The sequence below is a fragment of the Vicia villosa genome, linkage group LG7 (assembly GCF_029867415.1).
Source record: "Vicia villosa cultivar HV-30 ecotype Madison, WI linkage group LG7, Vvil1.0, whole genome shotgun sequence".
Lineage (NCBI taxonomy): Eukaryota > Viridiplantae > Streptophyta > Magnoliopsida > Fabales > Fabaceae > Vicia > Vicia villosa.
The window spans coordinates 47,062,884-47,134,972 of NC_081186.1; the positions used below are offsets into that span (position 1 = coordinate 47,062,884).

At 37.0% G+C, this 72,089-nt stretch overlaps 5 protein-coding genes across 12 annotated transcripts; 2 read left to right on the forward strand and 3 right to left on the reverse strand.

Moving 5' to 3' along the window:
• Positions 1-2,781: 2,781 nt before the first annotated feature.
• LOC131620513 (gluconokinase-like) lies at positions 2,782-4,113 on the forward strand. 3 transcript variants are annotated; one of them, XM_058891619.1, is made up of 4 exons: positions 2,860-3,049; positions 3,132-3,174; positions 3,332-3,411; positions 3,522-4,113. In XM_058891619.1, the coding sequence occupies exons 1-4, from the start codon at positions 3,034-3,036 to the stop codon at positions 3,971-3,973; spliced, it is 591 nt and encodes a 196-aa protein (XP_058747602.1). In that variant the 5' UTR covers positions 2,860-3,033; the 3' UTR covers positions 3,974-4,113. The 3 variants fall into 3 exon arrangements, 2 of the variants coding, with proteins under 2 accessions (XP_058747602.1, XP_058747603.1); XM_058891620.1 differs by having other exon boundaries at positions 2,864-3,049; positions 3,549-4,113; XR_009289169.1 differs by having other exon boundaries at positions 2,782-3,049; positions 3,132-3,411; positions 3,522-3,691.
• A 386-nt stretch (positions 4,114-4,499) lies between these two features.
• Positions 4,500-5,933, reverse strand: LOC131620512 (probable transcription factor At1g61730). Its single transcript, XM_058891618.1, has one exon. It carries the CDS (start codon positions 5,860-5,862, stop codon positions 4,687-4,689), a length of 1,176 nt encoding a protein of 391 aa, XP_058747601.1. The 5' UTR covers positions 5,863-5,933; the 3' UTR covers positions 4,500-4,686.
• Positions 5,934-11,392: 5,459 nt separating this feature from the next.
• LOC131620515 (gluconokinase-like) lies at positions 11,393-12,654 on the forward strand. Its single transcript, XM_058891621.1, has 4 exons — positions 11,393-11,585; positions 11,665-11,707; positions 11,917-11,996; positions 12,145-12,654. The coding sequence occupies exons 1-4, from the start codon at positions 11,570-11,572 to the stop codon at positions 12,567-12,569; spliced, it is 564 nt and encodes a 187-aa protein (XP_058747604.1). The 5' UTR covers positions 11,393-11,569; the 3' UTR covers positions 12,570-12,654.
• Positions 12,655-12,760: 106 nt separating this feature from the next.
• Positions 12,761-16,222, reverse strand: LOC131620516 (uncharacterized). 6 transcript variants are annotated; one of them, XM_058891626.1, is made up of 4 exons: positions 16,033-16,222; positions 15,858-15,940; positions 15,344-15,548; positions 12,761-13,145 (listed from the first exon to the last, which is right to left on the reverse strand). In XM_058891626.1, the coding sequence occupies exons 3-4, from the start codon at positions 15,521-15,523 to the stop codon at positions 12,972-12,974; spliced, it is 354 nt and encodes a 117-aa protein (XP_058747609.1). In that variant the 5' UTR covers positions 15,524-15,548; positions 15,858-15,940; positions 16,033-16,222; the 3' UTR covers positions 12,761-12,971. The 6 variants fall into 6 exon arrangements, with proteins under 6 accessions (XP_058747609.1, XP_058747607.1, XP_058747606.1 ...); XM_058891624.1 differs by having other exon boundaries at positions 15,344-15,553; positions 16,033-16,221; XM_058891623.1 differs by having other exon boundaries at positions 15,828-15,940; positions 16,033-16,221.
• Positions 16,223-46,735: 30,513 nt separating this feature from the next.
• Positions 46,736-47,692, reverse strand: LOC131618982 (protein MAIN-LIKE 2-like). Its single transcript, XM_058890129.1, has 2 exons — positions 47,441-47,692; positions 46,736-47,338 (listed from the first exon to the last, which is right to left on the reverse strand). The coding sequence occupies exons 1-2, from the start codon at positions 47,690-47,692 to the stop codon at positions 46,736-46,738; spliced, it is 855 nt and encodes a 284-aa protein (XP_058746112.1).
• Positions 47,693-72,089: the final 24,397 nt, after the last annotated feature.

Genomic DNA, 72,089 nt, shown 5'->3' on the forward strand with positions numbered 1-72,089 from the left:
GAGTGGAGGAGTTTCTTGATTGGCAGATCGACGTCGACAGGTTCTTCGATGTTATGGGTGTCCCTGAGAACAAGCAAGTCAAGATGGTTGCAATCAGGCTTAAAAGTACTGCAGCTGTCTGGTGGTATAAACTTGTTGTTCAAAGGCAGAGACAAAGAAAGGGGCCAGTTAGAACTTGGAGAAGAATGAAACAATTGATGCTGGAGCGGTTTTTACCGGAGGATTATGAGCATACTCTTTATAAGATGTACATCGAGTGTGTTAAGGGCAAGAGAACTATGACTGAATACACAACTGAGTTCCTGCGGTTTTCTGAGCGCAATGAATTGGGAGAATCAGAAAGCCAGAAAGTGGCTCGATACATCAGTGGCCTAAAGGGATCCTTGCAGGAGAAGATGAGTTTACAGACTGTATGGACCGTAGCTGAAGCATCCAGTTTGGCTTTGAAGGCAGAATTGATGGAGAAATCCCCTCGAAATTTCTCGTCTATTGAAAGGTATTCACCCCAAAGTAACTGTGAATCAGCAGGTGACAAGGAAAAGAATGCAACACCCCGAGATTCCAATCTTGAGAATAAGGGGGCTAGCAGCTCTAGCAGTGTGCAGCATGGTAAAGCACCAATTCAGAGGCCAAATAATCCATATGCTAGACCCGTTATAGACACATGTTATCGTTGTAACGGAAGAGGCCACAAATCAAATGTTTGTCCAACAAGAAGAGTCGCTGCTGTTGTGGAAGAAAGGGAGGAAGATGAGGAAAGAGAAGATTCTACAGTTAAGAACGATGAGTATGCCGATGTTGAGTTTGCGGTGGAAGAATCTAGTGAGAGGGTAAATTTTGTGTTGCAGCGAATGTTACTAGCATCCAAAGACGAAGGGCAACGCAAGAATTTGTTCAAGACACATTGTTCTATCAAGAACAAAGTGTGTAATCTAATTGTGGATAGTGGCAGCATGGAGAATCTGGTGTCAAAAAAATTGGTAAATTATTTGAAGTTTTCCACAAAACTACGTGAGAAGCCGTACAACCTCGGTTGGGTAAGTAAGGGCTCCCAAGTTCGAGTAACACTAACCTGCGGAGTTCTTATCTCCATCGGAAAACATTATAGAGAAGAGGTACTTTGTGATGTTCTTGATATGGATGTTTGTCATATTTTACTTGGTAGGCCTTGGCAGTTTGATAATGATATCACTTATCGAGGACGGGATAACGTGATGATGTTTACATGGGGCACACATAAAACTGCTATGGCTCCTGTTTTGCACTTTAATAAGAATCCAGGAGGAAAGAATCTTAGATTCTTGATGATGACGCAGAGTAAAAATGAGCATAATGAGACTGTAAAAGAAACTGAATATTTATGTCCAGTGGTGATCAAAGGGTTGATGAATGCTGTAAATGAGGAAACAATTCCAGAAGAACTTCTAGGGATCCTAAAGAATTTCAAGGAGTTGACCGCAGATGAGCTGGCAAACGATTTGCCTCCTATGAGAGATAAACACATGGAAGCTAAAGTTTTCAATGTGAGAGAAGATGTGATGGCACTTCGGCGTGAGGAGAGGTTTTCAGTTGTTACTTACAATTATAGCGAGCTGCCAGATGAAGTTATTTATCAAGAAGAGAACTCGGGGTCGAGTTCTTCAGAAGTGAAGGAGACTGATGTAAGAGGACTGTGCGTATCAAAGAAGAAATCGCACGTCGCAAAGCATTTTAATATTTAAGCAATTTTAGTTTTAATATTTAAGAAATTTTTATTTTATTTGTTTTATTTAATTTTGTTTTGGATTAAAGGTCCATAAGGCCCAATAGGATTTATTTGTTTTCTGTATTTAAAGACCTTTGGCATGACCATAAGGATTATCTCTTTTATTATAAGAATCCAAAATTTTCTTTATTCCTGGTGGACTCCAGAGCTTATCTATAGGGTTTGCGCTTGCAACCCTGTTTTGATTCAAGGTTTAGCGCTTACTATTCCTTTGGGCGGCTTCCGATTGCGTCACTCCCTCAACATGATATAATGAATTGACATAGTATTTTGTATTCATTTACTATTATTTTGTTTTACTAAATAAAAAATTGTGATATTTTTCAAAAGAAAATGAAATGGCTAGAATGCGATTTGTATTGACTTTTAAAGAAAAATCTATCTGATTTTGAATGATTCATAAATCTTTTTAATTTGATTTGATTTAATTTAATTTAATGCAATTTAATTTAATTTTTATTTGAATATTCAAATTAATATATATTTTTTTAATTATTTAATACTAATATGATAAATGTATAGAAAAATGACATTTTTATATCTTTTACGAAATTAATATAATAAAAATGAAAATTATGTACAATATTCAAAAATTGATTAAACTAAATTACTCTCTGATTCTATTTATAAAAGAAGATTTAGTTTTTAGATTATTTAAATAATTAATGTATCTGAATTATGAACTTGTATAATAGATCAAATACATTAATTATTCAATAAATTAAAAAGTAATTTTTTTTTAATAAATATCATTATCCAAACCACAAATAATATAATAATAAATATATCATACCAATACAAAACAAATAAATATATATGATTTCAGTTTTGATTTAATCTTAAAAAATAAATGAGAGGTTGTATTTGATCCGAATGATTTTCAGAAAAATAAATTTAATAATTTTATACAATGTTTTAATTTTTTTATATTTATTTGAAATTATAATTTAAGTTGACTTGTAGTTAAAACAGCCTCAATTTATGTTAGTTGACGAGAATTTGTCCGTCCATTGCCCCGAGATGGATCAGGTGAAACAGACGGATCTGACTAAGCAAAACAACTCTTACGTTTATCTTCGTCATACAATACTTATCATCTCGCACGACTCTGAAACTTTTAGTATACGTTGTTTTCAAAGTATACATAATAATTGCATATGTGACTATGGAATGGTCACTTGTCTTTATCCCTTAAGCCTCTCTTTCTCAACTTTCTTCAATTATTATTATCACAAGACAAAACATACCTTGTCTATTCTCTGCATCCCATGGTTTCAAGAAACGGTAAAGGCTTTACTATTCTTCTCTTCTTCCTGCATCATTCAATTTTTGTATGCAAAGTTTATTAAGTAAATGGTTTTAACAGGTGCTGTTATCGTCATCATGGGTGTCAGTGGTGCCAGAAAAACGTAATTGTCCAATTCAGATAACATAACTACTTCATTTTTGTTGTTTATTTGTTTTCACTTTTCAGACAGATTTCTCATTTTATGTGTGAGAAATACTATGTTTCTTCTGCAAGTGGTTGTATTTTTATTACCGATATGTTGGATATCTATTGAACAGCACAATTGGTCAAAAGCTGGAAAAAGAGATTAACTATAAGTATCTTGATGCTGATGATTTTCATTCTCAATCAAACAAAGGTAATTGTTTCTGTTTGTTAGATTCTCTACAGTTTGATATTCTTGCATTCACGCATTCGGTGTATTTTTAGATTTCATTTGTTTGCATCTCATTTCTTTTAATACAACAGAAAAAATGAGTTCTTTTAATACAACAGAAAAAATGAGTATGGGAATCCCGCTTACAGATGAAGACAGGAAGCCGTGGCTTGAATCGCTGAGAGATGCCATTGAAGAATACTTAATAAACAAAAAAGGTTTGATTCTTGGTTGCTCTGCGTTGAAGAAGCAATATAGAGAAATACTTAGATCAGGTGATCCTGATTATAAATCAGAGGGTTATACAAGTGCGGTTAACTTCATTTTATTGGATGTTCCTGCGGAAGTGTTGATTGCTAGAGTGAATAAGAGGGCTGCAGAAGGAAAACATTATATGCCTGCGTCTCTTCTGCAATCTCAGTTAGATTTGCTGAAGATTGACGAGTCTGAGGGAATACTTAGAGTTGATGCTACTTTAAGTCCTGAATCCATTGTTGACACCATTAAAGAAATGCACCCTTTACAGAGCTGTTTTCAATCATGATTATGCTGAATCTCAATACAAATTCTTGTAGATTTATTTTTTTACTCAATTCTTGTGGATTCTTTAACTTCACTATTACAAACAATCAGAGAGTATTGTAACTAACTCTATTTATTTTTATTGGTTATTGATGTTACAAAGATATACTGCATACATTCTGCAAAACATTAAACTGGTAAAAACACTATAAATCGATATAATATGCACACACAAAAACACTATAAATCTATATACGAACTCAACACATAAAGCAAAGTTTAGCTGCCATAACAAAAAAGGCTTCACCTCTTGTTCACACAAACACTCACACTGAAGGTATTCTACACATGAAGTGCAAATCTGAAATTCATTTCAGGAACTTCCAATCTGTTTAAGCCAGAGACTAAGCTCTATCAAACCACATGTACAAACATGTTGGCATAAACATTACAACCATCAAAATTACATAATATCTTTGCATGTTGAGCAATCACAATATTCAAAATTTCTAAACCATAACAATTTCATATAAACAATAATCAAAGGATCAAACAACCACAATAATTTCATAAGAAAAAGTCATAATACATTCATCATTCATCTGCAGTTGTCAAACCAAATGATCATAAGATAACCACAAAATCACTGCATAAATAAAAAAGAGAACATATCCAAAACATGTACCATATTAGCAACAAAATTAACCTCAAGACAACCCTAACTGATAGACTTCTTCAACGCGTCTTCTTCAACGCGTCCAATGCTATCCTAGCCTGATCCGTAAGCAGTTGCCGCCGGGTCACTAACAGTTCCATCTCCGCAATTTGAACCTTTCTCCATCCCTCGTTAAACTCATCAACCATGGACTCCTCCAACAATCCTATTCCCCTTTCCATAGCATTCAAGGGTGCAGCTTCACCAAATCTACACATTTCACTCAAAGCCAAGCTTCTATCAACACCACCCTCATCTTTTCCAGCACCATTGACAACTTTTTCTTTCTTAGCAGAACCATTGTTTCTCACCGGAGCTTCCTTCTTAGTACTCTTCGGAGTTTTCTCATTCACTTTTCCATTTTCTTCCCCTTCATTGCCTACGTTATTATTGCCTTCAGTATTGCCCCAAACCTTTTTGGAAAGTTCAAAAGCTTTCTTATCATGCTCTTTAGTGAAACCACCACCGTCTTTGAACTTCATCTTCAAACCACGGACCTTTCGCTTCAGCTGTTCGGTAGTCACATCCCCGTGAATAGATTTCTTCACAAAACTATGAAATTCGACCAGTTCCTTCATCGGATCCTTTCCGGTTTTGGAAATGAAGTCAGCAAGACCTTTCAGAATGGCAATCTCGTCTCCTTCAGTGAAGACTCTCTGATTCATCTTCTTTGAGTCTTCCCCTGTCATTTTCACGTCACCGTCTCCATCCGCCTCGTTTTCAGAACCACCGCCGGCGCCGGTTGTTTTCTTCTTAGCAGGTTTGGAACCGTTTTCGTTTGCACGCTTTGTTCCAGATCTGGCCGGTACAGGAGTAGATTGGGTTTGGGCTTGTGGTTGGGCTTTCATGGGCTTTGATGCGAGAGGCTTGACTTTGGCGTTAGGTGGAGTAGGTTCTTGTTCAGAATCAGATTCGGAACCAGATTCCGATTCGGAGCCGGAGTCGGGTTTAGGGTTTGAGATTGGGGTAGAAGGTGGAGGATTTTTGGAAGGAGGTTGAACTTGTTCTTCTTCGGATGAAGAACCTTCATCTTCATCTTCTTCAGTTTCTTCTCCCGCTTTTTCTGAATCTTCTTCTTCATCGACTACTTCATCTTCTGGCTTTTTGGAGGAAGGTGGTTGGTCGTCATCGGAGGAAGAGGAGGCGGTGGGTGGATCGTCGAGCGGAGTGATGCGGAGTCGCTTTGGTGGTGCCATGGAGATTTGAGATTAGGGTTTTGGGTTTAGATTGAAGTGATGAAAAGGAATAGGGTTCTCCTTATTTAAGAAAAGGAATAGTGTCGATTTAAATTTTATTTGTTGTTATTTGATTGGATGAATTAGTAAAATAATATTATATTGTCTCTCTAAAAATAATAATCTTATACATAGGTTATGTTTGATTACTATGTTCATTTCTATGTTGAAATATGTTAATCTTTTCTTTTATATTGATTATATTGATTTATTCTTTAGTGAATTAATATTATATGTGTTTTTAGATGAGGTGTACGTTAGTCCTTTCCGTCAAATTTTTACTAACGGTGTCAACTTTTGCTTGTGTGGCATTTGACGTGGCACTTGATCATACGTGTGGCAGGTGACTTGGCACATATTGATGTTCAAGGCCACCTTGCTTGCAAGCTATCTCAACTTACCAACAAACCACTTTACAATTGGTGTTATCTATTTCATTCACATTTATTATCAATTTTATTATATCTGAAAAAACATAAAAAAATATCCATTTCTGAGAATGAAGTTGTTACATTTCTTAGTATTAAGATCCATGGTTAAACAATAAAGATAAATTGGAAATTTAAAAAATGATTATATGTTGCATTTAATAGATTTTCAGCAAAATTACTTTAAACCCAGAAACTCTAAAATACCCTCAAGCTTTTCTCTACTATGTTGCAGAGACCTAAACGCCGCTGCGAAGGCACAACCATGGGCGCTATCGTTCTCGATCTTCGTCCCGGTATCAGAATCAGTCCTTTCTCCCCTGGTTTCCATGGATGCCTCTGTTTTCTTACGCTACTCTCTCTGTTTTTCTTCTTCAGTCAAAAACCATTTTCATCAACAACAAAACCCTAAATGGCTTTCGGAGTTTCCAATGTTCTTCATCTCGTTTTACTGTTTTCTACAATCTTTGTCTCTGCTTGGTCGAGATGGTGACGTGATGCAAAAGCTGAAAACTTCAATCAATTAAAATCGTGCTCTTGATTATTATTGCAAATGGGAGAAAGTTAAATGTTCTTCTGATTACGACAATCGACCTCCAATCGCATGGGGATTTTTCATCACTCTGGCTGCTTCCATGTCTGAGAAATGTAACAACTTCGTTATGAGAAATGGATGTACCTTCTTCGATTTGATTTCATCTGGATTTTTTTCTGGATTTGATTTCATCTGGATTTAGAATTGGTTTTTTTTTCTTCTAATTTTGTAAGCTTCGATCCAGGTTTTTGAGGATTCTGATTATAAATTGATGCTTATGAGATGATTTGAGGTGGGTTAGTTTTTAAGTTTCCATAATTTGGGGTAGGTGGGTGATTTTCAATATTTATGCACGAAGAACATTCAGGCGTTCTTCATTTGTGTTCTTCATGTGTATTCTTCAATTGAATAATAATAATAATAATAATAATAATAATAATAATAATAATAATAATAAACCATCTTGGAAATTAAAATAAACCATCTGGTAATTAAAATAAATATCTGTCTGCCACATGTATGCCACATACGCCATTCCTTTGACTTTGACTAACGAAGCTGACAGAAAGGACAAACGTGGTCCTTTTTGAACAATTAAAGGACCACTTTGACACTTTTTAGAGATAAGGGACCAGAACGGACCTTGGGGTATAGTTAAGGGACCAAAAAGGGTATTTTGCCTTTTTTAAATATACTTTATCATTATTCGTATTCTCTCATTTAAGTAGAATTAAATTCTCTCATTTAAGAAGTATTAAATGTTATTAAAAAGAAATATTAAGTAATTAATCAAAAATTGATTTGGGTAATTATGGAAGAACACATAATAATTTGTTATTAATCGACGTAAACTTGAACAATATTAATCGGATCTTAGCATTGATTCTGCCTATAATCATTGTCTTTGAATTGATTAACCTTTTTGGGAAACAAAACAAAATCTTCTCAAATTAATTTTATTATATATTTTATTTAAATTTAAATTTAAATTATTCGGACATTAATTAAGCCACCGTTTAAGTGAGTCACTATAAATTACATTACAATCAACTTGAAAAATTAAAAAGGCAAAAACTATTTACAATGCATCGCAATTATGGTACACAACTCACAATACATGTATTATTGTATTTATGGTACACAACTCACAATACATGTATTATTGTATTTATAGTACACAACTCACAATACAACAATTAATTAATTGCCAAATGAAATTAATTAAAATTAAGATGAAATAAGTAAATGCTATTAAAAATATAAACTAACTAATCAATAAAAAATGATTTGTCTCTCTCTTTTCTTTCGTTCGCTCTTTCAATATTCTTAAATCTAATTTTTAATTTTCTACAAATATCTACAATAATGAATGTTAAAGATTAGATGTAATAGAAAATATTATATATAATATGATGCTAATTTATGAATGTTTAAGGGTGCATTTGGAAATATTTTTGGTGTATTTTTCTTACGGTTAATAGATAAAATAAAATTTATATTTTATCATAGTTGATGATAATTTTCTAAAATAAATTATCAAATATTTTTTTATCAAACATTTTTTTTAAGATATGAATGATGTAAGATTTTTGTTAACATCCGAAATTATATATTCTTAATATTGTTTTATTTATTTTCTATTCATTTAATTTATTTTGTTAATAAGTTTTAATTTTTTATTAATAAATAAAGCATAATACTTTTGGATTAGGTCTTTTTTATATTCCTTTTAAAAAAATAATAAAAAATAATAACCATAATTTTTAGAACCCTTAGCATCCTTTTCCCTTTTGTCCTTTTCATTTTGTAGGATTTTCTTCTAAAATGTAAAATATTGCAGAAAAATAAGTTTTTTGTTACTCTAAGATAGAAACAGAATAAAAGAAAAATAAAAACTAATAAAGTAGATTTAAGTGTTATTATCAAAATAATGTCCATAATTTTGAGTTGTGATAATTTATTCAATTTAGAAGAAAATTTTGATAATCTTAAACTTTTGATTTGCTGAAGTTATAGCTTTAAATTTTCATACTTTTTCTCACATTAATATTCATTTTTCGCTTTTATTTCATGTAAATGTACTATTTCTATTTAAAAAATTTCGTGTATTGATAAAGTTGTGCTTTTTTATAATAAAACAACTATTAATATATATTTTCCTTTCTATTGATGACTACCTATTGATCACTTTTTTCGGAAATATTTTGTATTCAATATTTAAATGTTATTTAATTTGTTGAGGATAGGGGTGGGAATAGGCTAGGCTAGGCTTTATAAGGCCTGGGCCTGGCCTGCGATAAACTTACAAGGCCTGAGCCTGGCCTATGGCCTACTATAGGCTCGTTTTTTCAGCCTGGCCTGGCCTTTTTAAAAGTCTGGCCTGACCTGAAAGCCTATTTAAAAGCCTCTTTCTTATTAATATTTTCAATTAATTCATATTACTTAAGAAGCCTTGTAGGTCGCATATATATGAACATTTAGACCGACCTGTTTAATATTTTTTTCTAATATATATGCATATATAGACCAATCTATTTAACACTTTTTCTAATATATATGCATATATAGGCCAACGTATTTAGACTAATTTTAATATATATGAAAATATAGGCCGACCTACAAGGTTTTATAGGCTTTTTTAATAGCCTGGGCCTGGGCTATTTTATTAAATAGGCTTTTAAAAAAGCCTAAGCCTGACCTTTTTATTAAATAGGCCTGGCCTGGCCTGACCTTAAGTAGGCTAGGCTATAGGCCCCTGTAGGCCGGCCTGGCCTATTCCCACCCCTAGTTGAGGACTCATTTTTTATTTTTTATGTGCATTTTTTTTTATAGAGTATTTGAAAATAAATAAAATTTTATAAATATCTTAATAACTCTTTGTTATTTAATTTTGTTATTAAAGGTTAATGTACAATTTTATTTAATGTTATTTTCAATTAATAAAAATATTAAATTATTCATTTATAAACTATAAATAATCATAAAATATTTTTTAATTTAAGAAATTTTGTCCCGTGCCTCGCACGGGTAAACTCACTAGTATCATACAATAGAAGAGATGAGTATTTTGACAAATTTACCAAGTGTCACATTTTAAAAATCCTTATTATTTCTTTATTTGCTATTAATAGAAAACTTTTCATAATTATCTTTTAAATATTTATTTAATTTATTTATTTATTTCTAATTATATTATTCATTAATAATAATAATAATAAAAATAAAATTAGGCTTTGAAAACAAAAAAATATTTTTATTATAATAGAATCTAAAATTTTCTTTATTCCTGGTGGACTCCAGAGCTTATCTATAGGGTTTACGCTTGCAACCCTGTTTTGATTCAAGGTTTAGCGCTTGCTATTCCTTTGGGCGGCTTCCGACTGCGTCACTCCCTCAACATGATATAATGAATTGACATAGTATTTTGTATTCATTTACTATTATTTTGTTTTACTAAATAAAAAATTGTGATATTTTTCAAAAGAAAATGAAATGGCTAGAATGCGATTTGTATTGACTTTTAAAGAAAAATCTATAAAATTATGTGCCGTTTGATTCCTTTTGAATGATTCATAAATCTTTTTAGGGTTAATAGTCATTTGCCCCCTACAATAGTAGCGATATTCGGTTTACCCCCTTTTAAAAAAAAAAAATTTGTATTACCCCCCTATAATATTAAAATTGTAAGTCTTTTGCCCCCTAAGAGGGAAAATTACCCCTGTAAAATATATTTTTCTGACTTTACTCCCTGGTTTTTACACGTTTAGGGGGTACCCAAATATTACAGGGGGTAATACAATTTTTTTTTTAAAAGGGGGTAAACCGAATATCGCTACTATTGCAGGGGGGCAAATGACTATTAACCTATCTTTTTAATTTGATTTGATTTAATTTAATGCAGTTTAATTTTATCTTTATTTGAATATTCAAATTAATATATTTTTTAATTATTTAATACTAATATGATAAAAGTATAGAAAAATGACATTTTTATATCTTATACGAAATTAATGTAATAAAAATAAAAATTATGTACAATATTCAAAAATTGATTAAACTAAATTACTCTCTCTGATTCTATTTATAAAAGAAGATTTATTTTTAATAAATTAAATACATTAATTATTTAATAAATTAAAAAGTAATTTTTTTTAATAAATATCATTATCCAAACAACAAATAATATAATAATAAATATCATTATCCAAACAACAAATAATATAATAATAAATATATCATACCAATAAAAAAAATAAATATATATGATTTCATTTTTGATTTAATCTTAAAAAAATGAATGAGAGGTTGTATTTGATCCGAATGATTTTCAGAAAAATAAATTGAAAAATTCTATACAATGTTTTAACTTTTTTATATTTATTTGAAATTATAATTTAAATTGACTCGTAGTTAAAACAGCCTCAATTTATGTTAGTTGACGAGAATTTGTCCGTCCATTGCCCCGAGATGGATCAGGTGAAACAGACCGATCTGACTAAGCAAAACAACTCTTACGTATATCTTCGTCATACAATACTTATCATCTCGCACGACTCTGAAACTTTTAGTATACGTTGTTTTCAAAGGATACATAATAATTGCATATGTGACTATGGAATGGTCATTTGTCTTTATCCTTTAAGCCTCTCTTGCTCAACTTTCTTCAATTATTATTATCACAACGTGTGTCTATTCTCTGCATCCCATGGTTTCAAGAAACGGTAAAGGCTTTACTATTTCTCTTCTTCCTGGATCATTCATTTTTGTATGCAAATTTCATTAACTAAATGGTTTTAACAGGTGCTGTTATCGTCATCATGGGTGTCAGTGGTGCCGGAAAAACGTAACTGTCCAATTCAGATAACATAACTACTTCATTTTTGTTGTTTATTTGTTTTCACTTTTCAGACAGATTTCTCATTTTATGTGTGAGAAATGTTTATTTGTTTTCACTTTTCAGACAGATTTCTCATTTTATGTGTGAGAAATACTATGTTTCTTCTGCAAGTGGTTGTATTTTTATTACTGATATGTTGGATATCTATTGAACAGCACAATTGGTCAAAAGCTGGAAAAAGAGATTAACTATAAGTATCTTGATGCTGATGATTTTCATTCTCAATCAAACAAAGGTAATTGTTTCGGTCTGTTTTCATGGATTTCCTGCAGTTTGATATTCTTGCGTTCACCCATTGGGTGTATTGTATTGTGACGTCGGATTCAGATTTAGCTTAGGTTATTTTTTCATTTATTTGCATCTGATTTCCTTCAATACAACAGAAAAAATGAGTATGGGAATCCCGCTTACAGATGAAGACAGGAAGCCATGGCTTGAATCACTGAGAGATGCCATTGAAGAATACTTAATAAACAAAAACGGTTTGATTCTTGGTTGCTCTGCATTGAAGAAACAGTATAGAGAAATACTTAGATCAGGTGATCCTGATTATAAATCAGAGGGTTATACAACTGTGGTTAACTTCGTTTTATTGGATGTTCCTGCGGAAGTGCTGATTGCTCGAGTAAATAAGAGGGCTGCAGAAGGAAAACATTATATGCCTGCGTCTCTTCTGCAATCCCAGTTAGATTTGCTGAAGATTGATGAGTCTGAGGGGATCCTTAGAGTTGATGCTACTTTAAGTCCTGAATCCATTGTTGACACCATTAAAGAAATGCACCCTTTTCAGAGCTGTTTTCAATCATGATTATGCTGAATCTCATTACAAATTCTTGTAGATTTATTTTTGTACAACTTCACTATTACATACAATCAGAGAGTATTGTAACTAACTCTATTTTATTGGTTATTGATGTTACAAAGATATACTACATTCTGTAAAACATTAAATTGGTAAAAAATTTAAACCGTTTTAGCTAAACAAAGTTAACAACATGGTCACAGAAAAAATCATATAAAAATTTTAATTGAGCAAGTAATAACATTTTTTTTCAAATCTGGCAGAATGATAAACTGCAATAAAACAATTAAATGTGAATACATGATCCTAGATGTACATTATTTGAGCTAAGCCAGTCTTCAGCAGGAACAACCCTCTCTTGGCGAAGGGAGGAATGAACTTTTTCCTTTAAGTCGCCCTGTTAAAGTCTTACTTTTTTGCCTTGGCGAATCTGAGGCATCTGTATTTTTCACCACTTACTGTAATTTCAAGAGCACCATCTTGATTATCTTGATTTGACGCAGTTCCCATTAAGACGCTTTTCTCTTTTTCAAGATTATCTCTCTCCATCTTTAACCTTGCTTCTTGTCGAGCAATCTCTGCCTGCAAAATTGAAAGAAAAAAATGAGGACAGAAACTACTTTTTTTTATGATAGCAGAACGATGAACGGAAACGTTGTTACAGTTCCAAGTCAATTTCCATTTTTAAGATGCAACAAGAATTCTGCTTCACCAGTAATATAACACAAATCATAGCAAAACATCAGAAAAGTGGTTCCCCAGAACTTGTGAAGCTGGGTTAGTTACCGAGAAAAAAATTAAAAGCATTACGGACTCGGCCCAGAAAATACAACTCCAATCTAAAGAGAAAGAACAATCATGCTGAGAGCAGCATTTGGTAACGTCTTCTAAATTGATTGCATAAAAGCAACCACTGATCACAAAACCCAAAAGCCATATACAAAGTGTGAAGGAATTTTTCAACTCAAAATATAATATTCAGGCTATAATTCAGATTTAAAGGCTTGCCGTGTCATTAAGTAACTTTTACTTTCATTTTTTATAGTTACTTATTTATTCTATTTCTTGCAATCATGAAGCAGGTGTTTCTGTTATTATACTTGTTATCTCTAACTTTAAATTTCAAGGGTATTTTGTTAATGTCTAAATTTATTCCACTTTGTTGAGCCACCACCCCAGCAAGAAAATTTGAGGATTATATTATCATTTTTCTTAAAAGTTACTTATCTTTTTCTTCAACTTCAGAAGCAGTTCACTGAAACTGCATCAATATCAAAATTAGTGAACTGTTAACCTCGTAACAATCCGATGGTCTTAAATATTCACCTAAAGAAAAAGCTCCGCATTCATCTAGTATTACAATTGTTCCCCACTCCTCAGTCAAGGAGGGTCAGCAGGGTAAGATAAGATACACAAAAAGTAATGGATGCTCACAATTCAGAAATAAAAATTATGCAACATCTAGATCAAATATAAGCCATAAGTCACATTTTCTCTGAAGCATAGACAGAGACTTGAACATGGATACTAGATACAGAATTTAGGACACTACACCCGCACAATAATCATTCCAAAATAGACATCAGTTATGTTTAAAATGTGAGCGTTATTTATAGAAGATCTATATAGAGATTCAGAATTTATATATTCGTTCATATCACAAGAACTTGTTATGTATTACAATTTCCCAGTGATAAAGGATATCGCCAAAAAAATACTAACATAAACCGTTGGAGTTAGGTCCTTAACGCACTAAAGGCAAAAAAATATATTTAGAAACAGGAATGAGGTGTTTGACATTTACCATTGGTCACTCAGACATGCCTTTAACATGAAATATAAGTTACAGCTACATAGCACATCATAGCATCCCAATCAAAAGACAAGTGAAACTGGCATTGCCATATTGCTTTACCTTTCATCTTAACCATTTTAAAGATATCCATAAGATCAAAGAATGTCACAAGCATGCGAGAAAATTTAAATAGGCGATGCAAAATACATTGATACTCACAAATAAACACTATGAAACTATCAATTCTTAGATGATTACAGTGCCATTCCCCATTTGTTATTTTTTATGATTTCGAAAAATACCTCCTGATTTAAACCATGTTACATGCATTGTAAGAACGTAATCAGAGTTCTACATCTTAAACTTAAGTAGGAAAAACAGTATAATTATCTGATCAATCATACACTATTATATTGCTATTTATAAACAATAGTATTTCTAACTGATGATTTCAAATCACCCTATAACCTTACGGAACCAGGAACAGGATAATTTGAGTTTAACTTTTTCAAGTAGTCTGTGACATCAAAGACTAAAATTATATGTGGAAGTTTTAGGAACCAAAGAAATTGAATTCAAAAGAAACAACAACTTCAATGAATGAATGAGAACTCGGGGACTCCCCTTCTACAACGGAAATCACTTTTCGCAAACTCTCAAAATACAGAATACCAAATTAATCTCAAACAAATCAAGATTCAAGAAGGCAATTAATCCCAAACATATCAAGCTTCGAGAAGGTAATTAATTCAACTACAGTACCAAATTTTGTTCTTACTGCGAAAAGATTCTTCTAAGAAAACCATAGTCAACGCATGGAAGGCGTAGAAACAATAATAGATCAAAATGTACCAAATATTTGTTGTTATACAAATAACATTAGGGAATTTGCACTTCAATATTATCTTGCTTTTTCAATCTATATAGAATTGGAGATTAATTTTTTCAAAATAAAATTAACAATTTGAATGAACCAAGAAGGTACCTCGCGACGAGAAAGATCAGCCTTCCAAGCAGCTTCACGTTCAGCAACCTCGCGTTCACGTTCTTGGATATAACTTTGCATCTCTCTGTCCTTCATGATCCTATCCTGAATATCAGCATCCAACGCTTCTTTCAATTCCTCAACGAATTTATCCACCACAGCCTTTATCCGCAGAGACATCTTCAACTAAAATGCCAACCTAACCCTAAACTACATCCAAAAGAATCCAATTACACTTTTTCAGAAACATAATACCCTTTCTTTCCAAACAATAATAGAAATAACATAACACCCTAACACGTACTAGTGTATGACACCGTAGATACATTCAATCACTTCTATTCTCTTAAATTGTCATCAGTGTCTACGTATCAGTGTCATGTCTGTGTCAGTGTGTTTCATCACGATCAAGTTACGATAAACACGCATTTCAATCACTATATAAGAATCAAATTAAATATGATTATGCAGGCTAGAAACAAACCTGGGCTGAAATTATGAAAATAAAACTAACTTGTTATGTATTTCGCAACCAGTGAAGTAGAGTTTTCTGAGTGCGCTTCAAAAACACCTAACTATGGAAATAAGAAGAAAAAACTGAAACGAAAGAGAACGGAATTATGCAATGAATTGGTAATTTGAATTTGTGATAGGAAAAAAAGGATGAGAAGTGAAGTGAGAAGATGAACCTGAACTATGTTATTGTGATTATGGTCATTGTTTGGGTTCGTTTGAGAGTTTCATTTGGTGTTAGAATGATAACTGTGAAAGCATCACCGTAGTAGGCCACACGCAATCGGAGATGCGTGAATGGAAACTGAATTTGATTCTCTTATTTTCAGTTTTATTATTGAGGGTTTGTGATTATAAAGTTGAATAGAATACGGACAAAAAGGACTTTCGTTGGGTCTATCATTTGCGGTTTCTCTATGTCGGCCCATATATTATTTAGGTTTGGGAATTTCTATTAAATTTATAAAGGGTGAAAAACACCCCTAAATATTCAAAATATCCTTCGGATATGTATAATGTGAACTTATATCCGAAGACACCATTATCTTAATTTTAAATATTTTAGATATGCATATCCAAAAATATCATGAATTAGTTTCGGATATGAATATCTGAAATATGTTCTGAATTCTTCATTTTTTATAAACAACAACATTACATTGTTACATTGGGAGCATCGTAGCAATTAAGATTAATAAATACGTCCTATTATCCGACAAACTGTAACGGGTTGTAAAAAATACGTAGACTAGAATAAAACATCGATATCATAATATAAAATAGTTGTTCGGACAAGTGCAAGATGTCAAAATATTACAACGCAAAAAAAAAAGTTATAAATAAACATGAAAAGACAACTACTACTGAGTATGCCTAATGCGAACTCCATGTGATCTCCTCTGCTTCCTATATGCCGCCGCACACAACGCCTCACTTACCGTCCTCTACACTATGGCAACCGCCCTGCTCAATGATCCCTCTATCCAATGCCTCCTGCCCAATCAACTGTATCCGCTGGCATATCGGTAGGAGATCAGTGGCATGATCATCCTCAGCCTGCTGGTTCTCCAAGAGCTCGTGCGCTGGCCTAGGTGGACTCCAGGAGTATCGGCTGTCATGATAGGATGTGACACTTGATAAAACCATGTCATGTACCCATCTACACAGTGCCACCTCTGGGTGGCCCGCATAAGTCGATACTCTTCTGGGACTAAATAATTGGCTCAATCCTCAAAGATAGCAGTGAGCTCTCGGAGGATAACGGTGTTAGGAGCAACCTTAAATGGAGATCTCGGTATAATCTACACACGTCTAAACTATCTCATACACCGCTCCGGCAGATATCTGACCAAGGTGTTGGCCCCACATGCCAACCATCCGGAATATAATGCAATGCGGTCAAATGAGACAACATCACCGTAATCACTGAAGGGTGACCATTGGATGTCATTGTGAGCAGTATGATCGAGGTATACATGATATGACCCCACTTTCGGATTCCCCCTATGGAGGACATATCGTGCCGCCTTGGGCATGACTTCAGTGTACAACGGATCAGGATCGTAGCCGGGGATGCGTTGAAAGTATGAGATGATCCAGCTCTGGAATAAAATATGATAATATGTTACACATTAACAAATAACATTAAATGTGATATAACTAAAAATAAATGTACCGTGAGGCGTGTGCAAGAGCCAGTCAACTGTCTGGTCCTTCAGTTGCACGCTTCATTCAGCTTCTAGTACATGCATACCAGAAGGGCGGCCCCTAGTTCCACTCAAGAACTTTAGTCAAATTGATAAAATATATGAGGTATGTCATGTCCACGTAGGTTGCACTTTGGTCTACAAAGAGGGACGTGCCAACCAGGAACATGAGCCAACACCGCAAGACGCAAGCTCGGTGGTACTCAACAAAAACACCATCACCCTCTACCTCGGACTCCGATACCGCTACCAAATGGTTCTCATAAAGCTCTTTCAGGCTGGAGAATCGGATATGCGCCCCATTTTAAAATATCCATAAGATCAAAGAATGTCACAAGAATGCGAGAAAATTTAAATAGGAGATGCAAAATACATTGATACTCACAAATATACACTATGAAACTATCAATTCTTAGAAGATTACTATGCCATTCCCATTTGTTATTTTTTATGATTTCGAAAAATACCTCCTGATTTAAACCGTGTCAGCGCCTCTGTGTGCTTACACACAATCAAGGTTTAGAAAAACGGTTATGATAAACACACATTCCAATCACTATATATAATCAAAATAAATATGACTATGTAGGGAGAAACAAACCTTGGCTTCTAATTATGAAAACAAAAGCAACTTGTTATGTATTTTGCAAGCAGTAAAGTAAGGAGGTTGACCTTACATTAAATGCTGATGGTGACGGGTTTGAAAGATCAAGGGAGTTGAATATTTTATTAGAGGAGGGTGACGTGGCGGATAAAGGGGATCTTTTAGCTAGTATTGTGGGCCAGGACCCAGAATCTTCGGATCCAATCTCTTGTAGTGATGTGGGTTGTGGGGATCCAAAGAAGAGCATTCGGCCCACCAAAAACAAAATCAAAAACAAAAAACATATTAGTGATATCTATGATTCGTTGAAGATTCCGTACGCCCCGTCTTACTTCACAGCGCTTCTTCATTCCCAAACCAACCTTAAGTTACACAATTTCTTGAATTCAGTTCATGAACCTCAGCAATCGGTGGGTGTCTGTCTTCGGCTTGACAATAACTCAAAAGGGGGTGGAGGAAATGCCTCAGGAGATTCAATTTCCGATTCGGATGTCCAGAAAGGGAATTGCAGAGTGTGGAGAGCAATCGAAAGTGTTCCAAAAAAAAGTGTGGAGGTCTATTAAGGAGTTGGGTATCGAAGGGGATGAAGATGATGAGGTTTTCGAAGGTATAATTAGAAATATGGAGGAAAAGGATCGGTCGACCAAGTTAGGAATGAAGGAGAAGAACAACCAGGTGCCATGATTATTTGGACCTTCAACATCAGAGGGAGTGGCAACTCTGCAAAACGCAGAAGAATTTGCCAAATCGTAAGCAAAGGCAATCCTGATGTGATTTTCTTTCAAGAAACAAAGATTTCTAAGATGGGGGAGTCGTTAGTTTCTAGTTTATGGGGCTCAGTGGACAGAGATTGGTCAGCTAGAGATGCGGAGGGGAATTCTGGAGGTATTCTGACAATTTGGAGAAAGGATTCTTTTTGCCCTTTGTTCAGCTTCTCGGGCAAAGGGTTCTTGGGGGTAAAAGCAGCTTGGAGAGGTACTATAATTTATTTCTTAAACATTTATTCGCCCTGCAATTTGGAGGAGAAAAGGGTGTTGTGGCTGGAATTGATGGGATGGAAAGCTAGATTGGAAGTTGGTCAATGAGTGGTGGGTGGGGACTTTAACTCGGTGAAGAACAGGGAGGAAAGGAAGGGTTCAGGGAGAAACAATAGAAGTGTGGAAATGGAGGAATTTGGGAACTTTATAGATAACATGGATCTCATTGATGCTCAAATGGTGGGAAACATCTTCACTTGGTTTAAACCGGATGGCAAGGCTTGTAGTAGACTGGACCGGATATTACTAACTGAAGGGCTCGTAGCAGTTTAGGGTGTGGTAGCGCAGGAGGTTGGTAATAGAGATATCTCCGACCACAAACCTGTGTGGACTAAAAGTAGAGGAGCTGATTGGGGGCCGAAAGTTTTCAAGGTGAAGAACTGTTGGTATGATCATAAAGAATTTAAAGATTTTGTGCGTAAGGAGTGGCATTCGTTCAACATCAAAGGAAGAAAATCATTCGTGCTAAAAGAAAAACTGAAGTTGCTTCGGGACAGATTGCGGTGGTGGAATGTTAATGTGTTTGGGTGGGTGAATATGAAAATAGAAGAAGAGGTGAGCGAACTAAATTGTCTAGATGATCAATGGAAACTGCCTGGTTTTCAAGCAACAGAGGAGTTTTCTTTGGAAAGAAGGAGGAAGCAAGAAGTGTTGTGGAGGGAGTTACATCGCAAGGAGAGTTTGATCAAACAAAAATCGAGATACAAATGGGTTCAGGAAGGAGACAAAAATTCAAGATTCTTCCACTCGGTTATGAAGGCTAGGTATAGAAGTAACAATATTGTGGATGTTAGAAAAGGGGATGAGGTAATTAACTCGGTGGAAGCGGTGAAAAAAGTAATCAAAAATCACTTTGCTGCTAGATTTTCTTATAGTGTGCAGGCTAGACCCAAGCTTTGTAATAATACCTTTGATAGTTTAACTGCCGAGGAGAGTGGGGGCCTAGAAGAGCCTTTTACGGTGGAGGAGATTAAATGGGTGGTGTTTGATGGCAACGGAGACAAAAGCCCAGGTCCCGACGGTTTTAATCTTGAGTTTATAAAACAATGCTGGGATATCATAGGGAAAGATGTGGTGGAGGTGATTCAAGAATTTCACTCGAAGGGCAAATTACCGAAATCCTTTACTTCTTCTTTTCTTGCCTTAATCACTAAAAGAGAAAGCCCTCAAAATCTTGATGATTACAGGCCAATATGCCTTATGAATGGTGTTCTCAAAATTATTTCTAAATTGCTGGCTGCTAGATTAAAGAGACATATTGGAAAGTTAGTTGCAAAGAACCAGACAACTTTTATTTCAGGGAGGCAAATCCTTGATGGAGTTTTGGTGATAAACGAGATCATAGATTTGGCAAAGAGGAAAAAAAGAAACTGTATGGTTTTCAAAGTGGATTTTACGCAGGCGTATGATTGTGTTGATTGGAACTTTTTGCGTTTTATGGGATTTGGTGAAAGATGGATGTCTTGGATGGAAGCGGTGGTATTCACTAGTTCAATGTCAATTCTAGTTAACGGTAGCCCGACGTCTGAATTTTTGGTATTTAGGGGACTGCGCCAAGGTGATCCTCTGTCCCCTTTTTTGTTTATAATTGTTGTTGAAGGGTTGGCTGGTTTGGTACGGCAGGCGGTCAGTAGTGGAAGATATAAGGGGTTCCAAATTTCTGAGGATGCTGAGTATACGTTATTACAATTTGCTGACGATACGATAATGATTGGGGATGGTTCGATAGATAATCTATGGGCTTTGAAGGCTATATTTCTAGGCTTTGAGATGGTTTCTGGGCTGAATATAAACTTTAGTAAAAGCAAACTCTATGGTATTGGTATGGAAGAATATGATTTGAAGGCTGCAACGCAATTTCTAGGTTGTAAACCCGATCAATTCCCTTGCAAATTTTTAGGAATTTTGATCGGTGGGTGCCATAGGAATATTAAATTCTGGAATCCAGTTATCAAGACTATGAAGTCTAAGCTCTCATCGTGGAGGAGTATGAATTTATCGTTTGGGGGAAGGATCATGTTGATTAACTCGGTTTTGTCAAACCTTCCAATCTACCAATTGTCTTTCTACAAGCTGCCCTCAAAAGTTGCTCACCAAATCATTGCAATCTAGAGGAATTTTCTGTGGCAGGGGGGAGAGGATAAGAGGGGGATGGCGTGGGTTAGTTGGGATACTATATGCAAGGATAAAGACCAAGGAGGCTTGGGGATCAAGGACATCTGTTGCTTTAATTCCGCCTTGATTTCCAAATGGTTATGGAGATTGCTGACTGATGAAGATGCCATACAGAAAGATATTTTGCAGGGGAGATATGGGGACCTTAGAGAGAGGGTGTGGAATGGGCCAGAGTATGTGTCAAACTCGGCAGACTCATTGTGGTGGAGAGACGTCATGGTTGTGAGCAAAGAACCTCATGGAATTCTGAGTAAAATCACAGTCAAATTAGGCAATGGAAATATCGCGCTCTTTTGGAAATCTATTTGGTTGGGGAATGGCTGCTGAGCTAACCAGTTCCCTAATCTGTTTTTAGAAGTTGCCAATAAATTTAGCAGTGTGAGCTGTATGGGGAGGTGGGGTAGTGATGGTTGGCAGTGGAGGATTAGGAATGGGGAAGACGTGTACGGGAGTGAAGCGACAAAAGAGCTAGCAGAATTGGAAGACATTTTGCAGGGGATTCAACCGGTGCCGCAAGGTTTAGACTTTATTGTATGGCCTTTTGAAAACTCCAAAAGATTTAGCGTTAAATCTTTATATAAGTTGTTGAATCATTCGGAAAGAGGAGTAGAAGTGGAAATTCAAAGGGTAGAGGGGCTGCGTAATGTTTGGAGGGCTTCTGTTCCATCCAAACTTAAATTCTTTGGCTGGCGGTTACTGTTGGACAGATTGGCAACGAGAGCGCAATTGTGTACAAGAAGTATTATAATCCAGCATTAAGAGGCCCTCTGTGCGTTCTGCCACCTTCAAGAGGAAGACATTAATCATGTCATGTTGTCCTGTCCCTTTTTGCAGCCACTATGGAGGAGGATCTATAGATGGTTACAGGTATATATTCCGTTAAACTTTAATTGTTGCAGTCACTTTAATCTCTGTATCGAGTTACTAGGTGTTAACATAGCGCGCAGTAGGATTGGTGCCATTTGGTTAACAGTTTGCTGGAGTATTTGGAGGATTAGAAATGAGGTTGTATTCAATAATGTTGTTGTGGATATTGAAGAGCTGTTTGGCATGATCTTGTGGTCTTCATGGCGGTGGCTGGCAATAGAATCTAGGGACAAAATTCTCTGTAGTTTCTATGAATGGTTTCACAATCCGTTTTTGTGTTTGTGATCTAGTAGGAGTGTTTAGTGTGGAATTTTTTTTCTTGTAAGGGTTGGAGCATCCATAGTGCTTCCATCTTTTATAATACAAGAAGTTGCTTATTAAAAAAAAAGAATGATATATGTGAAAACATCACCGTAGTAGGCCACACGCAATCGGAGATGCATGAATGGAAACTGAATTTGATTCTCTTATTTTCAGTTTTATTATTGAGGGTTTGTGATTACAAAGTTGAATAGAATACAGACAAAAAGGACTTTCGTTGGGTCTATCATTTGCGGTTTCTCTATGTCGGCCCATATATTTATTTTGGTTTGGGAATTTATGTGTACATCTATATAGGGTGGAAAATATGCCTAAAACTTTAAAAGAAAATTTCTTTATCCACCTCTCTATGGGGGTCACCTCCAGCGAAAATCCTACTTTACCCCTGCTTCGGAAATGCATTTCTGAAGTATTTTTTTTCGAAATTTTCCCAGACTTCGGAAGTGCATCTCCGAAAACACCAAATTGGGGGTGTTTTCGGAGATGCACTTGCGAAACACCTTTTATCACATTTTGGGGGGTTTCGGAAGTGCATTTCCGAATTATGCAGAGGTCTCTTTTTTTATGCTTTTTCTAATAGTCCCGTACGAAATATATACAAAACGAGTAATATATACAAAACGAAAACGCCGAACAAAACAAACGACATATCAACGTAAAATACTAATATAATAAATAAAATCCAAATAATATATACAGACCGAGTCATAGTGTGCAAAATATACAATCCGAATACAAAAAAAATAAACCCGAACCCATACTGGGTATGCCTAACCCTTTCTCCCTGGGACCTCCTCTGTCTCCTGTATGTCGCCGCACGGCCCGCGTCACCGACGATCCTCTCCACCACGGCGAATCCCTCTGGACCGCCCTGATCAATGATACCTCGATCCAATGCGTCCCGCCCAAGCAGCTCTATCCGCTGGCAGATCGGCAAGAGATTAATGGCATGGTCATCCTCGGCCTGCTGGTTCTCCAGGATCTCCTCGTATGCTGGCCTAGGAGCGCCGGGAGCGTCGGATGTCATTAGAGGATGTGACACCTGATAGAACCATGTGACATACCCCTCCATACTGTGCCAGTCCTGGGTGACCTGCATGCGACGATACTCCTCCGAGACCACATGACGCTCCCAATCCGCAAATATGCTAGTGAGCTGCACTCGGGTAACTGTGTCGGGAGCAGCCTCAAAAGGTGACCTGGGTATCATCTGCACAAATCCAAACTGCCGCATGCACCGCTCAGGGAGATACCTCACCATGGTGTTGGTCCCGCATGCCAACCAGCCAGAATATAACGAGATGCTGTCAAAGACGACACAATCAGTGTAGTCGCTGAATGGCCTCCAACTGATGTCATCGTGCATCGTGCGGTCGAGGTACCCACGGTATGGTCCCACTGCATTGTTACCCCTCTGGAGAACGTATCGGGCGGCCCTGGGCATGGCGTCCTCGTACGCAGGATCAACGCGGAAGCCGTGGATGCGGGGAAGTAGGAGATGATCCAGCTCTGAAACACAAACACGATAATGTATTAAAAATAAATACGAAACATAAATAAATGTGAAACAATTAAAATGAAACGTACCGTCAGTAGTGTGCAGGATCTGGTCAACTGCCTGGTCCTCCAGTTGGAGGCCTCATTCAGCTTCTGGTATAGGTATACCAGAATAGCTGACCCCCAGTTCCACTGGTGAACGGTAGCCAAGTCCATGAAGTAGCGGAGGTAGGTCACGTCGACATATCTTTCACTCTTGTCCACAAAGAGTGCAACGCCTACCACAAACATGAACCAGCACCGAAGAGCACATGCACAGTGATACTCCACAAATAGGGCGTTATCCGCCTCCTCGGATTCGGCCGCCGCCACCAGGTGGTTCTCGAAATAAGCGCTCAGTATGGAGAACCGGATATGAGGCCTATTTGTCGTCTGGCACTCAAACTCAGCCATATCTGGCTCCATACCCAGATAGAGCACCATCCACTCGGTGGCTTTGACCCTCTGGATCCGGGAATAGTCCAGCAGCATCCCCCTAATCGGCAAGTGGAGAAGACACTGCACATCGTGTAGGGTGATTGTAAGACCCGTAATTTTATAAATAAATTAATATTTTAAAATTATAGTATATTCTCACCTCTGTGATATATTTTTGATCAAATATATAGTTAAATAGTATTTATACTAATAAAATCTTAGAATTTTTATTTCATTAGTAGTTTAAGACATAAGTTCTTAAAAATCTTGATTTCAGTCCCTTTAATGTTCGGTAAAATTAGCCGCCTTAATTTTTAAAACAACCCCTGTTTGATAAGGAGATTCTAGTAATAGAATAACAAAATTATTTATGAAAGAGTGAAAAAAAATATATAAAAATAGTTTCTCTTGAAATTTATTTCCGGTCTCTCCAATAAATGATAGTTTTACCCGCTTAAAATTTTAAAGTAATCTCTGGTCAGAACAAAAGTTTATCAGTGAAAACATAAATTGTTTTTAGTAGATTAATAAAAAAAATTATTAATAATAAAAATAATAAATTTTATTTCTCTCGACCGATATTTTATATAACGCAGTATAGAATAACCCGAAAAAAGAATTTTATTATCGGCAAAAATTATTTCAGGGATTTTTATCAGTGTCACGTAACACCGGAAGTTGCACTTATAATGTAAAACAAAAAAAAATATATTACCGGGAAAGATGTCTACTGCTATCCATAGCACTGCTAGGATGCATATTGATGATGAGGGTAATTAAATTATGAAGTGATGGTTAATGATGATTTTACGTCGGAAAGACTTGTTTTATGAAACGTGGAGCCATAAATGTTACTGATATTACCATTCACAAAGTAGTATTTAAATACTACTACCTCATACAATACATGCATCCAGTGTTTTCAAATCTCTACGCTACGTTGGCCAAGGTAAATAAATCTCTTCTCTAAAGGACTAGAGCTACCATGTTTATAAGTTATCTATGTGCAAGTAGTGTTTTCATAGAAATTAATTGTTTCTTTTTCCGCTTTTTGCAAATAAATTTGTATAGAGTATATTGTCTTTTAAATAGATTAAAATGGACTTTATAAATATTGTAAAGCATAGTGGGGTATAGTTAAGTAATAATTTTTTTAGGGAGAAAAACTAGTATGAAAATGGCCTAAGATATATTATGATCAATTTTAGTAATATAATTATTATCAGTTAAAATTTTTCAACATGATTCTCTTATTAAATAATAATAAAAATATTTTTAGTCCTCCAAATTCTATGTTAAGATAGTCCTTAATTTTGCTAACGTACAACAAGCATTAAGTTATAAAAAAAAATAATTATGACTTTTATATTAAAATTTATATTAAATTACTGATTAATTTTTATAAGATTAAATTTTTAAGAAAGAGTTTACTAATATTATTGTTACTATTAAACAATTAGAATCAACCAACCAAAATATTTGGTTTCAATTATATAATAATGGTAGGATTGTTGGTATGTTCTTTTTTACTACAACTATACTTTTAATTTTTAAGTCCTCTTTAGCTAGTTGCAGTAAAGAAAGTATAAAACCTCACTTTTAGGATCTAATAAACAAATTTATAAATATTCTGTGTTCATAGAATAAGATTGATAAAAATATTTTTTTTCTTTCTAAAAAGGTTATAAATAATTAAAAAGCTTTTTAAAGTTATATTAAAATTTATTTGTTTAATTTAATCCGCAGCAAAAGTTTGTTAAGGTTGGTTATATATATATATATATATATATATATATATATATATATATATATATATATATATATATATATATATATATATATATATATATATATATATATATATATATATATATATTTATTGTGTTACGTACTACTGTTAAACATATATAATTATGTGAGTTTCATTGCAAATTGGAATAAAAACAAATTGTAGAACTTCTAGTTTCTAGTATGTTTTAATTTTAATAAGCAGTTACACTTTTAAAATTAAGGTATTTAAAGTATAAAGCCTAATGGGTGCATACTACTTGTTATAAATTAAATCATAGTTATAATACTACTTAGGTAAATAATGGAATAAAATACTAAAACCAGACGAAAACGAAGTTTACCACGTACGAGTTCATTCTATATTAGTCGTTCTAATTTAGCTCGTTTTGGATAAAGGTGCACGATCCGCCAACCAATTCTAAACGAAACATCAATTCCACGACTCTCGTAACTGTAAGGGCATCTCTCTATTTTATATATTTCTCTCAAAAATAAAAATATATATATGCTATATATCTGCTTACGTGTTTATTTTGAAGGTGAATACTTGTGAAGGTGAGTAAATGTTATATAAATATATTTGTACGAAATTTTGATGCATGAGGTAAGTTATTACATATGGGGATGTTAACCATATGTTGAAATTCATAGATGGAGAATTGTATGCACATACATTTCATGGTTACGTGGCTACCGGAGAGGAGTCACGAGGTGCACACCGGAGAGGTGGCACGGGGTGTGTGTCCGAGAGGGAACCACCTTATCCCGATGTGGATCATTGAGTTTGATTGATGGGTAGATACCTATCACCTTAGTGGTGCTAAATCTTAAAGCGATACCACGACCCTTTGCAAAGGGATTGATATTCCGGAATCATATGCATCGACATAGACATTGCATTAGGAATGAGTCTTAATTATGCTATATGTATTATTGTTATAAATGTGTATATACATGTGTTAGAATGAGATCTCTAGCCATGTATAATGTATCCTCTATTTTTTCTTGTTACTCCGCTCTTGTATACTTGTTATTTTTGGATTGATGACCCTTTTAGTGGTTTGTGTGGGCAATATGCCAATAGATCATGTCACTCCCAGAATACAACGAGATGCCGCCATCGAGGACGACAGAACTTACTTCCTGAAGCATGGACAGACGCATCCTGGGGATTTGACCCGGCCTCAGGACGACTCACGTTCTCCGGGAACGTGTTAGAGACTACTACCATCGTAGGACAGGATCCGAAGACCACCTACTCCCGCAGGACCGTGAGCTTTCAGATCCCAGCTTCCTTGGTCATTACTAGCTTCCTCTATGGAGTGATTGACCGCTATGGATTTTTGATTCCTCCTCCAGACCCACCTGGACCCGCATATACCCCAGTCATGGGAGGGGGGGCATTCTTTCACGATATATCTATGCCCCCCTTAGACTTAGAGATGTCGTTAGGGCTATCCTCGATGATTCCTCGTGACATTTATCCCGTGGGAGAATTACCTCATCTTGATCCGACACACGCGCCATCCTTGGAGGAAGATATAGATGGAGCAGAGGACGATGACGATTATGATCCCTCCGAGTATGACTATGACGAGGATGGCTCTGATCATACCTTGTCGAGCGCCTGTAGGGGATTATGTGGAGCTGGGGCAGGGGAGTACTGTGGATGTCGATAGATTCAGATCAGCGTAGTTAGGGACTAGACGGTAGTAGCACTTGGTACTAGATGGCGGGTTTCTATATGAGTGGCTCGAGATTTTCTCCCTGGGGAAGTTCTCCTGCGTGAGTGTCTGTCGGGGACTTTTATTCTATAACTTTATGGGTTGTATTTCCTAAACATTATTCGTACTTATATCTTGTGACGTTATGTCGAGTTTATGCATAGTATGGTTATTAAGTTTTAATCTAGTTTAACTAATTTCCATTTATAAAATCTAGTTTGAATTCTTAAAACCAATCTAAATATAAAATTCACTATAATGCTTAAATAAAATAAAAAGGACACTATTTCTCACAAGAAAAACCATTAATTGATTTAGATGTGGAAATAATCCATTTTTTTAATTCACTTTTGTTGTTAAAAATCGGGGTGTTACAGTGATCGTCATCTCCCCAACCGGTAAGTGGAAAGAAGACGACTCCCTGTGCCACCTCTCCACAAAGGCCCCCTGCATGCCATGGCTGATGGTGGTATACCCCGTCATGCATAGCCCACCTAGCCATGAAGCTGTCACCGCGTCGTTAAACCACTGCGCCTCTGGTTTAAAGAGACTGAAAATCTTCCGGGCGTGGTTCGCCTGTTTCAAAGTCTGTCTCTCCTGTTACAACAAAAATAAAAAAACACTGTTAATTAGACCATTAAGAAAATGTTGAATAAACAGCTAAATAAAAAACGGTTAAATAATAAAGTCGAGAAAATTATAAAAAATACCTCTCCCCCCCAGATACGTCGAGCGACGTGCTCGTGGTAGGTAATCAGCAAGGTCGTGTCACTGGGCCCTCCCGGGTAGCCCTCCTCCTCCCCGTGTGGAGGGTCAACATCCGGTACCTCCTCTGCCTCCTGGTATGTAACTGCCTCCTCCTCCTCCTCCTTTTCTCGTACCTTCTGCTGGTGGGAAGAAGAGACCCGAGCCAGACGACTCCTGGATCCAAATGAGGAAGTACCTTCGTCCATCTGCACGGGTACTCGCACACGACCCCGTCCCTGCGTCGACGCCAGCTGCGCCGCCCGCTCGCGTCTAGATGATATGCACCCCATTTTAAAATATCCCTAAGCTAAAATCATGTCATGTACCCATCTACACAGCGCCAGCTCTGGGTGGCCCGCATACGCCGATACTCTTCTGGGACTAAATGATTGGCCCAATCCTCAAAGATAGCAGTGAGCTCTCGGCGGATAATGGTGTTAGGAGCAGCCTTAAATGGAGATATCGATATATTCTCCACACGTCTAAATTGTCTCATGCACCGCTCCGGCAGATATCTGACCAAGGTGTTGGCCTCACATGCCAACCATCCGGAATATAATGCGAAGTGGTCGAATGGGACAACATCACCGTAATCACTGAAGGGCGTCCACTGGATGTCATCGTGAGCAGTATGATCGAGGTATACATGATATGACCCCACTTTCTGATTCCCCCTATGGAGGACATATCGTGCCGCCCTGGGCATGACTTCAGTGTACAACGGATCAGGATCGTAGTCGTGGATGCGTTGAAAGTATGAGATGATTCAGCTCTGAAACAAAATATGATAATATGTTAGTACACATTAACAAATAACATATTAAATGTGATATAATTAAAAATAAATGTATGATCGGTAAAATTGCAAGTGTACTATTTTGCCTCTGTAGTAATAAAGGGAAAATTCCCTGAATATCGATCTCAAGGACTGCGTGATATTGTAGAGTTAGTAGGAATTCAATTAAACAAAAAGCCTTGGGGGTTTTGGTTTTTATGATTACGAATTAACTTGCAAATAAACTTAAAAAGGTTGATTTGGCTAAATATGAGTAACATGCCAGGGTAGGTGTGTGCATTAACATATAACAATTCTGAACTTTTATTTCACTAACAAAATTCAACTTATCAATTACCGGTTCTTAAGGGTATTTGCTCCTAAGTCCTTAGTGGGCAAACCTTTGAACATTGAAATCCTAATCCCAAAGTCCTTCGAAATTAGTGATCAAATCAAGTATTATTATAATCAAGAACAATCCGGTTACTATAGGGTATCCCTAGTCCTAGGTGATATCTACTATAGTATAAAGGTATAAAAACCCTAACAATGGAGGTCAATCCTAATTGTCAGTCATAATTCAATCCAGTTGGTCCGACGAGGAAAGCGTTAAAAACCTTATACCATTAAATTGAACGTAAAAGAGAAATATGTTATTGAAATTCGGAATTCAAAATCATCACAAATGTTAATCAGGGACACTCCTAGCATTGGGGGGTTTAGCTACTCATATCATCCAAAGAAATTACAAAGATATCAAATAAAGACATTACAATAGAGATGATGAACTTTGATCTTCAATGGCTTCCGCTCATGAGAGTTCTCTGTTCTTCTCCAATTGCATAGGCTTCTTTTCTCAATCCTCCAATTCTTCGTGTGGCCAAAAAGATCCCTAATTCATCTTGAAAACTCTCCTAAATAGTGCAGACTCACTTAAGTTGGTTGGAAATCCCAAAAACACCCTTGCAGGCAAACCACTGAACAAAATCACAAAAATCACTGAAACCAGCGTCAAACCCAACACGGGCCGTGTTAAGCAACACGGACACCCGTGTTGGTCCACTGGTATTTTTCTTTTTCTTCTTTGGTCCTAGGCTTAGCAACACGGGCCGTGTTGAGCAACACGGGCACCCGTGTTGCACCACTATTTTTCCTTTCTTTCCATGCTTCCCTCCCAGCGCTCTTCCTGACACGGCCCGTGTTGAGCAACACGGCCACCCGTGTCAGGCCTCCTGAATCATGCTTTCTAAACTTCCTCGAAACTCCGAGTTTTGCACTGATTTATTCCGATTTATCCAAATGAGCCTGAAAACATTAAAACACACAACCAAAGCATAAAATGACAAATAATAACATCAAACACTAAATAAAATAACTTGAAGATACTTAAAAACAACGGTAAATATATGTGTGAAAACCACTGATCAAACTCCCCCAAACTTAAACCGTTGCTTGACCTCAAGCGACAATTACAAAAGTTAATGACCTTCAAAGCACACGGTTTTCATACATGAGATATCCGTCTGTATTGATCAAGAAACAGTTGGTTCGGCATTCACATGACGCGACGAGTTTCTGTTACCACATTAAACCTCAAGCTCCCGTTTCGGATACCTCTCCAACTATACTTTGCACTTAAGTCTCTTTCCGATTTTCCTCCTCTTTCATTCGGACAATCATATTAAGGCACTGCATTTCTTATAATAATCATCACCTGCATGAGACGAATCAAGGCTTCTTATTTTCTTTTCCTGGCACCAAACTAGCAGCATTTGCTACTTTTAATTACCGATGAAATTTTCAAACTTTGCAGAATAACCGGGTGAGGGTTACCCAACTTAGCGAGCTGATTGCCTTTTACCGCCTTTTCATCATTTGGTGCCAACTTTATATCTCTTTTTTTTTCTCAACCAGTCATCATGCAAGTGAATCTGAATTATGCCAGACTGTATCAATAAACTACTCGAGAAGTACTTCTCAGGAGACAAGTACTATGGTGCATATCTACACGTTAGACTCGTATTTCTTTTAGGGAACCAAGGGTGTTTAAACAAAACTCTTCTTGTCACATTATTCCGAACTTTCTGTCCTCAAACAATCCTCGCTTCATCTCTATATACTATTCCCGATCGCTCTTTAAGATCAAAACTCTTCAACAAAAATTAAAATTTCGGTCAAAATTTGGGCAGAATTCACTTTATGGTTTCACATCATACCAATAACATAAAAATAACATAAAAATAAAAATATAAAATGCAAAGAGAAGAGCCTCCCCCAAACTTGAACTAAACATTGGCCTCAATGTTTTAGAACGAGTTCGAGAGAGGTGACTCACAGAGGGTATTGCACTCCAATGATCACTTCCGAGCTTTCACTAGATACGTCCTCTTTTATTTCCTGAAAATAAAATAAACAAACAGAGAAATTATTTATTAAAACCGTGGGTTGCCTCCCACGAAGCACTTCGTTTAACGTCACATGGCTCGACGGTCCATTACCCTTTATTATGGAGGGTATTTCCTTTTCCACACCTTGTTGCTTGTCACGTCCGCAACCACGACCTCATGAAGATGAAAAGAATGGACTACTTTTATCTTCAACTCACTTCCCACATTCTTCTTCTCACCTTGCTCTTTCTTTTCCACCTTCTTCTTGACTTCCTTAGCCTTCTTAGGATTTTTTATGGCTATATGAGTTGGTTCCACACGAGAGGCTATGCTTGACACTTTTTCTTGGAGCTGTTTATACTTTTTGCTCTTTTCCTCACTTTCTGTCATACTATCAGAAGTTTGATCATTTACAACCGCCCTATGTCTCTTGACTCCTAACATCTTCAAAGTTACTTCTTCATCAAATGATTTCAGTGTTAGTGTCCCTTTTTCAATGTCGAAATTGCAGCGGCCTGTCAACAAAAAGGGTCTCCCAAGAAGGATAGGAGTTTCTTCATCTTCCGGAATGTCCATGATGTGGAAGCCAACAGGGAATACAAACTTATCAACCTCCACCAATACATCTTCAGCCACCCTGTTATACCCCAAAATTTGCCCACATATTTTTCAAGAAAACTCCAATCTGAAAATTAAGGGTCTCATATAATCATGGATTTTTATTTCAACAAATGTCCTAACATATGAAACACTTAGTTTTTAGAATTTTTCGTATACGGTAATTTGGCCTGCAGTTGAATTTATTCTTACGCAAACGCCAAATACTGTTTATTACTTCACACATGCTATTTATTTATTTACAGATAAATAGTACTGACACAATTGGTACAGAGTTAAATCTTTTTGCAGGCGCAGAATCAGGAAACTCAGACTGTACTGGTAACAAGTAGATTATTATTATCTTTTGTTTCCCACTAATTTTTGTACTATATTCCATTATTTGCAAAAATCTTTTCAAATCTCTTTTTCAAAAATCAAATCTCTCCTTTTTCCAACACTATCATACTCTTTCTTTCAAATCTTACTTCCACTCAAATTTTCCTTTTGTACGGAATCACATCATTCCCCAACGTCTCTTTCCTTCTTTCCATCCTATAAATACCTCTCATTTTCTTCCATAAAATCTCACATCAAATTCCAATTCATCTTTCAAATTCCTATCTCATATCTATTTTCTCTTCTTCCCTAACAAGAATGGTAAAGTGGATAGAGACACTGTTTCTTACAGTCATCACCATTGCTACGGTGATCATGACTTTCTTCTGCCTGCATAGTCCTGAGGAGTGTGGACCTGCAATAGTTGCACTCCCAATCATCTACATGTTATTGTTCATAGCATGGGTCATTAATCGTCATTCTTAAAATTTGCCGTATTTCTTATTTCTTAAATGTACCGTTTATTCGTCGTACTGTTCAATATAGTATGTGATATTTGTACTGTCAGTATTAAATGTTGTACTATTTGTCATAATATTGCTTAGTTACTAAGATAATATTTTGTGTGTTTTCTGCCAGTCAAATATTCCTATTTCTGTGCATTAAATGATTTTCAGGGTTATTATCGGTAATTTTGCCCGCATACCGTAAATATTAGTTATTTATTATGTCTATGTTTTTTTAACAAGTCATGTAAATAAACTTTCATTTTTCACATAAAACAAAAAAACAAAAACAACAAAAAAGAAAATTAACTTTGACTGTTGATTTTTCACTCTAACTGCTACATCAATACCTGAACAGTCAGTTGACAGCCAAACTGCTGGCAGTACAATTCTCAGTGTTTTGTACCATCAATCAAATCAATCTTTCACAATTCAAAATTCCAAGATTTTTGTTCAAAGAAGTCTTCTGAATATCACATGATTAGCAGAGACTCAACACTGCACAAAAATCAGGTACGCTTAACTGTCTCCTACACAAACAGTCCCTAATCAGGGTTTTTCTTGTTTTTACAGGGGCAAAAAGTTTTTGAGAGCTCAAATGGATTTCATATACATCCATATATCTCAAAGTACCATCATACAAATTTTCAAACTTCAATTCACTCAGACGCACCGTCAGCAGCTCAAACAGTCAACAGACGACCCGTTTGACCAAAAAAGTCAACAGACAGTCAAAAATGAAATTTTTTGTCAAAGTCCATATTTTGTCAAAGGATTCATCATTTGATCATTGGATGATCATAATTCATCAAGGAAAGATCAAAAATCAACAAAACCCTAAGATTCAAAATTAGGGTTTTTGCCTGAAAAGTCAACTCAACTTTGACTGATCATAACTCTCTCATCCTTCATCCAAAAAATTCAAACCAAAGCTTGTTTTGAAGGAAATTCAATTATCTTTCAAATGCCATTGATCCCATGATCATTGGATTCACCATTTGAAAAATATGACCAAAGACATTACAGGTCATTTTCAAAGTCAACAAAAAGACACTTTTTTCAAAAGGACACACAAGGAGCTTCAAAAATCATTTTGACATGAGACCAAAGACATTGGTTAGAGGACTCTTTGAGGTTTCCAAAAAGTGCAAGATCTCCTTCATATGACAAAAATTGAAGGATTTACACCTTGTTGAAGTTGGCTAAATTTTGGTAAAATGCATGAAATCAACATTGCTCAAAAATGTATTTTTTCCAAATGGGGCCAAGTTTTCAGCATTCAAACATCATTTCCATGTTACTATGGGCCTCCCACGACCAAGACTAAGCCCATACCTTTTTTTATCCATTTTTTGCATGATTTTATCTTACTTTAAGATTAAAATTAAAAGGAAAATGCATGGATAAAGGTTAGCTTACAAATCAAGCATGACTCACCTCAAAGAATCTTCATCTTTCTGCAGAGAATTGAAGGGCAAGGCAGGTGCATTGAAGGCAAGATGACTTGGTCAAGAATTCAAGCTTTTTTATATTAAAAAATGCAAAGTTTCAACAAAGGCAACTAAGACACATCTTAGCTTCATTTCTAAGCACACATAGCTTATAAATAAGCTATCTTAGTTCAGCAAAGAAGAGGACACGAATTCAGAAGCATAGCATAGCATATAACACTTGTAATCACTTCAAAAAATTCAAAGAAAAACTCAAATTCGAATTTGTAATTTCAGTCCATTTCAATACAAACTAAGCATTCATACACCTTCCTTAAACATCACTGAAACTATCTCAATCAATTACAAGCCTTGAAGCTCACTGAATCGAGCTACACAGGTCAAAATTTGTTCAAACTAAAATCAATTCGTATCTGGTCATTCACACATGTTTAACAAGATGTAGACATACTATTGAGTTTGGTTTGGGGTGTAGATCATTTCTGGAAACTTAATTGAAGTTTGGACACGTATAAACGAAACTACCATTTTAGGGTTCATAGCTTCAAATTTAGGGCTTTCCAAATTAGGCAAAATTAGAAGTTCTAAATAGCACCGTTAGATTCGCATGGACAAAACGAATTGAATGGTACCATCGCGCTAAATGTATGTGTGCGTTTGACCCTATTCGCTATTTTGCAGGTTTAGTAAGTAACCAATTACAGCGCTTTTGGTAAGAAAGCGCTATTAAAAGTCTTGTCTGAAGGTTGAAGACGAAGACGTGTCCCCCCCCTATTGGTTCTGACGCGCGCGCTTTTTTTTGAATATAACCCTTGGTTTCAGTGTTTTGCAGGCGTGTCATAAGTGATGTTCCCTCACCATCTGGACCATCTGATCTCATTTATGACTCATCCAACGCTCCAGATCACGCATGCACACCATGCTCCCTCACAAACAACCACACAGGATCAGTATCCTTTATTTCTATTTTATTTTCTATTTTTATTTTAATTTCTTTGTTAAATTAATTAAAAATAGTTTTAAAAATCCAAAAAATACACAAAAAATATTTTTAGACTTCTAAAATAATATACTATTTTCTGAAATAAAAATATTTTATTTTTCTTCAAAATTTCAATATTTTGCATAATTAATTAGTATATATTTACATATTTACTTTTTTATTATTCTAACCAATCAAAAAATCCTAAAAAAAATTGTTCTTTGTGTTAAATATTGTTTATATATTATAAACTAATTTTGTACATATTTTGAATAATTTTCTTTTTAAGTTTTAATTATTTGTATAATTATTGGCATAATTATGTTTTAATTAGCTTAAATCAATTTCAAATCAATTTCAAAAATCCCAAAAAAATTAGTTTTGTTTTAAAATTAATTAATAAATATTTTGTACATATTTTAAACTTAATTTCTAGGTTTAAATCTATTTTCATCTTTTTCTTCATTTTAATTTAGTTAATCATGCATTAATTATAATTAAAACCAATCATAAAAAATCCAAAAAACATGCCTTTTATTTTTCTTGCAATTTAAATTCCTAGATAAATGTATAGGATGTCAAATTCATGTAAATAGGCTAGTTTACATTTCCCGCACAATCGATGTAATAGCGTAGATTTACTTTCCGCACTTTACATTTCCGCATTTTAATTTCCAGCAAATATAAACTGCGTGTATGTCAAAGATAAAATTGAACCGTTAGATCACTAACTTCAAAGATAAATATCTGAATCCAATCACAATCACACTTGCACCTCTCAAGGTAAACCCTTCTCATTCTTTCAAAATCGAAGTCAAAATTCTACTGTTTTGAGTACAAAATCGAACCTTGCTTTTATATCCGGTGAAAGGATAGATTTTTAAAGGAAATAGGATAAAGACCTTACAACTCAGGGTAGACCTCCTAGTTTGCTTGCTCAAATCAAAACAAACAAAATTCTCATACACTGTTGATTTTTCAAAACTTTCAAAAAAAGACAATACTTTGTATACATCCAAACACGGGTTATTACAAAGTTAACGTTCTTTTCAAAACATCTTTCGAAAGATAAACAAGCACTTTGTATACATCCACACACGGATCATTACAAAATTCAAATTACAAAGGTATTTGAAACCACATATGAGCAATTTCAGAGCAATTGAAAAGTGATCGAAAAACAAGTGAGCTAAGCAAACTTAAGAGCCCATGGATAACCATGGATACAAAGGGTGGTAACACCTTCCCTTTGTATAACCTACCCCCTTACCCAGAATTTCTTAAAGGTCTTTTTTCTGTTTCTTTTATAAACCTTTCCTTAATTGGATAAAATAAAAGGTCGGTGGCGACTCTGTGATATTTTCAAAAAATGCGAAAGCATTAAGCGACAAAAAAGAGTCAGTTCACGTATCTCTACAGATCAGAGGTATGGCCCGGTATTAAAAAAAATCGGAGGTCCACACACCCCATATGATTTCTTAACGGTGTGATCAGTGAACCGTAACTTTGTCTTACTTTCACTAATACCTCCCAATTCAAGCTTTTTGAAAATAGATAGTGGCATTAAACTCACACTGGATCCAGAATCGATCAGTACCTTTTTGAATGTTATATTCTTGATAGTGCACGGTATCGCCACTGCTCTAGGGTCTTTCCTCTTGATTGGGAACTTTCTTGCTGACGAGACTATACCACACTTCTCATTTGCAATTTTTTGATTCTCCTCCTAGTGATTTCTTTTTCGCCAACACCTCCTTCATAAACTTCTTATACAAGGGCATGTGCTCAAGTGCTTCAAAGAAGGGTAGATTTACCTCTAACATTTTGAACAATGCAGTAAACTTCTCAAAGTCTTTCTCTCTTGAACCCTTCTTTGTCACTCTGGAAGGGAAAGGTAGTTTGATCACCGGTTCAGCGTCTTTCTTATTTTTTTCTTCACATGGTTTAACCGGTGGTACCACAGCTTCTGGTTCTTTTGAATTCTCTCTTATTTCCAGATCCACCTCTATTACCATGGGGTCATCTATTTCCTCTCTCTCTCTCTTGGTTCGATTCTGACAACTTTTTACTCCTTGTTGTAACTGCATTAATCTTCTCTTGGTCTTTCGAATTTTTCACAGTTGAGCTCGGAAGAGTACCTTGTGCTTGTAGAGTGAGATGATGTGCTATTTGACCCACTTGAACTTCCAGATTTTTAATTGAGGCGGTGGTGTTTCTGTGGTTGTTTCTCGTTTCTTCTTGGAACTGAGAGCACTGCCCAGCTAATTTTTCAATCGCCACTTCCCACTCTGCTTTCTGGGGGCCTTGTTGTTGTTGATCTTTCCAAGCAAAATTTGGATGATTCTTCCACCCTGGATTATAGGTGTTAGAATAAGGATTGTTTTGCCTCAGGAATTTAATTTCTTCAATCTGCTTGGGAGTAGCAACACAGTACACCGTTTGGTGTGGCCCATGGTAAATTTCATAACTTACAGGTTGAGCTTGTTGGACTTGAGCCACCTGTTGTGTACCTATGTTCATAGCCTTCAGTTTCTTTTCAACTTCTCCAGCTATAGCATCTTCAACCCGAATTTTCGAAGTTTCCAGCTTAAGATCAATGATTCCTTCTGGTTTGCTAGCACACCTGTCATACAATTCCAAATGCTCATTTGCAGCTATTGCTTCAATGATTTTGATGATGCCTGAGGCTGTTGTGAAATTTGTCGAGCCTCCAGCTGCTGTATCAATTAACTGTTTTGTTTTCATTCTGAGCCCATTGACGAATACTTGCATCTGTTCAGTCTTGTCCATATTGTGAGTGGGACATGCTACTAGAATTCTTTTGAATCTTTTGTAGGCATCTCCTAAGGGCTCACCCTCCTTCTGCTTGAAATTCAGGATGTCATACCTCTTTCTTATAAATACAGATGCAGGAAAATACTCATTTAAGAAAGCTTTTTCCATCTCTTCCCATGATGTAATGTTGCCCGCTGGAAGGGAATAAAACCACTCTTCTGCTTCTTCTGCCAAGGTGAATGGGAACATTCTCAGCTTCTTGGCCTCTTCTGTATGACCTTCGATTTTTAAAGTTGTACTCATGGTCAGAAACCTCTGTAGGTGCTTGTTTGCATCTTCATTAACCTTTCCGGTGAAAGGCTTTCTTTCGAGCTGAGTGATGGTGCTTGGATGCAATTGAAAATTAGGAACATTCACCGGTTGGTTGACAATAGTTAGTCTTCCTCCCGGTGTGTTTCTAGCACCATAGTCTCCGAGAAGTCTCTCTGGTGGAGGTACCTCGCCCATGAAGCTGTCACCGCGTCGTTAAACCACTGCGCCTCTGGTTTAAAGAGACTGAAAATCTTCCGGGCGTGGTTCGCCTGTTTCAAAGTCTGTCTCTCCTGTTACAACAAAAATAAAAAAACACTGTTAATTAGACCATTAAGAAAATGTTGAATAAACAGCTAAATAAAAAACGGTTAAATAATAAAGTCGAGAAAATTATAAAAAATACCTCTCCCCCCCAGATACGTCGAGCGACGTGCTCGTGGTAGGTAATCAGCAAGGTCGTGTCACTGGGCCCTCCCGGGTAGCCCTCCTCCTCCCCGTGTGGAGGGTCAACATCCGGTACCTCCTCTGCCTCCTGGTATGTAACTGCCTCCTCCTCCTCCTCCTCTCGTACCTTCTGCTGGTGGGAAGAAGAGACCCGAGCCAGACGACTCCTGGATCCAAATGAGGAAGTACCTTCGTCCATCTGCACGGGTACTCGCACACGACCCCGTCCCTGCGTCGACGCCAGCTGCGCCGCCCGCTCGCGTCTAGATGATATGCACCCCATTTTAAAATATCCCTAAGCTAAAATCATGTCATGTACCCATCTACACAGTGCCAGCTCTGGGTGGCCCGCATACGCCGATACTCTTCTGGGACTAAATGATTGGCCCAATCCTCAAAGATAGCAGTGAGCTCTCGGCGGATAATGGTGTTAGGAGCAGCCTTAAATGGAGATATCGATATATTCTCCACACGTCTAAATTGTCTCATGCACCGCTCCGGCAGATATCTGACCAAGGTGTTGGCCTCACATGCCAACCATCCGGAATATAATGCGAAGTGGTCGAATGGGACAACATCACCGTAATCACTGAAGGGCGTCCACTGGATGTCATCGTGAGCAGTATGATCGAGGTATACATGATATGACCCCACTTTCTGATTCCCCCTATGGAGGACATATCGTGCCGCCCTGGGCATGACTTCAGTGTACAACGGATCAGGATCGTAGTCGTGGATGCGTTGAAAGTATGAGATGATTCAGCTCTGAAACAAAATATGATAATATGTTAGTACACATTAACAAATAACATATTAAATGTGATATAATTAAAAATAAATGTATGATCGGTAAAATTGCAAGTGTACTATTTTGCCTCTGTAGTAATAAAGGGAAAATTCCCTGAATATCGATCTCAAGGACTGCGTGATATTGTAGAGTTAGTAGGAATTCAATTAAACAAAAAGCCTTGGGGGTTTTGGTTTTTATGATTACGAATTAACTTGCAAATAAACTTAAAAAGGTTGATTTGGCTAAATATGAGTAACATGCCAGGGTAGGTGTGTGCATTAACATATAACAATTCTGAACCTTTATTTCACTAACAAAATTCAACTTATCAATTACCGGTTCTTAAGGGTATTTGCTCCTAAGTCCTTAGTGGGCAAACCTTTGAACATTGAAGTCCTAATCCCAAAGTCCTTCGAAATTAGTGATCAAATCAAGTATTATTATAATCAAGAACAATCCGGTTACTATAGGGTATCCCTAGTCCTAGGTGATATCTACTATAGTATAAAGGTATAAAAACCCTAACAATGGAGGTCAATCCTAATTGTCAGTCATAATTCAATCCAGTTGGTCCGACGAGGAAAGCGTTAAAAACCTTATACCATTAAATTGAACGTAAAAGAGAAATATGTTATTGAAATTCGGAATTCAAAATCATCACAAATGTTAATCAGGGACACTCCTAGCATTGGGGGGTTTAGCTACTCATATCATCCAAAGAAATTACAAAGATATCAAATAAAGACATTACAATAGAGATGATGAACTTTGATCTTCAATGGCTTCCGCTCATGAGAGTTCTCTGTTCTTCTCCAATTGCATAGGCTTCTTTTCTCAATCCTCCAATTCTTCGTGTGGCCAAAAAGATCCCTAATTCATCTTGAAAACTCTCCTAAATAGTGCAGACTCACTTAAGTTGGTTGGAAATCCCAAAAACACCCTTGCAGGCAAACCACTGAACAAAATCACAAAAATCACTGAAACCAGCGTCAAACCCAACACGGGCCGTGTTAAGCAACACGGACACCCGTGTTGGTCCACTGGTATTTTTCTTTTTCTTCTTTGGTCCTAGGCTTAGCAACACGGGCCGTGTTGAGCAACACGGGCACCCGTGTTGCACCACTATTTTTCCTTTCTTTCCATGCTTCCCTCCCAGCGCTCTTCCTGACACGGCCCGTGTTGAGCAACACGGCCACCCGTGTCAGGCCTCCTGAATCATGCTTTCTAAACTTCCTCGAAACTCCGAGTTTTGCACTGATTTATTCCGATTTATCCAAATGAGCCTGAAAACATTAAAACACACAACCAAAGCATAAAATGACAAATAATAACATCAAACACTAAATAAAATAACTTGAAGATACTTAAAAACAACGGTAAATATATGTGTGAAAACCACTGATCAAACTCCCCCAAACTTAAACCGTTGCTTGACCTCAAGCGACAATTACAAAAGTTAATGACCTTCAAAGCACACGGTTTTCATACATGAGATATCCGTCTGTATTGATCAAGAAACAGTTGGTTCGGCATTCACATGACGCGACGAGTTTCTGTTACCACATTAAACCTCAAGCTCCCGTTTCGGATACCTCTCCAACTATACTTTGCACTTAAGTCTCTTTCCGATTTTCCTCCTCTTTCATTCGGACAATCATATTAAGGCACTGCATTTCTTATAATAATCATCACCTGCATGAGACGAATCAAGGCTTCTTATTTTCTTTTCCTGGCACCAAACTAGCAGCATTTGCTACTTTTAATTACCGATGAAATTTTCAAACTTTGCAGAATAACCGGGTGAGGGTTACCCAACTTAGCGAGCTGATTGCCTTTTACCGCCTTTTCATCATTTGGTGCCAACTTTATATCTCTTTTTTTTTCTCAACCAGTCATCATGCAAGTGAATCTGAATTATGCCAGACTGTATCAATAAACTACTCGAGAAGTACTTCTCAGGAGACAAGTACTATGGTGCATATCTACACGTTAGACTCGTATTTCTTTTAGGGAACCAAGGGTGTTTAAACAAAACTCTTCTTGTCACATTATTCCGAACTTTCTGTCCTCAAACAATCCTCGCTTCATCTCTATATACTATTCCCGATCGCTCTTTAAGATCAAAACTCTTCAACAAAAATTAAAATTTCGGTCAAAATTTGGGCAGAATTCACTTTATGGTTTCACATCATACCAATAACATAAAAATAACATAAAAATAAAAATATAAAATGCAAAGAGAAGAGCCTCCCCCAAACTTGAACTAAACATTGGCCTCAATGTTTTAGAACGAGTTCGAGAGAGGTGACTCACAGAGGGTATTGCACTCCAATGATCACTTCCGAGCTTTCACTAGATACGTCCTCTTTTATTTCCTGAAAATAAAATAAACAAACAGAGAAATTATTTATTAAAACCGTGGGTTGCCTCCCACGAAGCGCTTCGTTTAACGTCACATGGCTCGACGGTCCATTACCCTTTATTATGGAGGGTATTTCCTTTTCCACACCTTGTTGCTTGTCACGTCCGCAACCACGACCTCATGAAGATGAAAAGAATGGACTACTTTTATCTTCAACTCACTTCCCACATTCTTCTTCTCACCTTGCTCTTTCTTTTCCACCTTCTTCTTGACTTCCTTAGCCTTCTTAGGATTTTTTATGGCTATATGAGTTGGTTCCACACGAGAGGCTATGCTTGACACTTTTTCTTGGAGCTGTTTATACTTTTTGCTCTTTTCCTCACTTTCTGTCATACTATCAGAAGTTTGATCATTTACAACCGCCCTATGTCTCTTGACTCCTAACATCTTCAAAGTTACTTCTTCATCAAATGATTTCAGTGTTAGTGTCCCTTTTTCAATGTCGAAATTGCAGCGGCCTGTCAACAAAAAGGGTCTCCCAAGAAGGATAGGAGTTTCTTCATCTTCCGGAATGTCCATGATGTGGAAGCCAACAGGGAATACAAACTTATCAACCTCCACCAATACATCTTCAGCCACCCCATATGATTTCTTAACGGTGTGATCAGTGAACCGTAACTTTGTCTTACTTTCACTAATACCTCCCAATTCAAGCTTTTTGAAAATAGATAGTGGCATTAAACTCACACTGGATCCAGAATCGATCAGTACCTTTTTGAATGTTATATTCTTGATAGTGCACGGTATCGCCACTGCTCTAGGGTCTTTCCTCTTGATTGGGAACTTTCTTGCTGACGAGACTATACCACACTTCTCATTTGCAATTTTTTGATTCTCCTCCTAGTGATTTCTTTTTCGCCAACACCTCCTTCATAAACTTCTTATACAAGGGCATGTGCTCAAGTGCTTCAAAGAAGGGTAGATTTACCTCTAACATTTTGAACAATGCAGTAAACTTCTCAAAGTCTTTCTCTCTTGAACCCTTCTTTGTCACTCTGGAAGGGAAAGGTAGTTTGATCACCGGTTCAGCGTCTTTCTTATTTTTTTCTTCACATGGTTTAACCGGTGGTACCACAGCTTCTGGTTCTTTTGAATTCTCTCTTATTTCCAGATCCACCTCTATTACCATGGGGTCATCTATTTCCTCTCTCTCTCTTGGTTCGATTCTGACAACTTTTTACTCCTTGTTGTAACTGCATTAATCTTCTCTTGGTCTTTCGAATTTTTCACAGTTGAGCTCGGAAGAGTACCTTGTGCTTGTAGAGTGAGATGATGTGCTATTTGACCCACTTGAACTTCCAGATTTTTAATTGAGGCGGTGGTGTTTCTGTGGTTGTTTCTGGTTTCTTCTTGGAACTGAGAGCACTGCCCAGCCAATTTTTCAATCGCCACTTCCCACTCTGCTTTCTGGGGGCCTTGTTGTTGTTGATCTTTCCAAGCAAAATTTGGATGATTCTTCCACCCTGGATTATAGGTGTTAGAATAAGGATTGTTTTGCCTCAGGAATTTAATTTCTTCAATCTGCTTGGGAGTAGCAACACAGTACACCGTTTGGTGTGGCCCATGGTAAATTTCATAACTTACAGGTTGAGCTTGTTGGACTTGAGCCACCTGTTGTGTACCTATGTTCATAGCCTTCAGTTTCTTTTCAACTTCTCCAGCTATAGCATCTTCAACCCGAATTTTCGAAGTTTCCAGCTTAAGATCAATGATTCCTTCTGGTTTGCTAGCACACCTGTCATACAATTCCAAATGCTCATTTGCAGCTATTGCTTCAATGATTTTGATGATGCCTGAGGCTGTTGTGAAATTTGTCGAGCCTCCAGCTGCTGTATCAATTAACTGTTTTGTTTTCATTCTGAGCCCATTGACGAATACTTGCATCTGTTCAGTCTTGTCCATATTGTGAGTGGGACATGCTACTAGAATTCTTTTGAATCTTTTGTAGGCATCTCCTAAGGGCTCACCCTCCTTCTGCTTGAAATTCAGGATGTCATACCTCTTTCTTATAAATACAGATGCAGGAAAATACTCATTTAAGAAAGCTTTTTCCATCTCTTCCCATGATGTAATGTTGCCCGCTGGAAGGGAATAAAACCACTCTTCTGCTTCTTCTGCCAAGGTGAATGGGAACATTCTCAGCTTCTTGGCCTCTTCTGTATGACCTTCGATTTTTAAAGTTGTACTCATGGTCAGAAACCTCTGTAGGTGCTTGTTTGCATCTTCATTAACCTTTCCGGTGAAAGGCTTTCTTTCGAGCTGAGTGATGGTGCTTGGATGCAATTGAAAATTAGGAACATTCACCGGTTGGTTGACAATAGTTAGTCTTCCTCCCGGTGTGTTTCTAGCACCATAGTCTCCGAGAAGTCTCTCTGGTGGAGGTACCTCGCCCATGATCTCTTCTTCACTTTCGGTGTCTGAACCAGAATGAACTGTAATCACTTCTTCCTCGGATTCCAGTTTAGTTTGACGAGCCTGTCTGCGCCTTGCGTGCAAAGTCCTTTCAATTTATGCGTCAAAAAGAAATTCTGCTGAGGCCTTACCTCGCATAAACAGATTAGACAATTATTAGAATGAGGAACAAAAATAAAATAATTTTTTTTTTCAGAAAGTAAAATTTTAGTCGCAGAGCAACAAAATTCTAATTGAAATAAATCTAAAAACTGTATAATTTTCGGCAGTCCCCGGCAACGGCGCCAAAAACTTGATCGGTAAAATAGCAAGTGTACTATTTTGCCTCTGTAGTAATAAAGGGAAAATTCCCCGAATATCGATCTCAAGGACTGCGTGATATTATAGAGTTAGTAGTAATTCAATTAAACAAAAAGCCTTGGGGGTTTTGGTTTTTATGATTACAAACTAACTTGCAAATAAACTTAAAAAGGTTGATTTGGCTAAATATGAGTAACATGCCAGGGTAGGTGTGTGCATTAACATATAACAATTATGAACCTTTATTTCACTAACAAAATTCAACTTATCAATTACCGGTTCTTAAGGGTATTTGCTCCTAAGTCCTTAGTGGGCAAACCTTTGAACATTGAAATCCTAATCCCAAAGTCCTTCGAAATTAGTGATCAAATCAAGTATTATTATAATCAAGAACAACCCGGTTACTATAGGGTATCCCTAGTCCTAGGTGATATCTACTATAGTATAAAGGTATAAAAACCCTAACAATGGAGGTCAATCCTAATTGTCAGTCATAATTCAATCCAGTTGGTCCGACGAGGAAAGCGTTAAAAACCTTATACCATTAAATTGAACGTAAAAGAGAAATATGTTATTCAAAATCATCACAAATGTTAATCAGGAACACTCCCCTAGCATTGCGGGGTTTAGCTACTCATATCATCCAAAGAAATTACAAAGATATCAAATAAAGACATTACAATAGAGATGATGAACTTTGATCTTCAATGGCTTCCGCTCATGAGAGTTCTCTATTCTTCTCCAATTGCATAGGCTTCTTTTCTCAATCCTCCAATTCTTCGTGTGGCCAAAAAGATCCCTAATTAATCTCGAAATCTCTCCTAAATAGTGCAGACTCACTTAAGTTGGTTGGAAATCCCAAAAACACCCTTGCATGCAAACCACTGAACAAAATCACAAAAATCACTGAAATTAGCGTCAAACCCAATACGGGCCGTGTTAAGCAACACGGGCACCCGTGTTGGTCCCCTGGTATTTTTCTTTTTCTTCTTTGGTCCCAAGCTTAGCAACACGGGCCGTGTTGAGCAACACGGGCACCCGTGTTGCACCACTGTTTTTCCTTTCTTTCCATGCTTCGCTCCCAGCGCTCTTCCTGACACGGCCCGTGTTGAGCAACACGGCCACCCGTGTCAGGCCTCCTGAATCATGCTTTCTGAACTTCCTCGAAACTCCGAGTTTTGCACTGGTTTATTCCAATTTATCCATATGAGCCTGAAAACATTAAAACACACAACCAAAGCATAAAATGACGAATAATAACATCAAACACTAAATAAAATAACTTGAAGATACTTAAAAACAACGGTAAATATATGTGTGAAAACCACTGATCAATGTACCGTGAGGCGTGTGCAAGAGCCAGTCAACTGTCTGGTCCTTCGGTTGCACGCTTCATTCAACTTCTAGTACATGTATACCAGAATGGCGGCCCCCAATTCCACTAAAGAAATATAGTTAGATCAATAAAATATTTGAGGTATGTCATGTCCATGTAGGTTGTACTTTGGTCCACAAAGAGGGACGTGCCAACCAGAAATATAAGCCAACACCGCAAGACGCAAGCTCGATGGTACTCAACAAAAACACCATCACCCTCTGCCTGGAACTCCGATGCCGCCACCAAATGGTTCTCATAAAGCTCTTTTCGGCTAGAGAACTGGATATGTGCCCCATTTGTCGCTCTGCACTCATAATCGGCCATATATGGGTCCATACCAAGATAATCCACCATCCACTCGATGGCCTCAACCCGCTGTATTTGGGAATGGTCTAATAACCTCTCTCTGATCAGAAGGTGGAGCATACAGTCCACATCATGGAGGGTGATCGTCAACTCCCCAACAGGAAAGTGGAAAGACGGAGTCTCCTTGGGCCACATTTCGGCAAATGCCCCTTGCATGCCATGGCTAATAGTACTATATTCGGTCATGCATAACCCACTAAGTTCGGATCCAGCTACAACATCATTAAACCACTGAGCGTGTGGTTTAAACAGATTAAATATTTTCTGCAAATGGTTCACGAATTTTATGGGCGCTCGTTCCTGCCACAACAAAAAAACAACAATGTTAGTTAAACCGTTTGAATTCATTTCAACTATTTGTAATTAAAATGGTTAAATTAGACAGTGCAATAAAAAAACAACATTACTATCCCAAATATATCGAGCGGCATGGTCATGATAGTATATCAAGACGAATGTGTCTGAAGGTCCACCCAGGTAGCCACCATCCTGTGCGTCCTGAGCATCGTCCTGACCATCATCGTTGTGCTCAAGGTGAACATCAGGTACCTCCTCATGTACCTCCTTCTCCTCCCGACTAACCTCACGAGAGGAAGACGCCCAAGATAACCGACTCCTCGGTACAGATGAGGATCCTCCAGGCGCCTTATCCATCTAGACTGAGACTCGGACTCTTCCCCGTCCCTGAGCCACTCCTTGTTGCGCGGCTCTCTCGCGCCGAGATGAGGCTTTCTGTGTCTACCTCCCTTGTCTAAATCGACTGTCTGTGTTTGGTTGTCAGTCATTTTCTTGAAATTAAGAATCAAGTCAAGTATATGAATCAAACATTTGTTCAATCAAGCATAGTATAAAGTGAACATATAAAGTGAAAATTAAAAAAATAATTCAGAGCCAATTTCGGAAGTGCATATGCGAAACTGGTCAGGGCTGTTTTCGGATATGCACTTTTGAAATTACCTGTCACTTTTTACAGTTTCCATTTCTTGCCCTAACTCATACAAAATCCAATTTTTATCATACATACACTATCATTGAGCATCAATAACTTTAACCTACACCATTATCCTAATTTCTAACAGCTCTAATAACATTTCGAAGCTAGAGTAGAAACTTACAATTTTTTGAAGCTTTGAGTAGTACTTGAATTGAGCTTTGAGCCTTGAATGTAGCTTAAATGGAAGTTGTGGAATATGAATGCCTTGATAGGAACTTGGTAACAATGGGTTTGTAGAATAAATGGTGTTTTGAAGAGAATGTGAGTAGTGGTGGTGGCTGTTTGTGTTTTTTTGAAAACCCAAAAAGACTTTGGATATACATATCCGAAGACATTTTTTTTTAAAAAAAAAAAAAGGTTATTTCGGATATGCATATCCGAAGACACTTTTTTAAAAAAAAAAAGTTATTTCAGAGATGTATATCCGAAATAACCATTTTTTTAAAAAAAGAAGGTGCATTCGGATATGCATATCCGAAATATAGGGGTATTTTGAGATTTTCACCGAGGATTAGTGAGTAAGTATATGGGTGCATAAAGAAATTCCCTTTCAGTTTTTATTTCTTTTTCTTTGTTCTATATATCAAGTTTTAAGATAGTTTAACCCTTTCAGAGTAGTTTTTTTTCCAGATATTACCTTCTAACAAATAATTCATTCTATGCGTAATTTAAAAAGAAAAAAGTTGATATGGTGTTCAATTTAGAGATTTTTTTTTCAAATAACCACTTTTTCTAAAAAATTCCAAATAACCATCATTTCAAATAAATTCCCAAACCAATCACTTTTCAAACAAAAACAATTCGCCACACAGAGGTGTAGCCACTCTGTGTGGCGCATGCATGCATTTTAATGGGGAGACGCCACACTGCATAGCGCATGCTCTTCTGTCATGCTATGCAATATAGCGCATCTACTCAGTTGTTTTGGTTTTTCTATAAATACAACCATCCATCTCCACCATTTTCCACACATATTATTTTATTCTTAAATATATTTTCCAGTACCCCTCCAATATTTTCATTGATCAAAAGAGATGCTAAAATTATTTTTTTGCCAACAAAGCGTGAGATCAATATCAAACTTTGGAATACGGAGACCTTCAAGCATTTTCAGAGGAGCTTGATTAGATGGTTAGACGAAGACATTCATGACAGTGAACAGATCATAAGAATTGATAGGCCAGTTACTGTATCCAACGAAAATGGAGTAACTCGTTTATGGAAACTTGTAAAAAATGACTATAATGTTCTTATGATGATGCTTGGACCAACCAATATTGTCTTGATGATTGTAATCACGTAGTTATTATGATGTGCTTAGTTGTTTATCGTGTTGTTGTTTTTTGCCTGGTTATGTTAAGTTTGTTGTACCCAAATGTTAACTTGAATATGAAATGAAACTCTTATTGAAATCTCTTGCTTACAACAAATAAATTACATATCAAGATTGACATAAAAAAATTATGTAACTGAGCTAGACCCAATATTCGAACAATTTTTTCAATTGTGTCTCAATTGACGGCATGTATTGCAAAATCTTATCATTTTATTTGTCGTATCCATTTCGATTCAAATACTTGTGCGGTTAGGGCGATCCTTTTTCTTCCTTTGCATTTGGTCTTTGTGCCAAATAATGCCCCCTTGATAAGCAGGCCAATAATCCTCCTTTGCTACCACCGAGAATGTATTGATGTACACATTTAATACGTCATCGATATTATAAATGGGGGATAGATGTCTTCAAGGAACCATGCGAGAATATGCCCATGCCGTTATGACATGAGAGCAAGGCATATGAGAGGCTTGGAAATTTCTGCAATCGCACCAAACTCTATCTAGTTCGACTCGATAGTACCCCTTTGGCCTCCCCTCATTATGATTTATCGTCTCATGTACACTAAATCAACCTTTAATACGGTCAAACATTGTATCATCATGTGTGTTAGTGATCCGCTGTCGCGCGCGGATCAAAAACGAGTATTTTGTAAAACGTAGTACAGCGACAATTGACTCGAATATCGTCTCAAGGATTCTTGTTTATTATCAACTAATCAAAATCGACGGGGGGTTTGGTTCAGGTTCAATTTATAGAAACTGTGATTATCAAAAGCAATTATTGAAATAAGTTGTTTTGAAAAAGTTATTATAAAATAAGCCAATCTACTGATTCAGTTCCTACCAATCATCGATTACTATAACTTCACTATCCTAAGCGGATTCTAATCCTATTTGGATGCAAACTCAATGACAAGCGCGGTGAGGTTTGCGAGATGTGCGATCCTAATGTCCGAATTAAGCAAACGGGATAAATTATCATGAATTAAGCAAACACGATCGATCAGACACGATACGAATTAAGCAAACATAACGCGTCTATGTTAGGATCATACAATCAACCAAATTAAATCAATATATTTCATAAAATTGAATTAAGCATACAAGAATACAAAATATCATTGAAAGGAATATAAATTAAATTGTAAAATTATAGTAATCTCATAGTATTAGAACCTGAACACGGTAGATCGACTCAGACGGATTAGTTCTCCATGAAATCGTACAGAACTCAGAGTATTTTTTCGTGAATAGTGTAAAGTGAAAAAGTAGCTGTACGGCCAGACCTAGACTAAAGAGAAGACAAAAGGAAATTTGGGTCATAATAACCCAACTGGGTCAAAAACATCCAGAACCCGGCCCACAATTGACCAAAACTAAAACTAACTAAGGCTGCAACTTAAAACGAAAATCTGGGAAATATAGGCTCCGAATCTGACTTCGACTCCAAAACAAAAGTCGTAGCTCTCTTTCTTAGCTTTCCGGCGATTATTAGAACGCCTCAATCGGACTCCTGGAACTCCAGTTATGATCGTTTACGTGCAGACTGCTAAAGCTGAAAAATAAAATGCGAAAATTAAATAAAGCTAAAATTAAAATAAAATATAAAAACACATTAAAACATAAAAATAATCAAAACAAACCAAGGAAATGCTTGAGTACAAACATGAAAGGACGTGCATAAAAATGCACTGATCAAATTCCCCCACACTTGAACTTTTGCACTCCGAGCAAAATAAAATTAAAACTCAAAAGAAACACCCAGCAATATTTACTCATTCTGCGCTACAAACTCTTCTGCGGTTAAGATTGCATCAATAGGTACTAATCTTGCACACTAAGGATATCGTAGGAACACAAATCCGCAATTGTGCGGTCATAAGCCTCCTGAACACACAAACCACTTCGAATAATGTTATTATGCCAAAACCTAATTTAATCATCCTCCTTTTTACTCTTTTTCATTCTGACGCAATCACATTAAGCCCGCTATCTCCACACACTCATAGTAAGGCTACCGGTTAGTGACTCTGATCCTTTTTGCATGGGGTTCTGGTACCTAAGTGGTATTACCCCCTTTATTCCCCAATTGTAGTTGCGGGGGATCGGACCGTAGTCCTCCCTACCAAGTTCAGCACCAGAAACCTCTGAACCAACTAACAACGGGACTTGAAATCTTTTTTGTTTGTAGGTTCTACAACCGTTGGGTTAAGTGACCGGGTGAGGGTCACCAAACTTAGAAGGTGCATTCCTTTTTTATTTATTTATTTATTTTAAAACTTGGATCACTCACTTATTTTCATCGACTTCCTTACGTAGAGCATGTGTGAGATGGTGCCGACTACAAAGATAAACTACTCAAAAGCTATTAGATAATGATAATTCAAGGCTATGTCATGACAAGTATTCAAAACAATTTCCATACTCAGGAGACTTACGGTATTAAGACGATACCGATCTTGTGAACTTGTTTTCCAAGTGTGGACCTCCGATTTTTTTAATCCCGGGCCATACCTCTGTTCTGTAGAGATACGTGAACTGACTCTTTTTTATCGCTTAATGCTTTCGCATTTTTGAAAATATCACAGAGTCGCCACCGACCTTTTATTTTATCCAATGAAGGAAAGGTTTATAAAAGAAACAGAAAAAAGACCTTTAAGAAATTCTGGGTAAGGGGGTAGGTTATACAAAGGGAAGGTGTTAGCACCCTTTGTATCCATGGTTATCCATGGGCTCTTAAGTTTGCTTAGCTCACTTGTTTTTCGATCACTTTTCAATTGCTCTGAAATTGCTCATATGTGGTTTCAAATACTTTTGTAAATTGAATTTTGTAATGATCCGTGTGTGGATGTATACAAAATGCTTGTTTATCTTTCGAAAGATGTTTTGAAAAGAACGTTAACTTTGTAATAATCCGTGTTTGGATGTATACAAAGTATTGTCTTTTTTGAAAGTTTTGTTTTGAAAAACAACAGTGTATGAGAATTTTGTTTGTTTTGATTTGAGCAAGCAAACTAGGAGGTCTACCCTGAGTTGTAAGGTCTTTATCCTTGTTTCCTTTAAAAATCTATCCTTTCACCGGATATATACGCAAGGTTCGATTTTGTACTCAAAACAGTAGAATTTTGACTTTGATTTTGGAAAGAATGAGAAGGGATTACCTTAAGAGGTGCAAGTGTGATTGTGTTTGTATTCAGATATTTTATCTTTGAAGTTAGTGATCTAACGGTTCAATTTTATCTTTGACATACACGCAGTTTATATGTGCGGGAAATTAAAATGCGGAAATGTAAAGTGCGGAAAGTAAATCTACGCTATTACATCGATTGTGCGGGAAATGGAAACTAGCCTATTTACATGAATTTGACATCCTATACATTTATCTAGGAATTTTAAATTGCAAGAAAAAATAAAAGGCATGTTTTTTGATTTTTTTATGATTGGTTTTAATTATAATTAATGCATGATTAATTAAATTAAAATGAAGAAAAAGATGAAAATAGATTTAAACCTAGAAATTAAGTTTAAAATATGTACAAAATATTTGTTAATTAATTTTAAAACAAAACTAATTTTTTTGGAATTTTTTGGAATTGATTTAAGTTAATTAAAACATAATTATGTAAATAATTATACAAATAATTAAAACTTAAAGATAAAATTATTCAAAATATGTACAAAATTAGTTTATAATATATAAACAATATTTAACATAAGGAACAATTTTTTTTATGATTTTTGATTGGTTAGAATAATTAAAAAAGCAAATATATAAATATATACTAATTAATTATGCAAATATTGAAATTTTGAAGAAAAATAAAATATTTTTATTTCAGAAAATAATATATTATTTTAGAAGTCTAAAAATATTTTTTGTGTATTTTTTGGATTTTTAAAACTATTTTTAATTAATTTAACAAAGAAATTAAAATAGAATAGAAAATAAAATAGAAAATAAAAGGATACTGATCCTGTGTGGAAATTTATGAGGGAGTATGATGTGCACGCGTGATCTGGAGCGTTGGATGAGTCATAAATGAGATCAGATGGTCCAGATGGTGAGGGAACATCACTTATGACACGCCTGCAAAACACTGAAACCAAGGGTTATATTCAAAAAAACGCGCGCGTCAGAACCAATAGGGGGGTGACACGTCTTCGTCTTCAACCTTCAGACAAGACTTTTAATAGCGCTTTCTTACCAAAAGCGCTGTAATTGGTTACTTACTAAACCTGCAAAATAGCGAATAGGGTCAAACGTACACATAAATTTGGCGCGATGGTACCATTCAACTCGTTTTGTCCATACGAATCTAATGGTGCTATTTAGAACCTCTAATTTAGCCTAATTTGAAAAGCCCTAATTTTGAAGCTATGAACCCTAAAATGGCAGTTTCGTTTATACGTGTCCAAACTTCAATTAAGTTTCCAGAAATGATCTACACCTCAAACCAAACTTAATAGTATGTCTACATCTTGTTAAACATGTGTGAATAACCAGATACGAATTGATTTTAGTTTGAACAAATTTGGACCTGTGTAGCTCGATTCAGTGAGCTTCAAGGCTTGTAATTGATTGAGATAGTTTCAGTGATGTTCAAGGAAGGTGTATGAATGCTTAGTTTGTATTGAAATGGACTGAAATTACAAATTCGAATTTGAGTTTTCTTTGAATTTTTTTTAAGTGATTACAAGTGTTATGAGCTTATGAATGCTTCTGAACTCGCCTCTCTTTTGTTACTGAACTATGATAGCTTATTTATAAGCATTGAGTGCTTACAAACTAAGCCAAGAAGTGTCTTTAGTTGCCTTTGTTGAAACTTTGGTTTTTTAATATTAAAAACCTTGAATTCTTGACCAAGTCATCTTGCCTTCAATGCACCTGCCTTGCCCTTCAATTCTCTGCAGAAAGATGAAGATTCTTTGAGGTGAGTCATGCTTGATTTGTAAGCTAACCATTATCCATGCATTTTCCTTTTAATTTTAATCTTAAAGTAAGATAAAATCATGCCAAAAATGGATAAAAAAGGTGTGGGCTTAGTCTTGGTCGTGGGAGGCCCATAACATCATGGAAATGATGTTTGAATGCTGAAAACTTGGCCCCATTTGGAAAAAATACATTTTTGAGCAATGTTGATTTCATGTATTTTCCCAAAATTTAGCCAACTTCAACAAGGTGTAAATCCTTCAATTTTTGTCATATGAAGGAGATCTTGCACTTTTTGGAAACCTCAAAGAGTCCTCTAACCAATGCCTTTGGTCTCATGTCAAAATGATTTTTGAAGCTCCTTGTGTGTCCTTTTGAAAAAAGTGTCTTTTTGTTGACTTTGAAAATGACCTGTAATGTCTTTGATCATATTTTTCAAATGGTGAATCCAATGACCATGGGATCAATGGCATTTGAAAGATAATTGAATTTCCTTCAAAAAAAGCTTTGGTTTGAATTTTTTGGATGAAGGATGAGAGAGTTATGATCAGTCAAAGTTGAGTTGACTTTTCAGGCAAAAACCCTAATTTTGAATCTTAGGGTTTTGTTGATTTTTGATCTTTCCTTGATGAATTATGATCATCCAATGATCAAATGATGAATCCTTTGACAAAATATGGACTTTGACAAAAAATTTCATTTTTGACTGTCTGTTGACTTTTTTGGTCAAACGGGTCGTCTGTTGACTGTTTGAGCTGCTGACGGTGCGTCTGAGTGAATTGAAGTTTGAAAATTTGTATGATGGTACTTTGAGATATATGGATGTGTATGAAATCCATTTGAGCTCTCAAAAACTTGTTGCTCCTGTAAAAACAAGAAAAACCCTGATTAGGGACTGTTTGTGTAGGAGACAGTTAAGCGTACCTGATTTTTGTGCAGTGTTGAGTCTCTGCTAATCGCGTGATATTCAGAAGACTTCTAGAAAAAAAATCTTGGAATTTTGAATTGTGAAAGATTGATTTGATTGATGGTACAAAACACTGAGAATTGTACTGCCAGCAGTTTGGCTGTCAACTGACTGTCCAGGTATTGATGTAGCAGTTAGAGTGAAAAATCAACAGTCAAAGTTAATTTTCTTTTTTGTTGTTTTTGTTTTTGTTTTATGTGAAAAATGAAAGTTTATTTACATGACTTGTTAAAAAACATAGACATAATAAATAACTAATATTTACGGTATGCGGGCAAAATTACCGATAATAACCCTGGAAATCATTTAATGCACAGAAATAGGAATATTTGACTGGCAGAAAACGCACAAAATATTATCTTAGTAATTAAGCAATATTATGACAAATAGTATAACATTTAATACTGACAGTACAAATATTACATACTATATTGAACAGTACGACGAATAAACGGTACATTTAAGAAATAAGAAATACGGCAAATTTTAAGAATGACGATTAATGACCCATGCTATGAACAATAACATGTAGATGATTGGGAGTGCAACCATTGCAGGTCCACACTCTTCAGGACTATGCAGGCAGAAGAAAGTCATGATCACCGTAGCAATGGTGATGACTGTAAGAAACAGTGTCTCTATCCACTTTGCCATTCTTGTCAGGGAAGAAGAGAAAATAGATATGAGGTAGGAATTTGAAAGATGAGTTGGAATTTGATGTGAGATTTTATGGAAGAAAATGAGAGGTATTTATAGAATGGAAAGAAGGATAGAGACGTTGGGGAATGATGTGATTCCGTACAAAAGGAAAATTTGAGTGGAAGTAAGATTTGAAAGAAAGTGGAGATAGTGTTGGGAAAAAGAGAGATGTAGAGAATAAAGTTAGGATTTGATTTTTGAAAAAGAGATTTGAAAAGATTTTTGAAAATAATGGAATATAGTACAAAAATTAGTGGGAAACAAAAGATAATAATAATCTACTTGTTACCAGTACAGTCTGAGTTTCCTGATTCTGCGCCTGCAAAAAGATTTAACTCTGTACCAATTGTGTCAGTACTATTTATCTGTAAATAAATAAATAGCATGTGTGAAGTAATAAACAGTATTTGGCGTTTGCGTAAGAATAAATTCAACTGCAAGCCAAATTACTGTATAAGAAAAATTCTAAAAACTAAGTATTTCATATGTCAGGATATTTGTTGAAATAAAAATCCATGATTATATGAGACTCTTAATTTTCAGATTGGAGTTTTCTTGAAAAATATGTGGGCAAATTTTGGGGTATAACAGTTGCCCCTATTCAATCTTCTTAAACCTGAAGAGATTGTCTGAAATCTGAAGGTAGAAGATGATTGAATATTTAGATGCCCTGAAAATTTGCACTTACCTTGATCAGAAGAGATGTTGGAAGTTGCATTTGAATGTCGTCTGCGAAATGTTGTTGGCAGATTGGAACATTACCTGAGATGGGCTTTCAGATGCCACCTGGTAAATGGGTTGAGGGTTTGTTCATCAGAATGAATCCATTGATTATATCTTGATGAAGGATTTGAAAGTCTTTGTGTTGACTGTTTCGGAACCGTCCAAGGTTACCGCTTTAAGTCTTGGAAGATAATCGTTACGGAACTTGTCCAAAGTTTTTTTTTTTTTTCTGCTTTAGATTTTGAAAGTTGATCATTGTGGAACCGTCTGAGGTATCGCTTTTAGATCTGCAATGTTAGATCGTTCTGGAACCGTCTGAGGTATCGCTTTAGATCTGCAATGTTAGATCGTTTTGGAACCGTCTGAGGTATCGCTTTAGATCTGCAACGTTAGATCGTTTTGGAACCGTCTGAGGTATCGCTTTAGATCTGTGATGCTAGATCGTTCTGGAACCGTCTGAGGTATCGCTTTAGATCTGTGATGCTAGATCGTTCTGGAACCGTCTGAGGTATCACCTTTAGATCTGTGATGTTTGTTTTTTGAGTTGATAAGTGATCAGAATGAATCTTTGGCTTGATTATATCTGAGAGAACCGTTCATGGAATTCAGGTGAACACTGCATGTGATTGAGAACATCTTTGTTGAAGATATTCGTCTACCTGAAAAATCAAGTTAGTGATATGCAATGTTTATGATGCATGTAAATGTGAGATATTCCCGGAGAAATATGCATGTTATGTTGTGTATGAATATGCGTATGAATATGCGCATGATGCATGATGTATGAATGTGAATATGAATGTGTGATGTATGAATATGTGAATGTGAATGTGTGATGTATGAATATGTGAATGTGAATGTGTGATGTATGAATATGAGAATGTGAATGTGTGATGTATGAATATGAGATGTCGAGCTTCTATTTGGGAAAATAAATTTCCGCCAGTCATCTGGATATGACTATATTGTGATCGTTGATGATCTTTTGTCTTGTTTGAGTACCCTTGGCTGGGGAAATTCTTTGAGAACCCTGGTATTCTGTTGAAGGATCTTTGAATATCTCTTGGGAATGAAAGGTAGCTGGAAGTTCTGATGCCCTTTCAAATGGGAATGAGGAAGATGCATAATCCTCCGATGCACTATCTGACCAAGTCCGGGTGCGGGGATCACACCTTCTGAAGATAGTAATCTGGAACAACCCTGCTGGGGAATAAGACTTCTTTTGAAGAGAAAATCTTTTTGAGGAATTTGCTGAGAAATGCGTTTCTCTTGGGGATTTTCTTCTGATGGGATGATGTCCAGATAATTGGGACATTTCCTGAATGCTATTCCTGTTTTTCCTGGTAAACATCAATCATATTCAAATGCACATGTTCATTCAAAATTATCATTGGGACGCTTACGTATTTAAAACAGAAAAAGTGAAAATAGTGATTTTTGAGCCTAAGCTGCATTGATTTTTGAAAAAGAGCCATGATAGGCTGGTTAGCACAGGGAGACAACAATCCTAGAAGTAGGAAACTGTCAGAAAGTTTTGGAAAATATTTATAAGATAAATAGCTATGTGAAAACGATCCAGTCAAGTTTCAACTCTGCTATTGCCAATCTGTCTTCGAGCATCTCATCCCTCACTTGTTGGAAGAAAGTGATTGGACTGATCGGTGTCTTTGAGGTGTTGAATCTTGATGGTGAGTAGGCAGCTGAACGGAACACAGTTGTATGCTTCATTCCCTAACTTTTGCCTAGGCCGCCCTTTCAGGTTTTCAGCCTACCGGGATAGTATTTGTTTAGTCTCTAATTTTTGCCTGGACCGCCCTTTCGGGTTTTCAATCCACCGAGACGCTCATTTTTGCCTAAGTTGCCCTTTCAGGTTTTCAACTTAGCGAGCTGTTTTTTTTCTTTTTAAGAGAAGTATTTTTTGACTATGTCAGCATTCACAGGGTGTGGGAAATCCTCGCCATCCATGGTGGTAAGCAACATGGCGCCGCCGGAGAATATTTTCTTGATTATGAATGGTCCCTCGTAGGTGGGAGTCCATTTGCCTCTGGGATCACCTTGTGGTAAGATGATGCGTTTGACAACCAAGCCACCAGTTTGGTATGCTTGACTTTTGACTTTTTTGTTGAAGGCTTTGATCATACGCTTTTGGTATAGCTGACCATGACAAATAGCTGCGAGCCTTTTCTCATCAATCAAGTTTATCTGGTCCAACCGTGTTTGAATCCAATCGTCTTCGTCTAGATTGGCTTCTTTCATAATCCTTAGGGAAGGAATCTGAATTTCAATTGGAAGAACTGCCTCCATACCATAGACTAAGGAGAATGGAGTTGCCCCTGTTGAAGTACGCGCAGATGTGCGATAACCATGAAGAGCAAAAGGCAACATCTCATGCCAGTCTTTGTAGGTTACTGTCATTTTTTGTATGATTTTCTTGATGTTCTTGTTGGCAGCTTCCACCGCGCCGTTCATCTTTGGTCGATATGGAGAAGAATTATGATGCTTGATCTTGAACTGTGTGCAAAGTTCAGTAATCATTCTGTTGTTTAGATTTGTGCCATTGTCCGTGATAATCCGTTCAGGGATGCCGTACCGACAAATGAGATTGTATTTGATGAACCGGGCCACCACATTCTTGGTAACAGAAGCAAATGAAGCTGCTTCTACCCACTTTGTGAAGTAGTCAATAGCGACCAGGATAAAGCGATGTCCGTTGGAGGCAGTAGGTTTGATTTCTCCAATCATATCAATACCCCACATTGCAAAAGGCCAAGGAGCCGTCAGGACGCTTAATGGAACTGGAGGTACATGTACTTTGTCAGCGTATATCTGGCATTTGTGACATGTTCGGGAGTGATGATGGCAGTCTGTTTCCATGGTAGACCAGTAATAACCTGCTCTAAGGATCTTTTTAGCCATTGTATGTCCACTGGAATGAGTACCGAAGGCACCATTGTGTATTTCTTCCATGATCTGTTCTGCTTCCTTCTTGTTTACACAGCGAAGTAAAGTCGAGTCATGGTTGCGTTTGTATAGGGTTCCATTGCTTAGAAAGAATTTGGCAGCAAATCTCCTTAGAAACTTTCTGTCGTTAATGGATGCCCCTTCAGGGTACTCCTGAGCTTCGAGATATCTTTTTACTTCATGGAACCATGGTTTTTCCTCGGTTCCTTCGGTATTGATCTCATTGCAATAGGATGGTTCATCTTGCCTGTAAATGGTGATCATAGGCGCCTCGTTGTCCCACCTGACTTTGAACATGGATGACATGGTAGCTAAAGCATCAGCTAGTTGATTTTCCTCGCGTGGGATGTGTTCGAAAGTGATTTCTTCGAAGTAAAGAATCAAACTCAGCACATATTCTTTGTAAGGAATTAGATTCGGGTGCTTTGTGTCCCATTCCCCTTTGACTTGGTAGATTACCAAGGCCGAGTCTCCGTAGACTTCCAGGAATTTGATTCTTAGATCGATTGCAGCTTTGAGACCCAGAATACATGCTTCGTATTCGGCTATATTGTTAGTGCAATTGAAGCATAACCTGGCAGTGAATGGTGTGTAACTTCCTGCGGGGGAAATGATCACAGCTCCGATGCCATTGCCAAGTGCATTAGAAGCTCCGTCAAAAACCATAGTCCACCGGGATCCTGGCTCGGGTCCTTCTTCTGGTCCTGGTTGTTTGTAGTCATTGACTAGCATAATGTCTTCGTCTGGGAAGTCAAAGTTCAATGCTTGATAATCATCCACTGCTTGATGAGCCAGATGATCAGCTACCACACTTCCTTTGATTGCTTTTTGTGAAGTGTATTGAATGTCATATTCTGTTAAGATCATTTGCCATCTCGCTATTCTTCCAGAGAGAGCAGGTTTTTCGAACACGTATTTGATGGGATCCATCTTGGAGATTAGGAAAGTGGTGTGATTTAGCATGTACTGTCTTAGTCGGCGAGCTGCCCAAGCTAAGGCACAACAAGTTTTTTCGAGTAGTGAGTATCTTGTTTCACAATCGGTAAACTTTTTGCTAAGATAGTAGATTGCGTGCTCCTTTCGGCCGGATTCGTCATGTTGTCCTAGTACACACCCCATTGAGTCTTCTAACACAGTTAGGTACATTATCAGAGGTCTGCCTTCCACAGGTGGCAACAAGATTGGAGGTTTTTGGAGATATTCTTTGATTTTGTCAAAGGCTAACTGGCATTTGTCATTCCACCTTTCCACTTGATCTTTCTTCAACAGTTTGAAGATCGGCACACAAGTAGTAGTCATGTGGGCAATGAATCGGGCGATGTAATTTAGACGTCCCAAGAATCCTCTGACTTGTTTCTCGGTACGAGGTATAGGCATTTCTTGAATGGCTTTAACCTTGGCGGGATCAACCTCAATACCTTTGCTGCTGACGATGAAACCTAAGAGTTTGCCGGATCTTACTCCAAAGGTACACTTATTTGGGTTCAGTCGCAACTTGTATTTCTTGAGTCTGTCAAACAACTTGTGTAAATGACCCAAATGTTCTTCCTCGGTGTTGGATTTTGCAATCATGTCATCGACATACACCTCTATTTCTTGATGAATCATATCATGAAATAGCGCTACCATTGCACGTTGATAGGTTGCTCCTGCGTTTTTCAGACCAAAGGGCATTACTTTGTAACAAAAGGTTCCCCAGGGTGTTGTGAAGGTTGTTTTTTCCATGTCTTCGGGTGCCATCTTGATTTGATTGTACCCTGAGAATCCGTCCATAAAGGAGAATACCTTGCATTGTGCGGTATTGTCAACCAGTACATCGATGTGTGGTAAAGGGAAATCATCTTTGGGGCTTGCCCGGTTCAGATCTCTGTAGTCCACGCACATTCTGACTTTCCCGTCTTTTTTAGGTACAGGGACGATGTTAGCTATCCAAGGAGGATAACTTACAACTTTTAGGAATCCGGCATTGAACTGTTTTTCAACCTCGTCTTTGATCTTTTTTGACATATCAGGCCTACTCCTTCGTAGTTTCTGTTTGACTGGAGTGCTACCTTCTTTGATTGGCAGGCGATGAACTACGATGTCCGTGTCAAGGCCTGGCATATCCTCATAGGACCAGGCGAATATCTCGACGTAGTCTCGCAGCATTTGAATCAGTCTTTGCTTGACGCTGTGTTCTAAATCAGCCCCTATTTTGACTTCTTTCTTTTCTTCGTTGCTGCCCAAGTTGATGACCTCAATTGGCTCCTCGTGAGGCTGTATGGCCTTGTCTTCTTGTTCTAGCAGCCTTGCAAGTTCTCTTGGCACTTCACAATCTTCCTCACTTTCGTCCTCAGTTTGGTAGATCGGATTTTCAAAGTCATGACGGGCAATAGCAGAATCGTTGTTGACTGGATCCAGAGTGTATGTGAATCTGCATGTTAATTATGTGAGTATGTGTGAAGAAAAAACATAGCTATTAGAAAGCGAAGAAAGAAGGAAAAAGGATCACAAAATTTAAATATGCAAGCGTCCCATGATTTTATTGAATGCACATGATCATGATATGATAAGCCCTTATAGAAGGACCGGTGTGCTAAGGCACACGGCTTTCAAGCTCATGGTTCGATTGTTCAGGAACCACTTTTATCTTTGCACAATATACACAAAGAAAACAGGAAATGGCATTTACTCCTGGTCAAAGGAGATCACATCCTCAGCTTTCCAGTTGTTCAATCCACTGTTGTGAGCAGGGGGTACCCAGCTGTTCCAGTTGCAGTTGTCTTTTTCATCTTCCACAGCATTGATTTCATTAGTGGGAAAATGAGCCGGTGATCCTTCGGGATAAGGGATATACTCTGCTGGATACGAGAGCCCAGGCTGAGATATCTCTGTTGGCTGAGCGAGATGCTCGATAAGGCCGTCCCATGAAGTCGGGATGATGTTTTGAATAGAGACTTGTGCATCTTGGTGAGGAGTGTATGCTGACAGAAAGCAACCCTCGTTATTTGGTATTTCCCTGGCTTTTTCAAGAGCGAAATTGTCATCGTACTGTTCATCCCATCCAGTTGGGACAATGTCCTCCATAGCAATTTGTGAGCTCGGAGGAGCGGAATATTTCACCATATAGTCATATTTGCCGCTGGGTTCTCCTAGCGTGTCCCATACTTCTTTGGGTGGATTTTGATATTGCTCAGTGACAGGACTTGTGAAAATTTGATCATTTCCAATTTGATCACCCCATCCAGTCGGGGTAAGGTCCTCCATAGCAATATAAGAATTCTGAGGTTCGGCATACTGATAATTATACCCGCCGTTTGGTTCTCCCACAGCATCCCACATTCCCATGGAAATGGGTGGAATTTCATCTGGATATGGCTGAATGATATGGTTCATGAACACTCCTTCATCTTCAATAGCGTTTACTTCTTGGCTGACGAAGTGTGACATCAATCCTTCAGAACGAGGACTTTGATCATTCTTTTGATTTTCACTATCATAGCCCAGACCTAGTTTGTCAGACTTGTAGGGTATATCGGGAAGCTGTCCCCATACTGTGCAATCACCCTGTTCAATCATGGCTTTGGCATCTTTGAGAGAAGCCATAGTTGTAGTTGGAGTAGCAGGAATATGCTTGGTGGTAGAGACATCTGGAGAGACCACCTCAAATGATTGGCATGGAGTTTCGATGAATTCGTCCTCCAACTCGACATATTTGGAATTGCTTAGGTGACTAACCACATATTCCTCTTCGCCATAGACTGTGACAATCTTTCCTTTTACTGGATATTTTAACTTCTGATGCAGGGTAGAAGTTACAGCGTTTGCCCCATGTATCCAAGGGCGTCCAAGTAAACAGGAGTAGGCTGGGTGAATTTCCATTACGTAAAAGATAGAATCAAAGATTTGAGAACCCACTCTGATTGGGAGATTCACTTTTCCGTATACCGTTCTGGTTGACCCGTCAAAGGCTCTTACCACAACATCACTTGGTTGTAACACAATTCCTTCGAAGTCAAGCTTTTCTAGTACTGTTTTCGGTAACACGTTCAGAGAAGAACCGTTATCTACTAGCACATGAGATAGAGTGGTGCCATTACATTCAATGGAGATATGTAAGGCTTTGTTGTGATTTTTTCCAGCAGGGGTTAGATCCACATCGGAGAAACCGAGACCATTGCTCACGGTTAGATTGGCAACACAATTCTCAAATTGGTCGACTGAGATCTCTTGAGGCACATGCGCAGCTTTCAGGAACTTCATCAGAGCTTTGGCATGAGCTTCTGAATATTTTAGCAGAGATAGCATTGAGATTTTTGAAGCGGTGTGCCCCAGTTGCTCAACAATATTGTAATCACTCTTGCAGATGATTTTCAATATTTCCTCCATTTCTTGCTTTGATGGATCCTCAGCAGTGATCTCCACCGGGGTTTGAACTTGTTCAACTTGTGGCTCTTTGCCTCGAGCGTTGACATTTTGATTAGGAACTGGGACTCGGACTGGACCAGCAGCAACATTTGGAGAAATTTCTGGTGAAAAGATTCTTCCACTTCTCGTGATCTTGCTGGTACCCACAATATTACCCACAGTTGGAGTAGTTAACTTTGCGGTCTCTTCAGTCGAGGTACCTGCTTAACTCCATGAACGTAAACATTAGTGTCATATCCCCATGGGACAGCTTTGTCTGAGGAGTATGGAAATGGAGTTGGACTAGCAATGACTACTGATGCCACTTTGAGTGTAGCAGAAATTTTGAATGGAGCCTTGGCAGAGATTTTGAATGGTAAGCTGGAGATCACTGAGGCATCCTCTATTCTTATCCCGTTTGCAAAGACTTCGCACAGCACGTCCATAGAAGGGAGCCTCTCAAACATAATGATACGGCGATCCATCCATTTTTGAATTCCCATCCTCAGATTTTCACAACCATTGGGCAGGCATGAGCAATAAAAGCAGTCGGGGTCACATCCTGGGAAGTAACCAGCTCGGATTAGCTTTCCTTTGACTTCGCAGAGTGGAGTTGATAATTCGTTCACATCATAGATGTAAACAGTGTCCAGGATAGCGTTGACAGTTTTGTCATGCTTTGGCATAGGTGCAGTGATGACATTTGGAGTTTCTGGAGGATCGAACTCAATTTCACCAGCATCTATCATATCTTGTATTTTATTTTTCAGGGCCCAGCAGTGATCTGCGTCATGTCCTGGACAGTTTGAGTGATAGGCACATGTCGCATCAGGGCGATAATTCGGAGAGGAAGTGTTGACATTCTTTGGAGGACCTCTTAAGGTGATCAGATCTGCTTTTAGCAAGTGCTGCAATGCCTGAGAGATTGGCATGTTGATTTTGGTGAAATTTCTTCTTGGTGCATCTGGTCGATGCGTATATTTTGGCTGTTGATCTTTTTGAGGTGCAGATGCGGAGATCAGAACTGCCCCTACAGATTGATGCTGCTCACTTTTGCGACTTTTCTGAATTTGTGTTGCATTGACCTCATTTCTCCCGCTGATGGGCCTTTTTGTAGTACCAGAGGAGGAACCTATTTGAATTTTTCCATTTTGAATGCCACTTTCGACACGTTCTCCGGTCAGTATCAGGTCAGTGAAACCTGATGATGAGCTTCCCAGCAAATGGCTATAGAAAGGGCCAGTTAAAGTGCCCATGAACATGTCAACTAGTTCGCGATCAGATAAGGGTGGTTGAACCCTTCCAGCCATATCTCTCCACTTTTGTGCATATCCTTTGAAACTTTCTTTTGGTCCCATAGACATGCCCCTTAGTTGAGTACGGGTTGGCGCAAGATCAGCATTGTATTGGTACTGTTTGTAAAAAGCAGCAGCTAATTCTTCCCAAGTATGAACCTTGGTATTTTCCAGCTGGTAGTACCACTCGAGTTGTGTACCCGACAGACTTTCTTGGAAGAAGTGAATCCACAATTTGTTATCCGTTGTATGAGGTTGTATCTTCCTCACATAGGATCTCAGATGTAGTTTCGGGCAAGAAACTCCATCATATTTTGCAAAGACAGGAACTTTGAATTTTGGAGGGATAACAACATCCGAGATGAGCCCTAGATCATTGAAATCTAAGCCAGGTATTTTTTGTATCTCCATAGCTTTCATACGGTCTTCCAGCTGTTGGTATTTTTCATTATCCGGTTCGTCCCCAGAATGATCATTTTCTTCATTTGAAGAGAGAGAGGGTTTAGCAGAACCCTGGTTGCTTTGATTGTCTTCTTGTTCATCATCACCGACTGTTTCAGGGATCGGTGGCTTTGTGAACTTTTTGACTGGGATTTTGATCTTTCTTCTCAGGTGACTCACACCTACAGATCCTTTGGGCTTCTTTTTCTTCTTGATTATCAGGGCTTTCAGTTCTTGCTGCCCCTTTGCCAGTTCCAGAATTGCCACTTGAACTTGGGCATTCTGTGCTTCGAGATTCTTGATGCTTGCCTCGGATTCCATCTCTTCTGACTGAAATAAACAGCGAGGAGATGAGAAATCCGTCATGTGAACCTGTTATGAAATGTGTATGACTGGATGCCATGTGTATGCAATGTATGAAATGTATATGCAATGTATATGAATGCAATGTATGAAATGTATATGCAATGCATGAAGTGAAATGTGTGTGCAATGTTTCAAGGATCTTAGAGTTTAGATTTGTTAAAGAAGAAACAAACGTTAGTTAATCAATTTATTTCTTTTTTTTTTTTGCTTTTTTTTTCTTTGCCTCATTTGGGCTTACAAGACAGAAATAAAATAAATGATCCTTCAGGTCTCCCGTGGACGCTTTCTCTTTGCCCCCAGGAATGTGTTGATCTGCTGTTCTTCTTGAAGCTGTCCGGTGAGCTCCAATATCCTTCTCTCATAGTCTTGACAGTATGATTTGAAGGTGTCTCTTTCCTCTTTGAGTTGAACCCAAGATTTTTGCAACTCTTCTAGGTCAGTTGGCATGTCCGGGTGTAGAATAACTTGAGGTTCATATCCTTCGACCTCTGGTTCAATAGTCACAGGTAGAACAGCAGGATATGGCATAAGGAGTTTCTGAGCATGAGTGCGGACCCATCTGAGGTAGGGTTCCATAGGAATAGAATTCCATTGCCCCAGAGTTTTGCTTTCTATTCTATAGACACTGCCCCATGCATGTATGAACCTTCGTCGGTGTCTATGAGAATCATTCTCGTAATCAAACACAATGCCATGGATAATCATGTCATGAGGACCGTTGCTCCTTGCATATCCGAATTGGCGTAGAGCTAAAGAGGGATTGTAAGTGATGCCTCCTTTGATGCCAAGGAGTGGCACATTAGGGTATTCTCCACAATGATCAATGATAGTAATGTCTCTTTGAAAGAAGTTGTTCCACCGGATATCTGAATGAGACAAAGACATAATCCTGTGAGACCATTGCATTCTTTGTTCATTTCTCAACACTGATCGGGGAAGATGAAATGTAAACCACCTAGCCAGTAGTGGTATACAGCACATGAGAGTTCCTCGTTTCTTCATGGTACGAGTGTGTAGAGAATGTAGAATGTCTCCCAGCAATGTTGGTACCGGGTTACGGATTAGGAAAAGGTTGATGATGTGTACACTTATGAACTGGTCGGGATTTGGGAATAAAACCAACCCATAGATCAAAAGTGCCATAACTTCCTCAAAAGCTGGATAACTTTTGTTTTCTAGCAGTAGTCGAGCCTTTTCCAATAAGAACTTGGCAAGCAAACCCTTAACTCCACTCTTTGTTTCCCAATTGGACTCGATTTCTGATTTCCGCAGATGTAAAGCAGCAGCAATGACTTCAGGTTTTGGAATCCTTTCTAAACCAGTGAAAGGTAATTGATTTCGAACAGGCAATCCCATTAGTTCAGAGAATTCTTCCAAAGTGGGTACCAACTGGTAATCAGGAAAGGTAAAGCAATGATGTTCAGGGTCAAAGAACTGGAACAGGACCCGTATCATGTCTTCTTCAAATTTTGAGGTAACCAAATGGAGTAGGTGACCATGCCTTTCAGTGAATTGAACATTCCTGGGGAATTCTGACACTAAGTCTTTTAGTTCAGATGGTACCGTTGAGATGTTGATTCGGATGTAATCTTTGGTGGCGGGAGCCATTACCTGCAAAAACAAAGGTAAACTCTTTGATCCTTGAAGTGTTTGGTGCAAAAAATGATATGCTTATGATGCAAACATGTGGCACACAAAGACAAATCAAACAATAGCCTTAGGTTTAAAGGCTTGCATGGAGCTGATAGGTGATACCCTCCCCACTGAAGTTGAGTTGGTTAAAACCTGTCCTAGAATAGTATTCGGGTTCTATGATCCTTGGAAGTAACATCTCAATACGGCGCTCGAGCGGCCGATCAAGATATTCCTCGAGGATAACTAACTTCGATCAATTTCAAAGCTAGCCACTTAATAGGCCACAAGTCAAGTTCAACTAAAAAGGTTCTAAGACAAATTAGTGTTTAATGACATTTCGGAAGCCTAATATACTCCTTGATCGTTTTCAAGGGACATCAGTATAAACCAAAGTATCGCACTAATGATGACTACCAGATCAACCGTATCGGTACATGCCGTACAATTTCCTTGGTCTATTGTCATATACTTAAGGTATCTCGAGATTCGGGTTAGAATCTTTCACACAAGCAAAATACCCAAACAAACCTTTGAAAAATAGAGCAATCAAGTCAAACAATTGAAAACATCGACCTATTCTCTTAAGGTAACCCCTTTTGAAAACATTTTGTTTTTGAAAGTAAATCCCCAGCAGAGTCGCCAGTTCTGTGGACCTCCGATTTTTTTAATCCCGGGCCATACCTCTGTTCTGTAGAGATACGTGAACTGACTCTTTTTTATCGCTTAATGCTTTCGCATTTTTGAAAATATCACAGAGTCGCCACCGACCTTTTATTTTATCCAATGAAGGAAAGGTTTATAAAAGAAACAGAAAAAAGACCTTTAAGAAATTCTGGGTAAGGGGGTAGGTTATACAAAGGGAAGGTGTTAGCACCCTTTGTATCCATGGTTATCCATGGGCTCTTAAGTTTGCTTAGCTCACTTGTTTTTCGATCACTTTTCAATTGCTCTGAAATTGCTCATATGTGGTTTCAAATACTTTTGTAAATTGAATTTTGTAATGATCCGTGTGTGGATGTATACAAAATGCTTGTTTATCTTTCGAAAGATGTTTTGAAAAGAACGTTAACTTTGTAATAATCCGTGTTTGGATGTATACAAAGTATTGTCTTTTTTGAAAGTTTTGTTTTGAAAAACAACAGTGTATGAGAATTTTGTTTGTTTTGATTTGAGCAAGCAAACTAGGAGGTCTACCCTGAGTTGTAAGGTCTTTATCCTTGTTTCCTTTAAAAATCTATCCTTTCACCGGATATAAACGCAAGGTTCGATTTTGTACTCAAAACAGTAGAATTTTGACTTTGATTTTGGAAAGAATGAGAAGGGATTACCTTAAGAGGTGCAAGTGTGATTGTGTTTGTATTCAGATATTTTATCTTTGAAGTTAGTGATCTAACGGTTCAATTTTATCTTTGACATACACGCAGTTTATATGTGCGGGAAATTAAAATGCGGAAATGTAAAGTGCGGAAAGTAAATCTACGCTATTACATCGATTGTGCGGGAAATGGAAACTAGCCTATTTACATGAATTTGACATCCTATACATTTATCTAGGAATTTTAAATTGCAAGAAAAAATAAAAGGCATGTTTTTTGATTTTTTTATGATTGGTTTTAATTATAATTAATGCATGATTAATTAAATTAAAATGAAGAAAAAGATGAAAATAGATTTAAACCTAGAAATTAAGTTTAAAATATGTACAAAATATTTGTTAATTAATTTTAAAACAAAACTAATTTTTTTGGAATTTTTTGGAATTGATTTAAGTTAATTAAAACATAATTATGTAAATAATTATACAAATAATTAAAACTTAAAGATAAAATTATTCAAAATATGTACAAAATTAGTTTACAATATATAAACAATATTTAACATAAGGAACAATTTATTTTATGATTTTTGATTGGTTAGAATAATTAAAAAAGCAAATATATAAATATATACTAATTAATTATGCAAATATTGAAATTTTGAAGAAAAATAAAATATTTTTATTTCAGAAAATAATATATTATTTTAGAAGTCTAAAAATATTTTTTGTGTATTTTTTGGATTTTTAAAACTATTTTTAATTAATTTAACAAAGAAATTAAAATAGAATAGAAAATAAAATAGAAAATAAAAGGATACTGATCCTGTGTGGAAATTTATGAGGGAGTATGATGTGCACGCGTGATCTGGAGCGTTGGATGAGTCATAAATGAGATCAGATGGTCCAGATGGTGAGGGAACATCACTTATGACACGCCTGCAAAACACTGAAACCAAGGGTTATATTAAAAAAAACGCGCGCGTCAGAACCAATAGGGGGTGACACGTCTTCGTCTTCAACCTTCAGACAAGACTTTTAATAGCGCTTTCTTACCAAAAGCGCTGTAATTGGTTACTTACTAAACCTGCAAAATAGCGAATAGGGTCAAACGTACACATAAATTTGGCGCGATGGTACCATTCAACTCGTTTTGTCCATACGAATCTAATGGTGCTATTTAGAACCTCTAATTTAGCCTAATTTGAAAAGCCCTAATTTTGAAGCTATGAACCCTAAAATGGCAGTTTCGTTTATACGTGTCCAAACTTCAATTAAGTTTCCAGAAATGATCTACACCTCAAACCAAACTTAATAGTATGTCTACATCTTGTTAAACATGTGTGAATAACCAGATACGAATTGATTTTAGTTTGAACAAATTTGGACCTGTGTAGCTCGATTCAGTGAGCTTCAAGGCTTGTAATTGATTGAGATAGTTTCAGTGATGTTCAAGGAAGGTGTATGAATGCTTAGTTTGTATTGAAATGGACTGAAATTACAAATTCGAATTTGAGTTTTCTTTGAATTTTTTTAAGTGATTACAAGTGTTATGAGCTTATGAATGCTTCTGAACTCGCCTCTCTTTTGTTACTGAACTATGATAGCTTATTTATAGGCATTGAGTGCTTACAAACTAAGCCAAGAAGTGTCTTTAGTTGCCTTTGTTGAAACTTTGGTTTTTTAATATTAAAAACCTTGAATTCTTGACCAAGTCATCTTGCCTTCAATGCACCTGCCTTGCCCTTCAATTCTCTGCAGAAAGATGAAGATTCTTTGAGGTGAGTCATGCTTGATTTGTAAGCTAACCATTATCCATGCATTTTCCTTTTAATTTTAATCTTAAAGTAAGATAAAATCATGCCAAAAATGGATAAAAAAGGTGTGGGCTTAGTCTTGGTCGTGGGAGGCCCATAACATCATGGAAATGATGTTTGAATGCTGAAAACTTGGCCCCATTTGGAAAAAATACATTTTTGAGCAATGTTGATTTCATGTATTTTCCCAAAATTTAGCCAACTTCAACAAGGTGTAAATCCTTCAATTTTTGTCATATGAAGGAGATCTTGAACTTTTTGGAAACCTCAAAGAGTCCTCTAACCAATGCCTTTGGTCTCATGTCAAAATGATTTTTGAAGCTCCTTGTGTGTCCTTTTGAAAAAAGTGTCTTTTTGTTGACTTTGAAAATGACCTGTAATGTCTTTGATCATATTTTTCAAATGGTGAATCCAATGACCATGGGATCAATGGCATTTGAAAGATAATTGAATTTCCTTCAAAACAAGCTTTGGTTTGAATTTTTTGGATGAAGGATGAGAGAGTTATGATCAGTCAAAGTTGAGTTGACTTTTCAGGCAAAAACCCTAATTTTGAATCTTAGGGTTTTGTTGATTTTTGATCTTTCCTTGATGAATTATGATCATCTAATGATCAAATGATGAATCCTTTGACAAAATATGGACTTTGACAAAAAATTTCATTTTTGACTGTCTGTTGACTTTTTTGGTCAAACGGGTCGTCTGTTGACTGTTTGAGCTGCTGACGGTGCGTCTGAGTGAATTGAAGTTTGAAAATTTGTATGATGGTACTTTGAGATATATGGATGTGTATGAAATCCATTTTAGCTCTCAAAAACTTGTTGCTCCTGTAAAAACAAGAAAAACCCTGATTAGGGACTGTTTGTGTAGGAGACAGTTAAGCGTACCTGATTTTTGTGCAGTGTTGAGTCTCTGCTAATCGCGTGATATTCAGAAGACTTCTAGAACAAAAATCTTGGAATTTTGAATTGTGAAAGATTGATTTGATTGATGGTACAAAACACTGAGAATTGTACTGCTAGCAGTTTGGCTGTCAACTGACTGTCCAGGTATTGATGTAGCAGTTAGAGTGAAAAATCAACAGTCAAAGTTAATTTTCTTTTTTGTTGTTTTTGTTTTTGTTTTATGTGAAAAATGAAAGTTTATTTACATGACTTGTTAAAAAACATAGACATAATAAATAACTA

Bases quoted from the DNA above. Each gene is read 5' to 3' on its own strand.
- LOC131620515 (XM_058891621.1), top strand. The intron at 11,708-11,916 runs GTAACTGTCCAA...TCTATTGAACAG, and splicing joins GTCAGTGGTGCCGGAAAAAC to CACAATTGGTCAAAAGCTGG. The intron at 11,997-12,144 runs GTAATTGTTTCG...TCAATACAACAG, and splicing joins TCATTCTCAATCAAACAAAG to AAAAAATGAGTATGGGAATC.
- LOC131620516 (XM_058891628.1), bottom strand. From the start codon at position 15,523: ATGTCTCTGCGGATAAAGGCTGTGGTGGATAAATTCGTTGAGGAATTG. The intron at 13,146-15,343 runs GTACCTTCTTGG...TCAATTTTGCAG, and splicing joins CTGATCTTTCTCGTCGCGAG to GCAGAGATTGCTCGACAAGA.
- LOC131620512 (XM_058891618.1), bottom strand. From the start codon at position 5,862: ATGGCACCACCAAAGCGACTCCGCATCACTCCGCTCGACGATCCACCC.
- LOC131620513 (XM_058891619.1), top strand. The intron at 3,175-3,331 runs GTAATTGTCCAA...TCTATTGAACAG, and splicing joins GTCAGTGGTGCCAGAAAAAC to CACAATTGGTCAAAAGCTGG. The intron at 3,412-3,521 runs GTAATTGTTTCT...TTAATACAACAG, and splicing joins TCATTCTCAATCAAACAAAG to AAAAAATGAGTTCTTTTAAT.
- LOC131618982 (XM_058890129.1), bottom strand. From the start codon at position 47,692: ATGGATAAGGCGCCTGGAGGATCCTCATCTGTACCGAGGAGTCGGTTA. The intron at 47,339-47,440 runs GTTGTTTTTTTA...TTGTTGTGGCAG, and splicing joins GATATATTTGGGATAGTAAT to GAACGAGCGCCCATAAAATT.